General features: G+C 40.3%; 1 pseudogene; it reads left to right on the forward strand.

The window, feature by feature from the left end:
* The first annotated feature begins 13,060 nt into the window (after window positions 1–13,060).
* On the forward strand, window positions 13,061–57,742 carry LOC149235771 (uncharacterized; annotated as a pseudogene).
* Window positions 57,743–72,089: the final 14,347 nt, after the last annotated feature.

Raw genomic sequence — 72,089 nt, forward strand, 5'->3', positions numbered from 1 at the left:
AGAAGGCAATGGTGAGATCAAGCTCTTCCCTTCTCTCTTTTTGGAAAATCCTGTCCATTGGACCAAGTGATCTTCTTTTTAATGCTTGTCCCCCAGTAGAAGTAGAACTCTCAAATGGAAATTTGGTGGTGGCTTTCCTCAAAAATGGAAGGGGGTCTTCATTCTTGCCCTTGGGTGCTTTTGATTTTGAAGCCAGTGCCACATGTTCCATACCAACATTGGCCTCCTTTTCCAATTCTTTTCTCTGTTGTGAAGTAATAACTTTACAAGATCCAATCCCACAACCAGGTATAGCCAACAAATGTGATTTCACACGGTAATATGTGCTTTTGAAAGAAATGTTACAAAAGTTGCATTTCCATTGCACATTGCCTCCTCCCTTTCCCTTGTTGTTTGGCCCATCCTCTCTTGTGACATATTTCCACAATGGATATTTATCATTGTCTTTAAGTCCTCTTCCCTCAACATTACTTGCAGCAGACTCTGATGATATTGGGGGAGGAAGGGCATCTCTACCCATGACATTCTTGCCCTTCCTTGCTGCCTTTGATTGAGCCATGTTACCTCAACCTGTAAAAAAAATGAACAAACAGTCAAACTGCTGTAAAAATTTAAAAATGCAAGCAGCAAAAGAAATGAACAAGAATCAAGTTCAACACTAAAGTCTAATATATATATTAATATCACTATATCAGTGGCCACTGGCCACTATCCATAATTATTAATATCTTAAATATTTTATACAGTATACTATATCAGTGGCCCAGTTAATTTGACAAATGTTGCAGCTTTTACTAATTAGAATACTTGTTCGGTTGTTCCAAAAGCAATATAATTCTGCCCAGGATGAGATTTTATATGCCAGTGCAGGCTCTGGAGTCTGGACAATGTAGTTCCTCTACAGGCAATGCTTTCACATGTTTAAGATATTGCATCTTTCTTCAATAAAACCGGATATATCGTCTATTTATATGTTGATACTGCTTCATATGATATATCAAATATTGTAGATTCCAAGCATACTGCCCATCGTATTTGAATTAGTATTCTATGTTGCTGTATAAAAATCAGATTATCCATCCCTGAACGGAGCAGAGAATGGATGGACAAATGTCAAATATCTTCTCTGCTCCCTTGAGACAAACTGTTTTCTGCTACTAAATTCTTCTTAATTTGGTACAATAAAATGTGTTTGCTTAGGTGCAGGTGCAAAAAAGCTTTCTGTTGTCTGAAGTTAAAAGAACGCTGTCTAAAAGACCTTGTAACTAAAATTACCTAATGTATCCGAAAAAGCTTTTAGTGAGTTGTGCGTTTGAATGATTTTGCTTGTTTTCATTCAGCTAACTTACAGGTTATTCGAGATGGGATGTGCCTAGAAGGTCCGGCAATCATTCAGCCTCTGTATTAAATCTGATGGCAATCGATTGTAATTTGTCATCAGTTTATAGACAATGTTTTCTATTATTCAAAGTCTAAATGCTACATATACAAGCATTTGAGGCTGGAGGCGGTGTCAAAAAAATGTTCAAGGTTCATATACAGAGAAAGGTAAAGAGATTATTAACTTGGCATTTGGCATGGTATCTCTGCGATTTTGTTAGCATCGATCATAGCGTTATATATGGCATCATAATTTCTATGCATTGGTGTGTAAGGTAACGAGTCAACGACCATGCAATGTCTAAAATAACGACCATGCAAATAAATTGAAAATCAGTTTCAAACTTTCGATATCCTGTAGGAAACCCTGCTGATTGAATGCGATATAAACCACGTGATTTTGAATAAACCGTGCCTTACCTCAAGTTCTGGACGTTGCGTGGACTGTGGACTTGGGCGGTCCGCTCCTCGCTGCAACAAAGCAATGATGCAATCCTTTGCGGCTTTGCCAAATACACTGAAGTCTGACTGAATCCTTTGCCGTCAACTGGGAGAGACATGCCCCTTTTAAGTTTTAACCTAGTAGCAGATCCGAAAATGAATCCGCAAACCAAAACTCGACAGGAAAATCGTGACACGCTTTCGAATTTAGAACACGCCCCTTGACACGACGTGCCACAAGAGGACACGACGAGTCCTGCCATCATGACACGTGTCAGGACAGAATCGTGTTTGATTCGTCCGATTTGCGATTCGTCCAGGGTTTTGGACGAATCCGGTTTCATAGCGTCCACTTCAATCTTATCCATAAATTTATTTTTCGTAGTTGTTTGTCCTATGGTAAACCCTAGTCTAGTCTTGCTTCAACTTAGGGGCATATTTAAGGGTTTTATGCACCTTTGTTTTGTTGAAAATCATCCTTTGAAACATTTTCTTAGCATCATAGCCTTGGGTCACCCCGACTCTCAACCAATCAATCAAACCCTAGGTTGTAGATATCTTTTTCTAGGGCTTTGCAAGGAAAGTGAATTGCCTCATTTCTTGTGTGGAACCTTGTACTTAAGTTGATCATTTCCTTTGGAAGCCTTAGGTCACCTTCCACCTTAATCCTACAATATCTCTTAGGTGGTCCTCTAACTTATTGGGACCCCTCTCATCGATGAAAATCGGTAAAGAGCAAGGGGTTATGGCTATGATGACAGTGGGCCACTACCCCATTGTTGTCACTTGGTCTAGTTCTAGCCTTGTAGGCTACCCCTCTCCAAAGACCTATATTTTGTGGAAAAAAATATATCTATTGATTAATTTTGGTAGGGTTCTAACTTTTAATAACATATTTGCAATATAAAAACTGCTTAGTGGTTTGATGATCAATCATGAGCAAGATATTACTCTTCTCAATAGAGAACTAAAAAAATCATGAGCATTTGAGTGAGTCAGATGATCACAAGGTCTATCTTCCAGTCTAGTTTCGATCGGTCCATCAAGTTAATTATTTGAAAGTTCACTATTTGAAAGCGATCATGAACTCATATATAACACTCTAACTATTAGAAAGAGATTGTTCAAAAGTGTTCTTAAGATTTTTCATTCTCCTAAGAGAGATCATGTTTTGAAGAGGAGAATAAAATATCACTAACAAGAGTTTTGTATGTTGAAATATGTAACTGGGTTCAGTGTTCATAATGACATATGTAATCATGATTTTATGTATTTGATGTAATGAGAGAAAATAAATTTATTGTTGTTCTTGAGGCATGGGTTTAATGCTCAAGAAAATTTATTTTTAGGTCAATTTCCCATTGTGATCTCCTAGGTGTAATATTCCTAATGGAAATTTTACATTGATAACAAATTCAAGCAAAGATAATAACATAGAATTTTTCAAAAATGCATACACATAAACTAGAAATATCTCCAAATCCACAAACTGGCCAAGATTTTATTAATAATAGTGTTGTGGTACAACTGAGTTGGAGAAAATGCACCTAGGCTTGAACAAGGCAAGCTACAAGCACCAAGTGGTGAAAACAAGAAAGCTGAACAACTATAATAGCAAGCTTCTCTAGAAAACTGCGTTGTTGCTCCAAAACTGCACTGCTGCTTGACTTCGCCCTCTGATTTTCCCACACTAGAGTGCCCAAAAAATTCTATAAAATTAAAAGAGTGTTCATTGCCCAAAACCCAGAAATGGTTTGGCCTATCACCAAGCCAACTTCAAACCCACAAAATGGTGCAAATTCCCCAGCTAACTAGCAATTTGCACTGCTATAAGAATTAGGATTTCAGGTACGAATATCGCCCAAAAATTTCTGTAAAATTTGCTATAGACTCCTTTCAATAAACCCACAAAAACCAAGAAAGGGTTTTGGCTGAATCCACCAATCCCCAGTGACCCCCAATACGCGCAAATTGCCAATTTGGTCAGAAAACGCCCCACAAAACTAATACTACTGAATTAGCCAAAATCCACCACTAGAAATTTCTACCAACTTTGGCTAAATTCTCCCTTGAGCAATACCTCCAATCTCCGACCTTTATCTCTCAACCTTTATTCCTCCAGCCCCTGTGCACTTCAAATAATGTAGAATTTCGACCCCAAGAATTCTCTCAACTCAGCCCAGTTGAAATAACTTGCAAATAAGCCCAATGGAAACTCTAAATTGAGCTCCCCAAATTGCCTCACTAGGGATATACTCGAAGTTCCCTGAAATGAAAGTGGAATTCCCGCTTGGAAATTCCTTTTGTTGAACAACATGGTTGTCTTGGCTAAGGAGCTCAAGAGAACTAATGTTGAATTGTCAAATGATCAAAGGAATCAAATGGAGGCCTCCAAGCTCTATTTATAATTTCTAGTCCTCTCCCTTGGTGGTCCCCACCTTCCAATAATAAAATATTACTTTGCCACCATTCTTCATTAAAATAAATGTTTCCACTTTTCTCCCACAAAATAATATTTTCTCCTTTTTATTTAATATCACAAAAAAGGGGCAAAACTCCGTGAATTTTGCACTCGCAGAAATTGGGAACATTACAGTCCTCCCCGCCAAAAATTGCTTGTCCTCAAGCAATATCCTACTGCTCCAAACATTGGCCTAGCCAATGCTAGGGTCCCAAATGTGCCACTGAACCACTCCTTGTTGTTGAACATCCTGCCATACTAGTGACGATCCCCATGTCAACACTGAATCACCAGATTCCAATCGAATATCTGAATGATCTCCCCCTGTAGAAAGCAGTTTACCCCTGAGGGTAGATGAATTGCCAAATCCTGTTGTACCCAAATCGCATGCTAGTCTCAGAAGGGTGCCACCATGCTGACGCTGCGCCACTCTGACTATGACAAATTTCCCATCATGCTCAGACTGTATCCTCCCCTCTCGAAACCTAATGGTGGGATATCTGTGAAGGCCAAGCTTATCCTGCCCAGGCTTCTCCATGATGTCAATGTCTACCCATCCACCGTAAATCTCAATCCTGAGCAATAACAACATAAATCTACTTCACCATACAATGGAGGTTTCAACAATCTCCCATGTGTCACACCTAAGGCGAACTAGATCACTCTCTCTCATTAACCTACTCATCATAGAATGGAGTGTCACATCAATCAAATGAATCCCTGGATCCCACAGCCAGAATGGCTGTGGTATGGTCCTGACAGCTGCTGGCGCTAACCCGTACCACATCTCAAGCCCCTGCGTGAAATCGATATATGGCCTCCTTACATCATGAACCAATCTGGTGCAAATGAACTTGCTCTATGCCAGCCATACGACGCAGTGGGATCTATCATCCTACCTCCTAAAAGCGCTCCCCAACACTGCCTGGAGTCTAAACATTGACTTGCATGTAAGGTCCACAAACTGTTGTGGATGCTCCTGAGACACCTCGGAATGTCTCACCCAAAGGGGGTCATGCCTATCCCTGAGTGTGGGGCTGCAAGTATTACCTCTACAGAAAATTGGACTACCCCCAAGCTTGCATCCACCAACCCGCACCTTGCCCATATTCCACAACTGGAAATCCTCTCTCATGATGCACCGTGCGTCGTCCAACTGTCTCAGATGAACCTCCTGGGTTCTGTTGCTCGCAATGAGAGCATCAAGGTACGGTGTCAAAGTCCCCGACATCAGTGTGCAATGCTGGTGAGCGATAAAGGGAAGCTCATGGTCGACCCTATGATCAACTCGCTCTCCAAATTTGAGTGTGCCAAACCCAATGGATTTCCTGAAGCCCTCATCAGGAGATCTCTCTGGCAAAAACACCTCAATAAACTGTTGTGCATCATCATGCTTTGCTGCACACAGATACACACCCCAACACTCCACTACATAGCCTTGAACTCCGTGGCACAACTTCATGCACCACTGGATATCAGTGCTCAGTGCCATGCCACCATGTACCATAGGCCATAATTATGTGACAATGCATCCACCACTCTGCTAGTACACCCACCATGATGTGATCTACACCTCATCTTCCCAGTTACACCTATGTGTCTCAAATCCTCACATGCAATCGAGACTATCGCTACGATGTCGAACCTCTGTAGCTTTAGTGCCCAATACATCAATGAGAAAGCATTGTCTCCATATGATGCCCTGTCCAATGGCCTGACGATGCTACCTCCTCCTACCAACTCCTGCGAGAGTAATATAACAATCCTATGATCCCAGGTCAACCCAAGATGCCATGACAACTCATGAAATCTGCCTACTCCTCTGCCAATCCATCTTGTCCCTAGTGTTGTCAGCAACTCTCAAGGGTCTATGAAAAGGTGTGTGCACCCAACCACGGAGGCCATCACGTAGCTGCTACCATGACCTACCGACTCTACGATGTGATGGAGAATCCCACTTGGATCCCAACAACAGTCTGGCCCTCGAGCTCTTCTGGTAATCCAGAGCCTCCACTGAGTTGTGGCCATGGATGCATCTAACCTCCTAGCCAACTCCACCAGATACCAACTCAATATCTCTCGCCATCCAACCCCAAGGGAAGGATTGCGAGCGTAAACTCCCGTACATGGAACTAACCTTCCATCCTGCCAAGGATGCACCCTGCGCAACTCATGTCGCCTCATCTCACCATCCAGGTCGACACATAAAATATGTCGAGGTGACCCTGCCTCTCCCTCTCCAACGTGTAGTGGTAACCTGCTAGTGCTACTGGCCTGTAATGTCTAGGTAGGGTTGCCCCATTATTCTAATGTGCACTCCAACTGAACCATTAGGGAACCCAACCATTCCCCAATGCGAGTCAGTTTGGCCATTGACTCAACACAAATCACTCTCATGCCCTCCAACTCCTCGTTCTATTGTAGAATGGCCTCTCACACTGTCATGGCTTTCTTTCTCAATGCTAGAAGGCTAGCCTGAAATTGATGAAACTGTGTAGGGCAGCTATCCTCTGTAAAATCAGTCACCACTTTGAACCCCTCCGTCTCTTCTAGTACCTCCTCAATGACAAGTGTGCCTGCAGCGACCTCATCAACCTGCTGTGGGCGGCCATCATCTAGAAACTGGTTCATAGCACTGGGTACCTCATCAACTGTTGGCATCTCATCAATAGATGGCCCTCCGAGTGTATGCTCTACTCCCTCAACCGAGTTGTCAACTGGAGCTACCAAAGAGGCCTCCAACAATGGTGACTTATGCGCCACACTGGGTATATCGATGTGCCCCTCACCATCCTGTGTGTCCTCCTGCTCAACTTCCTCCTCGAGGTTCTGACATCTAAAGCCCAGTGTCCACCAGTAGAAATGCCCCCTGGCCTCATCCTCTAGCTTTCCTCGTCCTCTTCACTCCCTTTGAGGAGGTCTGGTGTCCTTTCGGTCAAATCACTCCACTAGCCTCTCTGTGAACTCTTTGTAGGATGTGATACGTAGATGACCTGAAGGGATCAACCCTTAGTACCACCATTCCATAGCATCTCCATCCAAGTGCAAAGTGGTATGTCTAATAGCGTCTCCCTCCCTCATGGGGTTTAGCCAAAAATATGTGTCCAATTCTTTTACCCATTTTTTGACAGAACTCCTAGCTAAACCATCAAAGTGGGTGAGAGTCATTTTTCCCTCAATGATACTCACTCTCCCTTGATCCATGGGTTTGTCTATAGTTCACCCATCATAGTACATACATAGTACATACATGCCCAAATATTCCATGATCTTACTGGATACTCCACAACTGCTCAAGATCATGCTTTGATACCATTGTAATATTCCTAATGGAAATTTTACAATGATAACAAAGTCATGCAAAGATAATAGCATAGAATTTTTCAAAAATGCATACACATAAACTAGAAATATCTCCAAATCCACAAACTAGCCAAGATTTTATTAATAATAGCGTTGTGGTGCAAATGAGTTGGAGAAAATGCACCTGGGCTTGCACAATGCAAGCTACAAGCACCAAGTGATGAATACAAGAAAGCTCAACAACTATAATAGCAAGCTCCTCTAGAAAACTACGTTGCTGCTCCAAAACTCCACTGTTGCTTGACTTCACCCCCTGATTTTCCCACTCTGGATTACCCAGAAAATTCTAGAAAATTAGGAGTGCTCGTTGCCCAAAACCCAAAAAAAGAAAAAAAGGGTTTGGCCTAACTCCAAGCCAAAGTCGAGCCCACAAAATGGTGTAAATTCCCCAGCTAACTAGCAATTCGCCATACTATAAGAATTAGGATTTCAGGTCCTAATATCGCCCAAAAAATTCTGTAAAATTGTCTATAGAATCCTCTTAATAAACCCACAAAAACCTAGAAGGGGTTTCGGTTGAATCTGTTATCACTTTAAAAAGTTTTCTAAAATTTTGGACAACTTGCATGCTTCCAAAGTTTTTGTGTTAGTCTTGGTCAAGTCATTTTTATTGTTTTTTGTTTTAGAGTCTAAATCATATAGTTGGAGTCTTGTTTCCACTATTAAATAAAAGTCAACAACCTTGTTTTACCCCTTATAAATCCCATATCATTTCAAAAATTTCATGTATCTGGTCATTTTAAAATTTTGAAGGCGCTACGAAACTGTCTAGGAGTTTTTGTAGCGCAAAACTCTGAAACTATACTAGATGCGCTATGAAATCAGGGATTCATGTCTAGGAGTTTTCGTAGCGCACTACGAAATCGGGGTTTCTTGTTAAATCTTGTCTAGCTGTCAAATCCACTAGAATTTGTTAGATTTTCATCATCAGGTGTCAGTCCATGAACCTTACCACTTACATGCAACCATTCATATCCATCATTAGATTCGTTAGGGGTCATTTGTCCGCAGTCATTTCAAATTTCAAAAAAAAGGGAAGGGTTAATTGATCCTGGACATATTCATGTTGATCTTGGTCGTGTTCATGCAATAGACATTTGATACAATTCTTAGTTTGAGTAAACAAGCCCATGGTGAGCAGAGATCAGAAATCTTCATCAAATTCAAGCGAGGCAGCTCCTCAATTAAGCAAGGCATTTTCTTCCAGGTTGTTTTATCTAAAGCGATTTCAAAGGAGAAAATGTCAGAAGAAAGGAAGATATCACAAGAGCTGAAATAGGACTTAGCCCTAGGGCTAAGGAAATATCATCACCAGTACAACCATCACCAATGCACAAGAATGACAGAAACAAGGCAGTTAGCACTCAAGAAGAAAGACAGAGCTTTGAGGAGCTTAAGGAGAAGTTGAAGCTTGCTAAGCGTGAAATCGCCAGACTTGAGAAAAGGGAAACAAGACATGCAACTAAAAAGGTCAACTTCAACAAAATGAAGGTTGAGTGGGAACATGAGAAAAATTCAAAACCTTCAAGCAGTGAGTAGAAAAGCTTAATATTTCACTTGGACCATCCCTGATATTAAGGAGGCAAGATACATCAGATGGATTAATAACAGGCTCAGACCCAACATCAAAGTGATGAAGAGGCAAATTGAAGACTTGGAGATTCAGCTGAGTAAACCTGAAGGGCATCCTCAACTAAAATAAACCACATAGTAAGTGAGGAGTCTTAATACAATTTTGATGTAGAACTTACCTTTTTGTTTTTGGATGGATGATGTCAATTTTGCATGGCCTATTAGCATATGGTGAAGCCGTTGAAAAATCCCAAGAAAGACAAAAAAAAAAAAACTGTGTTTTTGACTCACACAGCAGTTTCGTAGCACACAACGAAATTGCTGAAGGTGACAATTTTGTTTTTTGAGGATCTATCTTGAAAGAAAAAAGGGGATTATTTTGAAAGGGATGTTGCTGCAGAGGTGTAATAAGATCACTTGAGAAGGCTTGAGCCCTAATCAAAAGGTAAATTCAAGAAATGAAGACATATACACATACCAAACCTTGCGCTACGAAATCACTAAAGCAGTTTTTTTCAGCAGAAAAACTGTTTTAAGTAGTCAACTTCCAGGAGGTCTCTAGAGACACTGAAAGCATATTTTGGAAAATTGAAAGAGTCTTTTATTCCTAACATACTGAACTACAAAAACCTCTTTCAATTTCTTCAAATTCATTATGATCTGGGAGAAATTGATGAATCAACTTGCACTACGAAATTGCTAAAGGAGTAGTTTTTCACAAATCAGAATTTTCCAGTTTACACCTGATATTTAAAGACAGTTTCTAGGCAGTAGGAAAGGTATTGCAAAAAACCAAGAGAGTTTTTTGTTCAACATCGAGTGGTCTACAAAAGCCTCCTTCAGTTTTTCAAAATACATTTTTGATGAGTAGATACGAGCTTTGTCCCAACACCTATTTTTCAGCCAGAAAAGAGCAGGGAAAAGTCTCCTAGACTTCAGGACAGATGAAGGAGAAGTTATTAAAGGCCAGGTGGAGGGTTATGGGCATCATCAAATTCGAATTCATGGAGTTATAGGTGTCAAAAGGAATGTTTAATTCCTAGATAAGGTTGTTTTAATCATAATAAGGAGCTACACTCCTAGTTGTATTAGGTCTCTAGAACTGCCAGTTAACAGTCAATTGTAATTAATAGTTTGTTTAAAGTGTCAATAGGTGTCATGTCATGTATAATTGGAATTCCCCTCATGCTGGAGGAAGGAATCTAAGTCATGTAATGAACTCTATATATGGGAGAAGATGTAATGCACTAAAGGTTGGAAATTTTTCAAAGAACACTCATACTGTGCTATTGTGTAAGACTGTGTTTTAATATAATATAGTGATTTGGCTTTGCTTCTCAGGATTCAGAAAGAGTTCAATGTTTTAATTGTCCTATGGTTTTCCTCTTTTTATTTGCTTGCAGTAGTATGAATGCATGATTACTTAGAACTCATTGGCAATGCTCTAACTTCCTTCATGTATTTGTAGACTATGTCTTCCTACATATTTATGATGTGTTACTGATATGTTGAATTCCAGATGCCCTAACTTCCATGCAAAGTTAATATTATTGTCATACTGAAGCATTTCTTGACTCCATAAGCCCAATGGATGTTTATTGATTGTGTTCAACCATTCACATTGCTTCACTTGTTTCATAGAGTTAGCCATCTAATCTTTACCAAAAATCTTTAGCCTAGTGAGAGAGCCCTCTCAGGTTGAGGAGGCTAAGCCTCAGCCAAAAGTTGGTTTGAAAGAGTTACACAAGGTCTTCCTGGTCAGCAGCCTATCAGGGGTTGATTTTGTGATAACAGAATCCACCAATCCTCAGTGACCCCCATTAAGTGCAAATTGTCCAATTTGGCCAGAAAACTCCCCACAAAACTAATACTGCTAAATTAAGCCCAAATACACCACTGCAAATCTCCTCAACTTTGGCTAAATTCTCCTCTGAGGAATACGTCCAATCTCCTACCTTTATTCCTCCATTCCCCCAACCCCTGTGCACTTCTAGAAATGTAGAATTTCGGCCTCAAGAATTCTCTCAACTCAGCCTAGCTGAAATAACTTGCAAATATGCCCAATGGAAACTTTAAATTGAGCTCCCCAAATTTCCTCACTAGGGAGACACTCGAAGCTCTTCGAAATGAGGGTGGAATTCCCACTCGGAAATTCCTTGTGCTGAACAACATCGTTGTCTTGGCTAAGCAGCTCAAGTGAACTAATGTTGAATTATCAAATGATCAAAAATACCAAATGGAGGCCTCCAAGCTCTATTTAGAATTGCTAGTCCTCTCCCTTGGTGGTCCCCACCTTCCACTAATAAAATATTACTTTGCCGCCATTTTTCATTAAAATAATAATTTCCACTTTTCTCCCACAAAATAATATTCTCCTTTTTATTTAATATCGCAAAGTTGGAAAATCTCCTTGGTGAATTTTGCACTCACAAAAATTGGGAACATTACAGTCCTCCTCGCCAAAAATTGCTTGTCCTCAAGCAATATCTTGCTGCTCCAAACGTTGGCCTAGCCAATGCTAGGGTCCTAAATGTGCCACTGAACCACTCCTCGTTGTTGAACATCCTGCCATACCAGTGACGATCCCCATGTCAAAAACGAATCACCGAATTCCAATGGAATATCTGAATGATCTCCCCTTGTAAAAAGCAGCTTACCCCTGAGGGTAGATGAATCGCCAAATCCTGTTGTACCCAGATCCCATGCTAGTCTCAAAAGGGTGCCACGATGCTGACGCTGCGCCAATCTGACTATGACAAACTTCCCATCATGCTCATACTGTATCCTCCCCTCTCGAAACCTGATGGTGGGATATCTATGAAGGCCAAGCTTATCCTACCCAGGCATCTCCATGATGTCAATGTCTACCCATGCACTGTAAATCTCAATCCTCAACAACAACAGGATAAATCTACTTCGCCATACAATGGAGGTTTCAACAATCTCCCATGTGTCACACCTAAGGTCCTGACAGCTGTTGGCGCCAACCCATACCACATCTCAAGCCTCTACGTGCAATTGATATATGGCCTCCTTACATCATGAACCAATCTGGTGCCGATGAACCTTCCATGCGTTGGCCATTCCACGCAGTGGGATCTATCATCCTTCCTCTTGAAAGCACTCCCCAACACCGCCTGGAGTCTAAACATCCGCCTGCATGTAAGGTCCACAACCTATTGTGGATGCTCCAAAGACACCTCGGAATGTCTCACCCAAAGGGGGTCATGCCTCTCCCTGAGTGTGGGCTCAAGTGCAATGCAAGTGTTACCTCTATAGAAAATTGGACCAACTTGCACCTTGCCCGTATTCCACAACTGTAAATCCTCTCTCATGATGCACCGTGCCCCATCCAACTGTCTCAGATGAACCTCCCGGGTTATGTTGCTCGCAATGAGAGCATCAAGGAACAGTATCATAGTCCCTGAAATCATTTTGCAATGCTGGTGAGTGATAAAGGGAACCTCACGGTCGATCCTATGGTCAACTCGCTCTCCAAATTTGAGTGTGCCAAACCTAATGGATTTCCTAACGCCCTCATCAGGAGATCTCTTTGGCGAAAACCCCTCAATAAACAGTTGTGACTCATCATGCTCTGTTGCACACAAATACACACCCCAACACTCCACTACATAGGCCTGAACTCCGTGCCACAACTTCATGCACCACTAGATATCAACGCTTCGTGCCATGCCACCATGTACCATAGGCCATCCCATATGTGCCCATGCATCCACCACTATACTAGACTAACACCCACCACGATGTGATCTACACCTCCTCATCTTCTCGGGTACACCTATGTGGCTCAACTCCTCACATGCAATCGGGACTAACGCTACCATGTCGAACCTCATTAGCTCTAGTGCCCAATACATCAATGAGAAAGCACTATCTCCATATGATGCCCTGTCCAGTGACCTGACGATGCCACCTCCTCCTATCAACTCCTTCCATAGTAGTCTAACCATCCTACGATCCCATGTCAACCCAACATGCCATGACAACTCATGAAATCTGCCTACTCCTCTGCCAATCCATCTTGTCACTAGTGTTGTCAGGAACTCTCAAGGGGCTATGAAAAGGTGTGTGCACCCAACCACCAAGTCCATCACGTAGTTGCTACCATGACCAACCAACTCTACGATGTGATGGAGAATGCCACCTGGATCCCAACAATAGTCTGGCCCTCGAGCTCCTCCGGTAATCCATAGCCTCCACTAAGTAGTGGCCATCGATTCATCTAACCTCCTAGCCAGCTCCACCAGATACCAACTCAATATCTCTCGCCATCCAACCCCAAGGGAAGGATTAAGAGCACAAGCTCCCGTACATGGAACTAACCCTCCATCCTGCCAAGGATACACCCTGCGCAACTCATGTCACCTCATCTCACCAGCTTTGTCAATACATATAATATGTCGAGGTGACTCTACCTCTCCCTCTCCAATGTGTAGTGGTAACCTGCTAGTGCTATTGGCCTGTAATGTCTGAGTATGGTTGCCCCATTGCTCCAATGTGCACTCCAACTGAACCATTAGGGAACCCAACCATTCTCCAACGCGAGTCAGTTTGGCCGTTGACTCAACAAAAATCTCTCTCATGCCCTCCAACTCCTCGTTTTGTTGTAGAATGGCCTCTCGCACTATCGTGGCCTCTTTCTCAATGCTAGAAGGCTAACCCGGAATTGACGAAACTATGGAGGGCATCTATCCTCTGTAAAATCGGTCACCACTTTGGACCCCTCTGTCTCTTCTGGTACCTCCTTAATGACAAGTGTGCCTCCAGGCACCTCATCAGCCTGTTGTGGGCAACCATCATCTAGAAACTAGTTCATATGACTAGGTACCTCATCAATTGTTGGGAGCTCATTAATAGATGTCCATCCAAGTGTATTCTCTACTCCCTCAACCGAGGTGTCAGTTGGAGCTACCAAAGAGGCCTCCAACAATGGTGACTTATCCGCCACACCGGGTATATCATGTTGGAATTTCTAAGTCTAACTGTTAGAAATCCTTCCTGTACTTTCTGATTTATTTCTTCCTACTTGTTTTGTTAATTAACAAGTTATTTACCATGTAAATACTGAAAATAAATACAAGTACAGTCTCAACACATACAGATCATTAACTAAATGAAAAATGAGCACACAAGTGACACCATTATTTTTGGACTAATGTCCCTGGAAAAATCCAATGCGGGAAAATCGGTGCAGCTGTCTGAGGATTTTATTATTAAGCAGTTTCAGAATACAATCTGGGTGCCAGAAATGACTCACCCAACAGAGAATGCTCTCGGCAGTAGTACCTCTCAGTTGGAGACAGATATTCCGGCTAAAAACCCCGGATGAACAATCCCACAGCTCTCAGCTCCAATCTGCCCCACGAAATCTCCCAGCGTCTGCCTCTAGGGACTGCTTTAGCCTCTCTGGCCCAACGTCAGCCTTGCGTCAACCTCTGGAGCCTCTGCGTGCAGCCCCTGGCTGCCTTTGCATGGCTTCTGGTTGCCTCTGTGTGGCCTCTAGCTGGCTCTGCATCCCTCTCTCCCGGCTTCTACGTTGATGCTCCCGGTACCCTCTCTGCCTCTATGCTTCTGTATTCACTGCCCCTCAGCTACAACTCTGATCACTCCTTCGATTTTCTCAGCAAGCCCTGCTCCAGAAAATCAAATTCTTGATCAACTCGGTGTGTTCTCCAAGTGACCCTCAAGCCTCCTATACTTTTCTCGTTGACAATTCAACGGCCAAGATTAAGTCCCTAATCAACGGCTAAGATTAGATCTGGCTTGATCCATGAATTTTGGACCATTCTAACTTAGTTTTATATTAATTCACATTAATATTTTATTTTCCCAAAGTTTAGACTTAGGTACACCATTAAAAATATTAATTATTTTAATATCTTCCAAATTGCTGAGATTTTGTCCAAACCATTTCTGGGTATTGGAGATCTCATGTGCTTTAGCCTCTTCACCAATTTTCATGGCTAAAGCACGTTCGATTCTACCCCAAATCAACACTCCCTCTTAGCGAGGACTGTGCTCTAGTAATACGCCTTACTGAGCATCACCCTGATCACTTGGCATTGGTCCTTGTACTGATGCTAGGCCTGTTGCCCAACATCCTTTTCACTCTTGTATCATGTACTGCTACCCATGGCCCTGCCAATGCCATTGCTGCATCTGTACAACAGCTCCCTCTGCATCCGTTCTACTGCCCATGGCCCTGCCACTGCCACTGCTGCATCTGCATTGTAATCCCTCTCATCATGCCGCATCGTGTTGCCCATAGCACTGCCACTGCTAAATGTTGCACTGCAACTCAGTTACTGAGAAGTAAGTAACTAATCTCCCAACTCTAACATCTTTGTCTGTTTTGCTACTCCTCTTCGGGGCTCCCGTCACAAGGTATAATCCAAGAGGTTGGGTACCTCGATGATCCTACCCCTCATTGCCTATAGTCCATCTAACTACAACTCGATGTCTGCCCGCTTCCTCTCACGAGGTGCATGAGCACTCATGGCATAATCATCATTTGTCTGCACTTCTCTTTCCGCCCTTGCTAGCGCAACCTTGGTCTCAAAAGCCTCTGCCTTGCTCGTCTTCCTCGCACACTGGCTCGCATAATGACCCAGTTCCCCACAAAAGCATTTGACCTTGGAGAGAGGTCCTTCTTCTTTTGTTTCTCCTACTTTCCCTCAAAAGCTAGGGCAACATCCTCCTCTTCCTCCTCCTTGATTCCGACCCCCTTGCCGCTGCTCCGTGCCTTACTTAGCCTTCTAATCTCTTCTTGACGAAGAGCTGCCCACAGTTCCTCCCAATCTAGAAAGGTCGATCTGCCCAGTATGCTCTGGACAAATACCTCCTAGTCCTTTGAGACTACGTTCAATGCGGTCCTCACCAATAATTCCTGATTCAACGTGGCCCCTATGGAAGTCAGTTGATCTCGGATCTCCATCAATCGACCAAGGAAGATGTCGATCTGTTCTCCTTTCTGCATCTGATATGACCGCAGTTGATTTTTTAGTAGCATTTTCCTCTGCACGGAAGTATGCTGATACAATTTCGTCAGGGCCTCCACATCGCATTTGCCATGTCCTTTTCGGCAATATGTGGTACTACATGGTCCTTACCTCGTCAAGGATGATGCTCTTGGCGCTCGCCATTACCTCTTGATACTTATCATTCTCAACCGGGTCAACTGGGATCGCTATCGTTTTCAAGGCGAAGTCCTTGACGATTCTTGTCTAGAACGGACAAGATCATGGCCTTCCAGACTACGAATTTTGAGGCTCTGTCCAGTTTATCTTGATCTTTTACTCTGTTCACTGCCATCTTGCTACTCCTCTTTCGACTCTTTTGATTCTCTCTACTTCCCTCCTGGAAGTTCTCTGTGTGACTCCCTCTGAGCTTCGATTTCCCTCCTGGAAACCCCTCTGCCAATGTCGAGATGCCCCCACTCCGATCATTATTCTAGTTGCACCACTGATCGGATTTCTTGGCTAGAAATCCTCAGTAGCAACTCCCTCCTCCTTGGTCTTGTCCTGTTAGGTACTGTTCTAACCACAGTACCCCACCAGCTTCACTCCGGAACTTCTCCACAGCCTCATATGCCTCAACAAACTGAAGGGTAGAGCCTTTAGACTCTGCACAATCCCGGTACCCGCAAAATCCACACCTCCTAGCCACGGGCATCAATCCTTCCTGACTGGGAAAGATGACCGGACACTACATAGGTCAGGTTTGCTCCTTTCTGCCACTGCATTGATCCTTCTCTTGGCTCAAACTTGATAATGCAGCCACTGCGTCACCCCTTCCTTGTTGCTTTTCCACTGGGAACAACTTCTGTCACTGAGGACAGTTGTTTCTGCAGCTGCTTCTCTACTCGACTAATTCCCTCAATTCTCTTGTGATCTGCAACCACACTCTGATACCATGTTGGAATTTCTAAGTCTAACTGTTAGAAATCCTTCATGTACTTTCTGAGTTATTTCTTCCTACTTGTTCTGTTAATTAACAAGTTATTTACCATGTAAATACTAAAAATAAATACAAGTATAGTCTCAACTCATACAGATCATCAACTGAAGGAAAAACAAGCACACAAGTGACACTGTTATTTTTGGACTAACGTCCTCGGAAAAACCCAATGCGGGAAAATCGGTGCAGCGATCTGAGGGTTTTATTATTAAGCAGTTTCAAAATACAATCTGGGTGCCAGAAATGGCTCACCCAACAAAGAATGCTCTCGACAATAGTATCTCTCAGTCGGAGATAGATATTTTGGCTAAAAACCCCAGATGAACAATTCCACAACTCTCAGTCCAATCTGCACCGTGAAATCTCCCAACATTTGCCTCTAGGGACTGCGTCAGCCTCTCTGGCCCAGCATCAACCCAACATCAGCCCAACTAGCCCTGCATAAGCCTCTAGAGCCTCTGCGTCACCCACGCTAGCTCTCCTCAGGTCTCCTCTTATACTTTTCTCGTTGACAATTCAATGGCCGAGATAAAGTCCCCAAAAATCGGCTAAGATTAGATCTGGCTTGATCCATGACTTTTGGACCATTCAACTCAGTTTTATATTAATTCACATTAATATTTTATTTTCCTGAAGTTTAGACTTAGGGACTCCATTAAAAATATTAATTATTTTATTATCTCCCAAACTGGTTAGATTTTGTCCAAACCGTTTCTAAGTATTGGAGATCTCATGTGCTTTAGACTCTCCACCAATTTCGTGGCTAGAGCATATCCGATGCTAGCCCAAATCAACATATCGATGTTCCTTCACCATCTTGCGTTTCCTGCTGCTCAACCTCGTCCTCGAGCTTCTGACATCTAAGGTTCGGTCTCCATCAGTAGAAATGCCCCCTGGTCTCATCCTCTAGCTTCCTCATCCTATCCACTCCCTTTGAGGGGGTCTGGTGTCCTTTTGGTCAAAACTCTCCACGAGCCTCTCTGTGAACTCTTTGTAGGATGTGATACGTACATGACCCAAAGGGATCAACCCTCTGTACCACAATTCTTTAACATCTCCATCCAAGTGCAAAGTGGCATGTCTAATAGTTCTGCCTCCCTCATGGGGTTTACCCTGAAATATGTGTCCAATTCTTGTAGCCATTTTTTGACAGAACTCCTAGCTGAACCATCAAAGTGGGTGAGAGTCATTTTTCCCTCAATGATACTCTCCCTTGAGCCATGGGTTTGTCTATAGTTCACCCATCACAATGCATACATGCCCAAATCTTCCATGATCTTGTTAGATACTCCACAACTGGCCAAGATCATGCTCTAATACCACTGTAATATTCCTAATGGGAATTTTACAATGATAACAAAGTCAAGCAAAGATAATAACAGAGAATTTTTCAAAAATGCATACACATAAACTAGAAATATCTCCAAATCCACAAACTGGCCAAGATTTTATTAATAATAGTGTTGTGGTACTAATGAGTTCGAGAAAATGCACCTGGGTTTGCACAAGGCAAGCTACAAGCACCAGGTGATGAATACGAAAAAGCTCAACAACTATAATAGAAAGCTCTTCTAGAAAACTGCGTTGATGCTCCAAAACTACACTGTTGCTTGACGTCGCCCCCTGATTTTCCTACTCTAGAGGGCCCAGAAAATTCTATAAAATTAGGGGAGTGCTCCTTGCCCAAAACCCAAAAAAAACCAGAAAGGGTTTGGCCTATCTCCAAGCCAAAGTCAAACCCACAAAATGGTGCAAATTCCCCAGCTAACTAGCAATTCACCCTGCTATAAGAATTAGGATTTTAGGTTTGAATATCGCCCAAAAAAATTTGTAAAATTATCCATAGACTCCTCTCAATAAACCCACAAAAACCTAGAAAGGGTTTTGGCCAAATCCACCAATCCCCGGTGACCCGCAATAAGTGCAAATTGCTCAATTTGGCTAGAGAACGCCCCACAAAACTAATATTGTTGAATTAAGCCCAAATCCACCACTAGAAATTTCTACCAACTTTGGCTAAATTCTCTCCTGATCAATACCTCCAATCTCCGACCTTTATCTCTCCACAACCTCTATTCCTCCAACCCCTGTGCACTTCCAGAAATGTAGAATTTCGGCCCCAAGAATTCTCTCAACTTAGCCAGCTGAAATATCTTGCAAATATGCCCAATGGAAACTCTAAATTTAGCTCCCCAAATTGCCTCATTAGGGAGACTCGAATTTCTTCGAAATAAGGGTGGAATTCCCACTTTGAAATTCCTTGTGCTAAACAACATGGTTGTCTTAGCTAAGAAACTCAAGCGAACTAATGTTGTATTGTCAAATGATCAAAGATACCAAATGGAGGCCTCGGAGGCCTCCAAGCTCTATTTATAATTGCTAGTCCTCTCTTGGTGGTCCCCACCTTTCACTAATAAAATATTACTTTGCCGCCATTCTTCACTAAAATAATAATTTCCACTTTTCTCCCACAAAATAATATTTTCTCACTTTTATTTAATATCACAGAAAATTGGCAAAACTCCTTAGTGAATTTTGCACTCACAAAAATTGGGAACATTATACTAGGGATTGTGATTGGGTCTACAAGTCATTAAGTCATTGTCATGTATGAAAAACCCAATTAGGGCATGTTACATATTTAAAAGAAATTATTTGAGTCAAAGATAGAGTAAAAAGACCCTCTAAGACCTTGTCTATGGGCCACAATCAAATTGGCCTCCAAAAGAGGCAAGTCTACCTATCAAAAGGACATGTCGGCCTAGGTGCTATGTCAAGTCGGCCTAAAAGCATGGGTAAGGAGTCTATATATATAAGAGGACTCAACCTCATTCAAGGAGCAGCTATCAAGCATTCATGTCAAGAAAAGAATTTTGAATAAGGAAGAAAGGAAGCCTCTTGAGTGGTGAGTAAAAGGAAGAACAAGATCGAAGTATTCAAGCATAGTTTTTGGGTCATTCATCTCCCACATGTGACTGCAGCTAGGGTTTCTGCAGTAACGTATTGCATACCTTGAAGGAGTCGAGATATAGCCCAAGAAAGGAGTATTTTTGTTAGCCGAATTCACAAGAAGTGTCCAACACAAGCAAAGGAGAGAAACCACTTAAATCTACCTTCATCATTGCAAACGTGTGTACTAGGGTTTCTAAAGCAAGGGCTGAAAATTGCAAAAGTTTCAGGCAAGTCAAAATTGCAGAAAAAAAAGTTGAAGTTGCAGTGAAGGTATTGGAAGGCCGAAGTTGAAGACAAGGAAGAAGTATCTAATGTGACTTGGAAAAAAGAGGCAAGATTGACTTGGTCGGAGGAGCCTTGGTCAAGGGTCTAGGTCTTGGAATTCGTCAATTGAAGATTCTATAAGTAGAAGAATTCTTGTGGGTTTTCCTCTTAGATTGGAGAGGTTTTGGCCCTCGCTGATCCCCTACATCTTGTGTACTTTGTCTTATTTTTCTTTATGGTTTCTTAGTTGTTTGATGAAGAAAACACTAATAGTAAACAACAAAAGAAGAAGTTAATCTAATGAAGTAAAAATACACCACAAATAGTTATCAAAGTAAGAGAAATCACCTACACTTGCTGCCCCTAGATTTCTCAACATTGTAAAGGTAGCTCCACAACCTATTTGAAACATTGGTTGATCTTCTAGTTTTGATCATCATATGTTGGAAAATTTGTGTATGTGTACTATAAAACCACAACCATTTTCCAATATTCAACTCAACTCATTATCCAAGTCATCCTAATGTGTTACAGGGTGAGCTTTGTAACACAAATGACAACTACTACCGAATTCTCAATGACATGTGGTGGTCAATATCACCCTTATTTCCCATTTTAAAGAAGTCACAAACTATATATCCCACATATATGGAGGAGGTAAATCCTCGATTAGTTTTTTACCCCTTCTCCTCCCCCCTATGATCATCGATCATCTCAAATTGTAGTAGGGTTTTTACTTTAAAAAAAATACTATATATGTGTCTATATATATATATATATATATACATATGCTACTATGAAACAAGTTCCTTAAAAGATGGGGGGTGATCTATCTCCAATAATGAATTGCTCTAATGAATTAGTGATAAAGAGTTGACTCGATTGAGCAAGCAATTGATTGATTGAGTGTGAAAAAAAGTTTTCTTTCAATCAACATTGATGTGAAAAATCCTTGAATGCAATACACTGAAATTTAATCTTCTACCTACTGCAGATTATTTTTCTTTTGAATTATTATTCGGAAAATAATGATTAAATCACTATTGCATTCTTCACAATTACAAACGCTGCAAAATATAAAAATAGGGAACTGAGAAATAGATGCACACACACAAAAACTTTGCTCTCTATGACCTCCTCTATAGATAACTCGACCTCCTCTTTCCTATCTCTTGGACACTAGAAATAATGAGGAAATATTCCTCCAAAATCTCTGCTCCCAAATATCTTCTACTGCCTCTCCTTGATGCTTTCCTAGCTTCAACTATGCCCTTCTGAATGTTGCAACTAGGTAGACGAACTACTCAAATGTTTTCCGTGTCTTTTCCAATCCCCTTCAACCTACTCTTATTATCTCTTATTGGAGTCTAAATGTCCACAATTTAATCTCCATTGACGACTAAATTTAATTAAGGTGTTTCCCAAGCTTATCTAACGAAACTTATTTTGGGTTTTAAATATCTCATGTTCCTTAGCCCCCCTTTGACACAATTATAGACTAGAACACTTGTCCACTACTACCAAACTCATTAAAAACTAACACGCCTTCATAGCAATCATTCTTGACCCTTTCTCTACCCTTGCTTGACCTAGTGATCATATTGGAGGACTTCCTCCCAAAATTATTCAAAAACCCTCGGTCTCGCTTGGATTTCTTTCTAGGTCTCTCTATTGAAGTGAAAACCTTATTTTGAAAAAGAATCACCTTGCAAAGCCCCGAGATAGGTCTTGCCTCTCCTAGGAAGCCTTGATCTTAGGCATACTCATTATTATTATCGAATATCTTTAACCCTAGGTCTAGGTCTTCCTCTTAGGTCCTTCTTGGAGAGCTTTTTCTTTCTCAAAGCTTTAATTGAGCCTCTCCTTAAATGGGCCTTGGGAATCACTTTATACCTTATCATTGATCCTGTTGTCGCATAGAATGTCTAGGCACCACGACAACAACTCAGATCGGGGGCTGTCGCAGTGATCCCCAACCACTCTATTTGAGTTGTCTCCCAATAGCATACTAAAAGGGAACCAACCAACCTGGGAGACACAGCGAAGCAACCCATACTTGTTTTAGATTGCGCAAGATTTTAAGTATCCAAAATGATTTGAAGAAAGTGATACCAGTGCCTTGTGGAGTCAACTATCTTGCGAAGAAAATAAGGTTCAAGTAAAGGATGAGAAACTGTGTTGGGTCCCTATAATACTAGTGATTACCCTATTACTATTGTAGTTATACCCCTTATTTATATTGTTGTGCCCCTATTACCCCCATATTGTTATTTCTGTGCCCCATAGAATCCCTCTATTGTTATTTTTGTGGCTTTATATTATTATTGTTAGGTCGGCTGGATTATATTGTGACTCCTTAGACTCCTATATATAGAAAGGAGGTTTTGTCATTTGTATCATCTAAGAATTGTTCATTTATGTAATGTAAAGGAGGTTGCCCCCTCGAAGAGGCTGAATTCTAAGGCGTGGATCTCTCTTTTTCATCTTTTTGTGAGCTGGTTTCATAACATTTGGTATCAGAGCTTTGGATTCTAGGGTTTCGCTGCTCCAAACAGGTCATCGTGGCATTTTCGCTATAACTTTTTTTCTGTGACGTTTCAGAAGTCGCAAAAAAAACCCATTTGAGAAGAATTGGCGCTGAACTTTGGGTCCGAATTTCAGAGCTTTTCGCGCGATATTTTCGGAGATATGATCTGAGGAAGTTGGCCTTTTTGCAGACTCCTGAATTACATTCAAAACAGGTGACCTGGGGAAAATCGTCATAACTCTCTCTCTGAGGATCGGATTGAAATTTCGTAAAAAGGTACAGAAAGAGGACGGACTGTAGTTTCTTGTATGTGTGTTTCAGATTCAAAGGTTGAAACAGTGACTCGTGGCACGTCGTACAAGTTCGCTCTACTGAACCAGTCTAAAAGCAAGTCACTGTGGGAGATTTCACATAACTCTTACTTGGAGAATCCAATTTGGCTCAGACTTGTGGCATTGGAAAGAGGACACAGAAGGCTACTACAGGTAGCAATTTCAGAACTGGATGATCCGAAATTACAGAGATACATCAGATTCAATATCAGGCTTCTATAAAGTGAAAAAAGGTGTGTAGTTTTTTTTTTAATTTTTTATCTAAGCTTGGTTTAACGGAATTCAAAGGGCATAGTAAAGCATTATTATCGGTAACTGATGCCCCGAGGAAAGAAAATGCAAACACCTAGTAAGGAACCTGAAAGCTCTAGCATGACTCATGAAGAAGAGGAAGAAATGCTACATGATATATCAAAATTACAAGAACAAGTGCAACAAATGTCACGCTCACAAAAGCTAACAGAAGCTAAGATAAGTGGCGTGGAATCTAAGATAAATGGCGTGGAATCTAAGATAAAGGGCATGGAAGCTAAGATGGAGGATTCGATGGTAAATTTGAAGATAGATTTGAAGACAGACATGGAAGAATTGAAGAACTTGCTACAAGAAAGGGTCACTAATGGTGAAAAGGTAGTAAAGGAAACTCATGATGAGAACAAAAGAAATGTTAATCATGATTCCATAGACTCTAATGTTGGATTGAAGACTCACCATGTTCCAAAAATCGATATGAGGAAGTTTGATGGCAAGGATCCCGCCACATGGATATTACAGATGGAGCAATTCTTCGATCTCAATAATGTGCAAAACACACAAAAGGTACGTATGGCAACTTTATATTTGGAACCAAATCAGTTTGTATGGTATCAATGGCTTTGTTCTCGTAAACAATTTATCACTTGGGCAATTTTTACGGAAGAATTGATAGCACATTATGAGGATACAAAAAGCAACACTTTTTTTAGCCAATTGATAAGTCTCAAACAAAAGGGTTCAATAATGGAGCACATTGAGGAGTTCCAAAAATTGAACATAAGGGTAAAAGATATTCCAGAGGAGCATAGGATTGATGTGTTCATAGGGTCTTTAAAGGATAATATCCAACATGATGTGCGCCTTTGGGAACCTGATTCATTAGAGAAGGCATTCAGGTTAGCAAGAAAAATGGAAAGCAAAATTATGGCAACTAGGAAGCATACCATTCACAACTATAAAGATGGAAGTGTTGTTGCCCATAGTCTTCCACAACCTACAAGGTTGACACCACAACAATTGGAAGAAAAAAGAGCAAAAGGGCTTTGTTACAATTGTGATAGCAAATACACAAAAGGTCATAAGTGTGCTGAGAAGAAATTATTCTACATAGATTGTGAAGAGGAAGAAGAAAAGGAGCAAGAAAGGTCAAAAGAAGAGGATATATTCCAGGAACAAAGCCTAGATGAAGAACAAATAAATCCGACCATATCTTGTAATGCATTGGCGGGAATTACCACTCCTCAAACCATCAAGATAGAAGGACAAATCAAGAAGAAAAAGGTAATAGTGTTGATTGATTCAGGAAGCACCCACAATTTTATTCATTGTAGGGTAGCAAAAGAATTGAATTGCTTCCTATATCCAGCACCAGAGTGTCAAGTGATGATTGCAAATGGAGGAACAATAAATTGCTCTGGAAAGTGCCATAATATCAAGCTATCCATGGGAGAATATGTATTGACTAGCCCAATGCTTTCCATTCCAATGGGAGGTGCTGATGTTGTACTAGGAGTCCAATGGCTACAATCCTTGGGTACAATAGCTTTTAATTTTCAAGAACTTTTCATCAAATTTTCTTCGGAAGGAAAGGAAGTTGAATTAAGGGGTATTGCAGGGAAACCAGGAAAGATAATCAGCTCTAATGGTATGACAAAGCTTCTAAAAAAGGAGCAAAGAGGTGTAATTGCACAATTATGTTCGCTAGATGTTTCCACATTGGAATCATCTATTTCTCCAGATCTCCAAAAAGTCTTGGACAATCATTCCAAGGTATTTGAGACTCCCAAAGGTCTCCCACCTATGCGTGATCATGATCATGCTATTCATCTGATTCCAGGAAGTGTTCCTCCAAACATCAGGCCGTACAGATATCCCTATGTCCAAAAAAGTGAAATTGAACGTATGGTTGCAGAAATGCTAGAGGCTGGTATAATTCAACCGAGTCAAAGTTCTTTCTCAGCTCCAGTAGTATTGGTGCACAAGAAGGATGGATCATGGCGCATGTGTCCAGATTATAGGGAGCTCAACAAGCTCACTATTAAAGATAAGTTCCCCATTCCTGTTATTGATGAATTACTGGATGAATTGCATGGATCAATTTACTTCACCAAGTTGGATCTTCGTTCGGGATATCATCAAATCAGAATGAAGATTGAAGACATTCCAAAAACGGCATTTAGAACTCATGAGGGTCATTATGAATTTTTGGTCATGCCTTTTGGCCTTACCAATGCACCTTCAACATTTCAAGGTTTGATGAATTCAATTTTCAAACCATTCCTTAGAAAATTTGTGTTAGTATTTTTTGATGATATACTAATCTACAGCAAGTCTTGGAAGGATCATGTTGAACATGTTGACAGGGTGCTACAACTATTGGAGGAGAAACAATTATATGCAAAAAGATCCAAATGTTTCTTTGGAGTCCAGGAGGTGGAATATTTGGGTCATATTGTATCTCATGAAGGAGTTAAGGTAGACCCTAGCAAAATTAAAGCCATTAAGGAATGGAAAATCCCCACATCCATAAAGCATCTGCGAGGATTTCTTGGGTTGACAGGGTATTATCGCAAGTTTGTTAAGAATTATGGGAGAATAGCAGCACCTCTAACAACATTATTGAAGAAAGATTCATTTTCATGGACTTCGGAAGCAACAAAGGCCTTTGAACATCTTAAAGAGGCAATGTGCCAAGCACCGGTCTTAGCTACACCGGACTTCACAAAAACCTTTATTGTGGAATGTGATGCTTCAGGAAATGGAATTGGTGCTGTTCTAATGCAAGATGAAAGACCCATTGCTTTTGAAAGTCGTCCAATCAAGGGAAAGTTTTTAAGCAAAGCTATTTATGAGAAGGAAATGTTGGCAATACTCCATGCACTTAAGAAATGGCGACCCTACCTAATGGGAAGACACTTCAAGGTAAAAACGGATCATGATAGCCTTAAATACTTTTTAGAACAAAGATTATCCTCTGAAGAGCAACAAAAGTGGGTCACAAAGATGTTGGGTTATGACTTTGAAATCATCTACAAAAAAGGGAAGCAAAATGTGGTGGCAGATGCACTCTCAAGAAAGGATGAGGATGTGGAAGCATTGTTGTGTGCCATTTCTATTATCCAACCAGATTGGATAAACGAAGCAAGGGAGGAATGGAAGAATGACGAAGAAGTGTGGGCACTTATTCGAAAGCTACAACAAGATTCCAGTACTTCTGATACATTTAGCTGGCAAAATGATTCGTTATGGTACAAAGATCGCTTATACCTCTGTAAGAATTCCCAGCTAAAACAAAAGATTCTTATGGAATTGCACACTTCTCCCTTAGGAGGGCACTCAGGATTTTTAAAAACTTACCACAGGGTTAAGAAGGAATTTTTTTGGGATGGCCTTAAATCAGATATTCAAAAGTTTGTGGCGGAATGTTTGGTTTGCCAACAAAATAAAGTTGAAACAATTAAGACACCGGGTCTATTACAACCTTTATCCATTCCAAGCCAACGTTGGGAGGAGGTTTCAATGGATTTTATCACAGGTTTACCCAAGTCTGAGGGAAAGAGTGTCATCATGGTGGTAGTTGACAGACTTACCAAGTATGCACACTTTTGTGCATTATCACATCCATTTAAAGCCAGTACAGTTTCTACTGCATTTATGGAAACAGTTCAAAAGCTACATGGAAACCCAAAGATTATTGTAAGTGACAGAGATCCCATTTTCACTGGAAATTTTTGGACAGAATTATTTTCTTGTCTTGGTACTCAGTTAGCTCATAGCTCATCTTATCATCCTCAATCTGATGGGCAAACTGAGATAGTAAACAAATGTTTGGAAGGATATCTTCGTTGCTTTGTATCTGATAAACAGACACAATGGGTCAAATGGTTGCCTCTGGCTGAATGGTGGTATAACACTTCCTTCCATACAGCAACAAAAATGACCCCATTTATGGCACTTTATGGGTATCAACCACCATCCATCACATCATATTTAAGAGAAAATTCTAAGGTTCAGGCAGTGGAACATCACATCGAACATCAACAACAAGTCCTCCAACTCTTAAAGGATAACCTCGTGTTGGCACAAAATAGAATGAAACAACAGGCAGATCAACATCGCAGTGAAAGAAGTTTTGATGTAGGTGATTGGGTATTCCTACGGCTACAACCATATAAGCAAATGTCCCTAAAGCAAGCTAAGAAGGATAATAAATTATCACCAAAGTATTATGGTCCGTACAAGGTGTTGCAAAAGATTGGTACTATGGCATACAAATTGGAGCTTCCTGCAGCTTCTCGATTGCACCCAGTTTTCCATGTTTCATGTTTAAAGAAGGTTATAGGTGACAAGCTCCCAGTTCAAACAATATTGCCAGAACTTGACGAGGAAGGAAAAATTATATTGGAACCGGAAGCAGTCACAGAAACAAGAACTCGACAGCTACGAAATCGATCAATTTCAGAGTATCTTATCAAGTGGAAGAACTTATCCGCTGAAGATTCCACATGGGAGGATGAGAATTTTATGCAGAAGTATCCAGAACTACTCAAGCGTTGAGGACAACACTTTTTTGAAGGAGAGGGGCATGTTGGGTCCCTATAATACTAGTGATTACCCCATTACTATTGTAGTTATACCCCTTATTTATATTGTTGTGCCCCTATTACCCCCATATTGTTATTTCTGTGCCCCATAGAATCCCTCTATTGTTATTTTTGTGGCTTTATATTATTATTGTTAGGTCGGCTGGATTATATTGTGACTCCTTAGACTCCTATATATAGAAAGGAGGTTTTGTCATTTGTATCATCCAAGAATTGTTCATTTATGTAATGTAAAGGAGGTTGCCCCCTCGAAGAGGCTGAATTCTAAGGCGTGGATCTCTCTTTTCCATCTTTTTGTGAGCTGGTTTCATAACAAACTGCTGCTGAAAAGACTCGACTGTCTCATATGCAAATGCAAAATTTAAAACTATGTGAAATGCAGGGACTTGGTTAATTTTAGGTAAATGAGGGCCTAAAATTATTTCTGAAATGTCTTACATGTTACTTAACTTAAGGCTCAGAAAGGTGGTGATCTAAATGTGAAAGCAAGGACGTATACCAGCACTGCAACACAAATAGTTACTTAAATGCACAATGGACTGAAATATAAAATGTTGGAATAAAACGTCTTTAAATTTAAAAATTCATTTGTATGAAATACTCAATCAAGATCATTAGATGCATAAGTAAAACTAGATTAGTCCTACTTGCATAAGCATGTAAAAAACAAATGAAGTTCAGAAATTAAACGAAATGTTTTAAATTCAGATCACATTAATGAAATGTCAGTCTAGTAATTTGCTCTTACATCAAATGTTAAAACCAACAATATATTCTAAAACAGTAGTCCTATAACCATGCAATATTCAGAAATTTGTATGTATAACAACAGAAAATTTTAAATGACAAATGGATAACAGCGATTCAAAAAATTTCTGAGTTTAATTCTTTATGATCTATTGATGTATTGGATTTAAAAAACTCAAAAATGAACTACTGAGCAACAATAAAACAACTTTCAGAAATTTGTTTGCAAAAGTTATTGTAACTAACTTCTATTTCTGCAATTATACAACAGTAAAAATGTAAATTAACTCTACTGCGACATTCAGAAAAATTTCGAGTTTAATTCTTTCTAATATGTTGATGTATTTGATCTAAAAACTCATAAATAAACTAATGAACAACAATGAAACAATTTTCAAAAGTTTGTTTGTAAAAGTTACCGAAGATAACCTCTATAAGAATTGGATTAGCCCCGTTATTCCATCATGGTCTTGATATTCCATGCATAGCAGAAATTTCTGATACCAAACATAACAATTATGAACATGCCCATATAGGTACAATACTTGGAAATCTATCCTCTTTAGATGGTCCCATCCACCAGTCAGACTAAGCAAAGCATCCTAAGTTAAGACAGACAGTTCTGAAAGATTGTGTTACTGTAGGGGTGAGCAACGCTCAAGTTGAAGGTGTTCATTATGATAAAGAAGCTTTACCTGATGACTGGTATATTCAATATAAATCTCTAGTATTTGTAGACGATTCAAAAAGAAATATTAAGAGAATGTCTGTATCAGATGGCCGAGTGAGAATTATTCCAGATCGACGCAGTAAAAATGTAAATTAAATATGTTTCTAAACTCTGGTTAATTGCAAATCTATGCCAATATTAACCTTGCTTTCAAAATGAAATGAGAAAATGTTAGAGGTTGTGCACCAGTTAGCCCCTAGGGGCTTGAAGACACCTAAACATATGCTGCCCGAATCACTGAAAATCCTCAACTCAAAATTTTTTTGTGAAAAACTTTGTTAAAAAATTGTTAAATTCTTTTAGATAAATTTTTAGGAAAAAATTTAGGAAAAATTAGTGAAAGAATTTTGGTGAAAGAGGGGAGGCCGTAAGGTTGAAAGGGAGGCCGAGAAAGACGCTGGAGATGGCTAGCGTAGGGCCTCAAGGCACTAAAAATATTTGCCCACGATCTTCTTGAAATTTATCTTCAACTTGCAAACAAAATAGAAATGCCCTCCGAGGCTTAGATCTCTCTCTAGAATCCACAAAATTCACCTACAATTTTCAGATTTGTTCCTGCATAAACAAAAGATAGAAAAACCCCAAAGCATATATATACAAAAATATGAAATACCCAAAAGCCCAATGAATTAAAAAAAAATTGATATTTACAAATCTACAATAATATTCTACAGATCTAACAACCCTCTATTAACCATATTTAAATAAATTTTTGCACAATATTTAGAAATAAATTTGAAATTTTAAAAAGGCACAAACCCAAGAAAAACCATACAAGTAAAATATTCTATAAAATGACTTAAGAAATTAAAAAGATAGTGGGATCTTTTAGATTCTATAAACTGAGAGTTAGTTGGTTTTGTTGTCGCACAGAGTGTCTAGGCACTGCGACAATGCTCAGACCGGGGCTGTCACTCTGATCCCCGATCTCTCCGTTTACGCCGTCTCCCTATAGCAGGCTAAGGGGGGTAGACCCTATGGGATAAAAGATAACCAACTGGAAACCAGTTGGTTTGGGAGACATAGCAAAGCAATTGAATACTTGATTAAGGCTTAGCGAAACTTAAAACTTGATTAAATTTTAAATGATTAACACCAGTGCCTTATGGAGTTAATGATCCAAGGTAATCAATTAGTTGTTGCTGTTGCTTATGAAATGATTAATGATTGCTTGAAAAATTTGTAAAATATCTTATATGTAACGAGCATTATATAATTCAAGCAATAACAAAAGATTTTTCTATAGAAGCACAATGTCTTAGCAATTAAATTTCAAGAGATGCAAATGCTTTAAATAACCATAAAATTTAAAAGCTAACCAGCTAGAATTTAAAATGATTATGCTTGAAATTTCAAATCTAGGAAATTTATCACTTTTCAATAGTTAAACTCCAGATAAAAATTTAAGCACATTTAACTATAGTAAAATGAAATGTTGATACCGTAAAAATTTTCTTTTAAATTTTAACCTTAGCACAAGAATTTTTTTTAAATTTGACAAGGGAACTTCTTTTAAATGTGCTAACCTTAAACTTTCTATTTCTATTTTTTATTATTCTATTATTTTTATTTTTTTTAGAATTTTTTTATAGAATTTTATGGTTTTAATTAAATCAAAACATAACATTTTTCATGAAAACAAAAATTAACGCTACCTACCTAAAGAAAAAAGAACACACAAATGAAAATCAAAGATTGAAAAAATGAAATCTAATGACTTACGATTATAAAGTTTAATTTAATAAAATTTTAAACATATACACATAAGCTACAAAAAGTAAAATTGAAAAATAAACTAAATCTAAGAAATCAAATGAAACCTAAAAGAAAAATTGCACATACGCTAACCTAATAAATACAAAACTAAACTAACACACATAAAAAAAAGGTCGGAATCGAAAGTATGATTTATGTGTTGTTGACCCTGCCGCCTACACCTATCTACAAGTCAGTGAGAAAAAGCCTTCAACCCCGCAAGGTGTGGTTGGTGGCAGGGAACTTAGAGAAGGGTCTGTCACACTAATCCCGACTCTCTCCTTTTGAGCTATCTCCTAAGTTATCTAAGGGGGATGGTCCCTAATGAAAAGTTATGTTAAAAGATGTGAGTTTCTAGGAGAGTGTTATAGTGAAAATGGATTACTTTTAAGGATTTATGGACAAATATGAAGTGAGCAACTTGAAATAACAATGTCAATCTAATATGATTAGAAACCATAAAACCAGCGCCTTATAAGGAATTTTCTCAACAATTTAAAGATATATTTGCTTAAACTAAAATGCAATGCTCTCAAACGAGAAAACAAAGTAACCTTGAAATGTAAATAAGAATTGTTAGCATAAGATATGTAAGATACAAAATACTTATGAGATAATCAACTTTATAAATCGAAACATGTGAAATATATCTTGCCAAAACCCAAAAATTAGTAATTAACTTGGAAATGTAAAAGAAAGGAAGTGCTAAACCAAGACATCAATATGCAATTAGACTTGAAACATGAAAAGAAAACACTTGTTTGAAATAATTACAATATTTGCTTTTGGAATAGACTTTGCATATGAAAACTCAAATCATCAAGAGACAAGTAAAGTAAATGTAATGGAAAGTGCTCTTGGTTAATTTTATTAATTAACTCTACAACAAGATTACAATTTAACTTTTCAATCCTCAGACCTCACCCTCGCCCAATGATATGGATCTCGCAATGAGGAGTCAATAGAGGAGTAGAGGATCTCTAAAATATCAACTTCAACCAACTTATATTGGAGGTAAAATTTTAATGAGGCTTGGGGCCTTCCTACACTAAAATGCCTAGATGAAATGCAAATTGTGTTAATTCCCCAAATTAAAATAATGATACATGCAAATGCTTCAAAGAGATTGATTTGCAATGCTTGAAAATGAAATAGTGTTCACATAAGTTGCAATTATAACTTTAATTGGAGGAATAAAATTAGCTTACAAGTGTTGCATGTGTTTCATCAATGAATTAAAATGATACAAGTAATTTTCTTGAAAGTAAAATTTGTTTCAAATAGACAATGACAATAAATTAACAATGTATCATAAAATTGAAGCATGTATTTAAGTGCTCATGAAACAATTTACCAAGGTAAATGGAAATGAATCAAAGTTTGTTAAGAATATAAAATGCTTGCATGTAAATGATGAGTTGCCTAAAGTAAAGTGTAAGCTTTTAGCTCCAAGCAACAATGAGAAAGAAAATGCAAAGCTCAAATGAAATTGTAACAAACTTTACCTTAATGAAATGTGATAGTGAGGTTGTGTTAATTCCCAATTAAAGCATGCATGTAAGTGAATGAAGTATGAAAGCCTAAATCATGCAAATGGCAATCCACCCAAAAGAAGCCTCCCTCTAAATGGGGAGATAGGATACCATGGGAGAAATCCCAAGCTCCCACAAGCAAGTTAGATCTTTTATTAATAATACAATGAGAAGAGGGCCCTTCAAAGTTCTCAATTATACTTCAAGGAGAGTCCTCACAATAATTGTTTGAAACTTGGAAACTAGACCTTCTTTCTTGAGAAAGTAGTGACAAGATCTCACAAAACATACGCAAGGGAAACAAAGTGTGAGTTTCTTCCAAATGCCCACGGATTAAAGAGGAAAACGGGCAGCCCTCTAGTGAACTTGATTTGGCCAAAATAAGTCTCAAAAGGGCTCACGACATTCTTAGAAATCGAACCCCCAACACTTGCCAAAGGTCATGCAAAACTTGTTAGATTTTGCGGAAAGTTGCTATTCAAAATCTGCCACACAAGAGTTAGCAAACAATCCAAACAATGGCTGCAAAATAAGTTAAGTATTAATGGAAAAATCAACAAGATAAAATGTATATGTATAATTATAATTTACAAAAGGTTAAGCTAAAGAGTGAGAGTAAACTCTCGTCTTTGTTTAGCCATCTTCAAACTCTTAGATAGCAAACAAAAGAAATGAAGTACAATGTTTTTTTTTAAAAAGAGATTTAAATTTAAAAGTTCTCGGCTTGTGTACAAGCTATGTGCCAAAATCCCTGCAAAACCACTTTGTAAGATAAGACTATGAAGGTTCAAAGAACAAATGAGAGCTCCTTTAAGAATGTATCAAGAGAGGGTTGGTCTCTCCAAAGACTTCCCCTCATGCTTGATTCTGTAATCCCAACAAGATATTTCCTCTACAAAACTTCAATCAAGAATTAGTTCCATATAGATTTAGCAATAAACAATGATAAGAAACTCTAGAGATTTATTTAAAACCAACTAGAGCATTCTATATCTAGAGCATACTTCTAAATCAAATGTCAATGCAAGATAGCTCTACATTAACAAATCTGCAAGAGCATATGGAAGCAAATTAGATCAAAGCATGAGTAAAATGAATTATACAAATGCTCAACAATTCATCACACTCGAAAAGGAGGAACACCTCATGAACGAAACTCCAAAGTCTTTATTGATATTTCTGAAAGCGTACAAGGCAGCAGCGCTTCCGCAAGCACAATAGCTAGTAACAATATGATTCAATGTGAGAGCCCATGGCTCTATTATATAGAGAGTTGGGAGCAAATCCCAATGAAGAATGACAATGACAAAGGGCATGAGGTGAAAATCCCAAAGAAAAATTCGAATTTGCTGAATGGAGCTCCAATGCCGAGTGTAAAAATCGAATTCTGGCAAGTGGACATCATTTTCTTCTTCCCTTATGTGCCAAATTTGAATTTTATGGTGGAATGACAAGTATATATGGGTGGTAACCCATGTGGGGACAATTTCCCACAAAAATCTCCACCAAATATTCTCCCAAATCCTCCCAAATGTGTATTAACTCCACAAATTCGAATTTCCAAGCAGTTTTTTCATTTAATGCCAGAAATTCGATTTTATTTGAGCACATGTCCTTTTCTTGATTTTAAGAGTCCACATCAACTTGGGACTTCACTTTAACTCCGCCATAATTTTCCACCTCATTTCCACAACATTTAGCATGTGTGGATATTTATTTTTCTCCTTTTATTTAATTTCTGGCTTAATTAATTGCCAGATTTCCCACTAAACTTAGGAAAAGTGGGTTTTGAGGGTTCAAAACATATTATTAACCCTTCAAAGTGTGTCATAGTAGAAAGTTGAGGGTAAGAGGTGTAATTTTTATTACTCATACCCCATACAACTTCTCTAGATTACACTTATTACAATTTAAATACAATTTTATTTGCAATTTTTGACTTGCGAGAAATCTAAAAAATTAAAAAATGACTATCTAGACCTAACCAAATTCCACGAAATTTTTTGTGTGATCTAATATGGTAATATACATTGAATCTAAACACTAAGGAGTGTCAAGCGCTCAATCTTTGAATCGTCACCCCCGCTTTGGGGAAAAACATAAGTGAAAAATCCTAGAAAATTATTCGCCTCTGAAAAATAAGGGGTAATTAACCAGATAAAAAAACACTCCAAGGTGTACTCGTTTGCTGATCAAGTCCCAACATCCTAGACCTTTTACAGACTCAAAACTCATCATTACTAGTATCACTTATTACAATTCCCCGTAGAGTGTGGAATCTGGGTATAAGAAAGATGATGAGAAGATAGAAGTAGAGTTTAAAAACTCTGTTGACTGACGATATCTAATGGTACAAGTGTCCTCTGGATCATCCTTGGGCATGGAGTTTTCATATAATCATCAGGGGCCACTACAGTGGTCAACATGTGCAGGCTAGACGACTTGGACAGGAATGCGTGGAGCGGGAGTATCTGAGCAGAGGAAGGCAGATGCCTGGGAGACTCCAGGATGCACGTAAAGAAGCAACGAAAAGGTGAAATAGGGCAGTGGGTTACTATTTAGCTACATATTGAAGGAGGCGGAGCGAGGAGAGGAGACCGATACGCAGGGAGAAGAATCGACTGCGGAATGGAGGACCAAGGTATGGAGTTGCGTGAGCAGCGTTTGGAGATATCGAGGGAAGACGAAGGGGGAAAAAGAGTTGCGTGGGGATTCGATTGGGAAGACGGATGATGAGCTGCAATTTCGAATGGCTATGAAGGAGGGTTTGCAGCGGATATGACAAGGATGTGGCAGCGTAGATAAGATGGAGCGGAGGGTTAGTGTGACGGATGCCACAGGATAGCACGCGGAAGGGATCAAGCTGCAGAGTGAGGGGAGCTGGAAACTTTCTAATTTTTTGAGGATGAGGCTGCTAGAGGAGTTTGAAAGATGTCGAGGGCAGAAGGAGAGGAAAGTTGTGGGTAGAGAGAAAACATCAGAGTGAAGGAATAGTGAGCAGAGAAGGAATGTGAGAAAATGGGACTGCTGCAGAGAGATTCAGCAGCAATGAGAGAGGCTAGAGGGTCCTAAAAAAACTTTGAATTATGCAACAAACCCAAAACCTAGGCAGCAGATCAAGAAACCTCATCAAACGTCTATTTCTTTTGCTTCAAATTTATCAATTGAACCGTTAAAATTTTTCTGGATTTTCAAACCCTTGGACAACAGAAACGTACACCCGCAGGAAGTGGTTCTGAGGCTAGATATTACCCTCCAGGGCCTAGATCTGGCTTCAAGATTGAATTCCACCTTTAGATTTGCAACCTGCAATGACAAAAACAAAACACCCAGAAAGAATATATACAAGGATGAAACTAAAAACCCTAAAAACCAGCTAAATAATTACAATATCCACAAGTTAAAGGCTCTAAGTAGCCAGATCTGTCATTATGCCACACATATTTTTAGAATTTTCAATTTAAGATGAGGTGCTTCAGAAAACCCTTCATGCATCCACAACAGAATTTCTAATGATAAGCCCAGGATCAAAACCAGCTGGGCTCTTCAGAAAATGCTATCCGGGGGTTGGCTGGTCTAATTGAAAACTTCCCCGAATGCTTGGTGATCTCAAAATCAAGGATTTCTTACACAACTTAATTCAACCATTAACATAGAGAGAGAAAACGACAATAAAATTCAGATCTAATGGAGATACCTGCTATTATATTCAGAAATTAGAGTATCATTCAAACCCTAGTGACCAAACAAAATATCTGTGCTTGAATAACTTTTCAATAAGCTATCATCAATGGCTGAAAATAAAACATCTTACGGCATTTCCATGAAGAGTAACACCAGCATAGATTAACCCCAAAGTCCTTTTTTATTGCACATGAAAAACAATTACAAAAGAGATTTCCTTAGCACACGACTCTAAGATCGAATGATCTCAATTGACAACTGACCTCCTATTTAAAGAAAAATTTCCCAACGGCTAGTTCGAGTGATCTTTGTCAAAGTGATTTTGACTGTCGATGAAGATCAAAATTTCTTTTAATCTCATCCATCGAAATCTTAAATATTGAGGAAATTTTGAATTTTTCAATTAAATATATTTAATAAAGTCAAAAAATTAAAATTTTGCATTTATTTCTTCAAAACTTTGACTTTTACTTAACCTCAAGGACCTAAGACATAAAATTTAACAAAATAACCAAATAATCTTAGTCCTTGGACCAGTTAAGATTTAATTTTTTTTAAAGGATCCACGAATTTTACCTTTGGAAAATTTAAATTTAAGTAGGACATAGGACCTATGAGGGGATAAATTATTTTTCTAACCTTCAAGACATTTTACATCATGATTTTTTACATTTTTACATCTCAAGGGGGAAAACCCATTTGACATAGACCCTCATAGACTACCCAGTTCTTCGATAGAAACATAATCTAGCAGATCAAGCAATTTGTAATCAAATAACCTAACCAAATAGTTAGAATTATTTCCAAATCACTTTTACATAGACTCGATCTAACACACTAGGACTCCCTTAAGATTCTAATGAGAAAATCCATTCTGGTTTTGGGGTAAGGCTGAAGGAAAACTTTGCCGATCATGGATCGGTGAGACAAAAAATCTTCCGGAATGTAGATTATCACTAAAAAATTAGGTCTACCTAGGCAATTACATGCATGACACAGATCTGCTAAGATTATTTACAATTTACACATGCAGACTGGGTTTACAATATAACATGATCAGGTTGATGATGATAGTCGGACGACATGGACACATTGATTAAGCGCTATCCCTTTTGCGAAAAAAATGGGTGTACTACTATGGGTCGTTGACACGTAGTGGTTAACAAGTCCAATTGAGGACTTCCCCAAATGCTTAAATTCTGACTGATAACTTCTGCACACTTAAACCTGATTGTTAGATTAATAGAGATTTTAAAAATGATCATAAAATTATCAAGATAAAATAGAGATTTAAAAAATGATCATAAAATTTGTTCAAGATACATGTACACAGATCAATCCCCAAAGACTATTAACCAGCAAATGCAAATAAAAACAACAAAGTATTAGGAACAATATTATCACATAAATCTGAAAGAGGAACACCACGATCTGAAACCCCAAAGTCTTTGCATTTTATTAACCAGAAAAAAGTTACAAGAGTTTTCTTAGAGCAAGTACACGATTCAAAAATCGAATCCAAATAATGGAGAGAGGCCTCTCATTTATAGAAAAATTCTCCAATGGTTTGTTCCTTTGATCCCTGTCAAAGCAATCTCAATCATTGATGAAGATCAAATGATCTTTTAATCATCATCGTTGAAATAAAGTTACTTTTTGAGGAAATTTGAATTTCACTCTTAATTTCCTTCCAATTAACTAAAAAATGATTATTTTGAGTTAAATGCCGCAAAAAGTTGACTTTTACCAAGGGTTCAAAATATCTTCAAATTCAAAATATTCCCTTGGTCGGGGACCTCCAAAAATTTAAAAATTTAAAACCCACGAATTTTAAATGTTGGAGAATTTAAATTTTCCTAGGACCTAAATTAATTAAATTTTTGGCTTTCGCATTTTAATTTATTTTAGCAAAATTTTAATTAATTGACTCATGAGGGGATTATTAATTTTTCCGACCCTCTAATATTTAGCCAATGGTGTCTAACTATGAGGGACCATGCATTAAATATTTTTTACATGAAATATTATATTTCTAACCCATGAAGGGGCAACACCCGTTCGTTATAGACCCTCAATAAATACCCATTTCTGCGACACAAAATATGATCTAGTAGACTAAGTTACTTGTAATAAAATATTCTAACCAAATAGTTAGAATTATTCCAAATCACTTTTATAGAGACTCGGTAAATAACACTAGGACTCATTTAAAATCCTGACAACAAAATCCACCCTAGCTTTAGGGTGAGGTTGGAGGGAAAAACTTTTCCGATCATCCGTGTTTAGAAACACACATGAATCGGTAAGACTAAAACCTCCTAGGATAGAAATCATCATCAAAAAAATAAATTTACATAAGTTGTTACATACATTTGTCTTACTAGAATCATTTCCATTACAAAATGCATAATGGGTTTACAAAACTCCAGTGAACATAGAGCTGATAATGATGAATCTATGGATCATCTGACTGCTCGGACATGACGGAAATACATGCGCAAAAAGATGTATAGCTATGGGGTAGTTGACATGGAGTTGTCAACAGATCCCATTATCACAAGTGATTTCCTGTGTATTGAGACTCCTCCCAGCGGCGAAAGTCCGTAAAGAGCAGGGGACGTTGAATGAGGTGATAGTGGGTCTTTGTCCCATTGTCATTTGGTCTAGTAGTTGTCCCTTAGGTACCCCTCCTAGGACCCCTGCTAAATTGTGTGGAAATAAGTCACTTGCCCATTTCCATTTCTTATACCACAATCATATAAAATGCTTCCTATAAAACATGAAAGCATTACGTACAGATCTGTATACATATATTAAGGTATATGTGTATAGATATACACATTTTTTTATACACCCCATTTCTATAAAACATCGAGACTTAATTAAAAAATATACATATATTTGGATACAACTCTATAGTAAATTATTTATATGATTCGTATGAAACAGTATATCATCATACATTTATATAAACATGCTCTTAGTTAGGTCAACCTGATCAAGTTAATCATTTTATATCTCATCCTTGCAATACCACTTCCTATAAGCATTTGGTCGAACATTACCATACACGTATGCATTACCATTTGCATATATATATATATATATATTCGACGAAGGTGGGGGGAGTCAATACACAATGAGACTGAGATAGTGTTAGTTTTTGTAGCATCGATGTGTTCTAGCCTTGAAATTTTATAAAGAAGCTAGAATACATGAGATCTCCAAAACTCGGAAATCGTTTATGGAAATTCCACCTAGAGACGACTTAATTAAAATAATTAATCGTTTTTTAATGTTTCCTAAGTCTAAATGTAGGAAATATGATTAATTAAGGGGTATTAATTAAGTCATGGTGAGAATCCTCTAGAAAAAGGCTCAGATCGAGTTCTAGTTAATCTTAGCCATTGATTAAGTGTTAATCGTGGTTGTTGATGTCTCAACGAGAAATTATAAGAAGAAACTCGATGGGGCTTGGAGATTACACACCAGCAGTTCGATTTCACTGGCAGATCAATTTCCAGAGTAGCAGCACTGAGTTGTTGGAGAGAGATCTAGTGAGATCGAAATAGTGAGAGAGGGGCAGGGATAGTGAGGTCGGAGGGATATTTTACAGTTCCGGTGAGTGCATTGCAGAGAGGCAGTGAGTGCCACAGAGAGGTAGCGCAAAGGTAGCACAATACTTCAAGGGGGATTCTGTATTTTGCTGGTGAGAAGTGTGAAAATTCCTAGATCTAACAATCTCAGGAATCCTACTGCAACTAGATGAATCTACTCCTAGATTGTAAATAACATTACAAGCTTATTTTAGATTTCTTCATGAAACATTGAATTAAATAACTGAAGCATCCTACACCAATTAAATATGATTCTTAAACATAGAAAATGAGCAAGGAAAATAGAAACACATAGGACACAATTATTTTTGGACAAATGTCCCCTGAAAAACCCAACGCGGGAAAACCAGTGCAACGGATATGAGGGTTTTATTATTATGCAGTAGTAATTCTGAGTACAATTCCTTGGATGCTCAACTAGCAATCTGATACAGAGAGAAACTGGACAAAACAAATAGTGAGATGCTCTCACCCTGTCATTGGAAGAATCTGAGTCTGATTACGCTGGAATGGAGCCTCTATGTCCCCTCTACGTGGCCTTTGCGCAGAACTGTGTCACTCCCACATAGTTCCTACGTCACCTCTGCTAGGTATCACGTTGCTCCTTCTTTGGACCCTTTGCTGGATGGAAAATCCAAATCTCTGCCTCACAATCTCACATCCTAGCTCCTGGCTACTGAAACTCGATTTCCTCAGTTGGAATTCGATTTCCTTCTAAGGCCTCCATTGCAACTGCGTTAGCTCTGCGTGGGCCTCTCTCTGACTCTCTCTGGATGTCATTTTACCCTCTATCTACCTCGTATTCTCTGGCCCAGGAAAACTTCCTTCCGAATACTCAGTGCCCCTCACTGCAAGAAATCTACTCGATCAAAATTTCCTCCTAAGAACTTCTCACATCAGAAATTCAATTTCTTGATCTCTCGGTGTATTTTCCAAATGACCCTCAAGCCCCTTCTTATATCTTCCTGTTAGACAAGAAATGACCTAAATAAAAACATAATCAAAGGCTTGATCCGTGGATTTTTCTAGAAGTTTCACCCCTGATTAGATTAATACCCATTAATATTTAAATTTTCCTAAGTTTAGACTTAAGAATCCCATTAAAAATATTAATTATTTTAATAAAATCACTTCTAGGTGGAATTTCGCAAAACTCTTTCTAGATACTTTGGAATACATGTGCCCAAGCCTCCTTGCAAAATTTGAGGTTTAGAGCACATTCGATGCTACCCCAAATAAACAAGAAGTAGTGATTTAGGGCCAGAATCGAGAGAGAGAGTTTGAAAGCCAAGAGAACCCATTTTCCAGACAACAGTTGATCAGATAGTGAGAGGGAAGCGGTTCTGAGTTGTGGGACACAGTACTACTTAGGCTGATTCACTGCAGAGCAGCAGTAGTTGGGAGCAGATTTGCCCACTCCAATAGGGAGTGCATAGAGCCAGTCAGTAGCTGCACAGAGGAGAAGAGGAGGAGTTCGAATTTTTGCAGAGATGGTATCAACAGGGCTGAGACATCGGGATTGGTTGGACGGAGCCTCCAACTATGTGATTTGGAAGGCAAGAATTTCTTGTCTTCTAGATGAATATGATCCCAAGCCCTACATTGATAACGTGGTAGCTATTCCCCACGATCTAGATCAAAAGAAGGCCTATAAGAAGGAGATGGGAAAAGAGAAGAGGTTGATTCTCGATGGGGTTCGAGATCATGTGGTGTCTCACATAGCTGGAAAAGATATTGCCGAGGAGATGTAGGAAGCTCTTGCCATCTACACCAAAGATCTTCCGAGCAATGAAAGATGTATCTTGAGGAGAACCTGAGATGTACCAGGATGCAGAAAGGGGAGCACATAGACCCTTTCCTCACTAGGCTTCAGGATGTCTAAGACTAGCTGTCTGTAATAGGATCAGTGCCCCAACCTATAGAATTGGTGTGGTTAGCTCTAAACAATGTTTCCAAAGGTTGGCAAGTCTTCGTCCAGAGTATTCTGGGCAGAGACAAGTTGCCAGAGTGGGATCGGATGTGGGTTGATTTGCAGTAGGACGAGATGAGGCGATATTTGGTGAAGAGCACCATCAATGGCAGCAGCAGTAGCAGTGGGACGAAACAAGTGAAGGAATAAGAGAATGTGGCCCTCACATCAAAGGGGCAGCAGGAGCAGCGAAGGAAGAAGGACCTTTCCAAGGTCAAATGCTTCAGATGTGGTGAACTTGGTCACTACAACACTCAATGTCATCTCAGAAAGAAGGACAAAGAGGAGGTCCACCTCATGGATTCTTGAGGAGGTCCACCTCATGAATCAATACCTTGCTATGGGAGCCCATAGCACGCAGTACCAGGATGGACTAGTGGCAGTTGGTGCAGTCAAATGCCGAAGTGATAGATGCAGTAGCTTGTAGCAGTCTGAGACTGAGCAACACAGAGCAGAGTTGGCAGTAGTGCAGTTGGCACAATGCAAAGTCAACAACAACGTAGAGGCTTCAGTGAGAGCGTAGAATCTAGCAGCAGTCAGGACTCTAGTGACAAATGCATCACACTAACCACAGTTGTTTCAGTGTGTTGGATATTTCTCAGTTGAAGATGTTGCGGTTGCAATAGAAGCGGATGAGAGGGAGTTATAGTGCAGATGCAATAGTTGACAATAGTTCAGCAGGGTCAGCGGTAGCACAAATGCAGCTCATATCAAAGTTGTGCAGTTGTGATGGGCAAAGCAGCCATACATCAGCAGCGTGACAGGAGGTGGTGCAAAGACAGGGTGTTGCTTCAGTGGGTTGCAATGCAAGAACACATTCCTCACTAAGAGAGAGTGTTAGTTTTTGTAGCATTGGATGTGTTCTAGCCTTGAAATTTTTAAGAGAGTCTAGAATACATGAGATTTCCAAAACCTAGAAATCGTTTCTGGAAATTCCACCTAGAGACGACTTAATTAAAATAATTAATCGTTTTTTAATGTTTCCTAAGTCTAAACTTAGGAAATATGATTAATTAAATGATATTAATTAAGTCATGGTGAGAATCTTCTAGAAAAAGGCTCGGATCAAGTTCTAGTTAATCTTAGCCATCGATTAAGTTGTAATCGTGGTCATTGATGTCTCAACGAAAGATTATAAGAAGAAACTTGATGGGGCTTGGAGATAACGCACTAGGAGTTTGATTTCTAGAGTAGCAGCACTGAGTTTCCGGAGAGAGAGCTTGTGAGCTCGAAGCAGTGAGAGAGGGTCAGGGATAATGAGGCCAGAGCGAGATTTTCCAGTTCCGATGAGTGCATTGCAGAGAGGCAATGAGTGCCACAGAGAGGCAGCGCAGTGCTTCAGAGGGGATTTTGTATTTTGCTAGGGAGACGCAGTGATTCAGAGCCAGAATCTGGAGAGAGAGTTTGGAGGCCAAGAGAATCCATCTTCCAGACAACAGCTGATCAAATAGCAAGAGGGAAGCAGTTCCGAGTTGTGGGACGCAGTGACTGCGGAGAGGCAGCAGAGAGTAGCTCAACTTGAGCCAAGGTCAGTTTCAGATCACCTGTGGGAGTGAGATTTTTCTCACTAGATTTATTGTTAGTCATTTCTCTGTATGGATTTCTAGATTTGAGCATAGATAGTCTTGTACTCAGGTTTACTACTGCATAATCTTAAAACCCTTAGTTGTTGCACCGGTTTTCCTGATTTGGGTTTTTCTGGGGACAATCCAAAAATAATTTTTTATTTGTGTGTGTGTGCATCTATTATTTCAGCGTTTTTATTCTTTCCGCAGTATTTGTTTTATGAAGTCTGCAGTGTATTTGTTTCGATATTTGTCGTATCACACAACAAATAATTTGTTTAATTAAATTAACAAATAGAATAAATAACATCAGTTGCTGCAATATTATGGGGAGGTTTCCATAATTTTTATATCTTACCATATTTTAATAAATATATATATATATATATATATATATATATATATATATTAACAAAATTAAACCCCCTATTCAAGAGACATTGTTGACACTTGACTTGTAGCCCTCTGAGGCTAGAATTAGTCAGTTTCATCTAATGACTCTGTAATTAAATCAAATCAACTACCACCAAGTCTTCCTTGGTACCTGTAATCTGATTCCTAAGTGAGTTTACACCATTCATGTCATTGGGGATTTTGTCAAACAGTTGATTAACATGATGTAATCCTTCAATCCGGCCCCTAAATTCGACCCAACCAAGCTCGAAACCATCAAATTTTGACCTATAACTTCCTCAAATTCTACTAATTATTCCTTGATTGCATCTTCTCTGAAAAAATATGAGATTTATGTTCATTCTAGCATATACCTTTTCATCAAGCATGTGATAGACATTCTGTAAATTTTGGCCCAATTCAAACCTAGTGTTGTTATTGGGCTCTGTTATCATTTGAAATGTCCCCAGCCTCCAACAGGGAACATTGTGTGTCCACAACTTGAATTCCATCACTTAATTTTACTGATATTCCTATGGAAGCTTATTTAGTCCATGACTTTCAGTGACAAACCCCAACCCATAGCCAAAGCCCTTAAATCCTAGATAGTAACCCTAACTCGAATCCATTAAAATTAAAATTACAGTTAACCAGTATAATTAATTGCAAACCCAATACACAACCCGTAATTATGATGCACATTGGAATTAATAAATAATTAATTACATTATTATGACCCCCTGAATCTAGGGTTTCCATGCATAATTCGATAAATCAAGAAAACATTAACCAAAATACTCTGCATCAACCAAAGTAACCTTTTATTCACGAATTACCCAACAATATATATATATAGAAGTACAAACTCAAACAAAAGCATAAAAACATCCATAGACGTGCACACACACACACACACACACACACACACACGTATATATCTAGAAGTACAAACTCAAGCATAAGCATAGAAACACAGAAATATATACTCACACATAAATGCACACCATTATTCAGAACCCCGATTCTAGGGTTGCAAAACAGAAAATCAATATTCGACACAATATATTTGAATAAAGCACTTATGTGTGTAAGAATACTGACTAGTTGTGGGCTCTCCACATTCTACCCTGCCATAGACCGCGTGGTTCATCAATTTCAACCACGGATCACCCCTGAGCTAGGGCTGCAACTCCACGGGTAACAATAACCGAAAAACATCCAAGCACCATGGCCAAGGTGCCAACCCAACATTCATGCTATGAAAGTTCTAAGCACCCTCCAGACTAACTACCAAGGTGCCAACCATATCCATGTCACTCTAGGGTTCCAAGCACCCTCTAGGCCATAAAACCGACACAACTTTGTTTGCCTTGAACCTACACCCAAATGATGCCTTACAAAGCAACCAGGAACATCTTAGTTGCCTCCCTCGAACTTGCGTCCAAGTGGCGCCTTATGGCCAACCAAGAACATCTCAGTTGCTTCCCCCAAACCTGCGCCCAAATGGCGCCTTACGACCATCTAGGAACATTTCAGTTGCTTCGCCCGAACTTGCGCCCAAGTGGCACATCCTTCCCTGGGACCCCATAATCACTCTGCAATTCCCACCTTCTAGGGCACCTTAAAGCCAACCAGGAAGTCTTGAACCATAATCGTCATCATAATGATAATGAGTCATCCCCATAATGCTAGGGGTAAGTATTTATATATCTTTTTCCCATTGCATGGCTCTCTCTGCCATGTGGTGCTCCTGTAGCCAGGTGGGCGCCAGGTGCCCTTTTCCCCAAATTTGTTGCCAACACACTGTTGCCCGTCTCTATGGAGTTGCACGCCCCCATACTCTTACCGTGGAGTAGCCTCTGCAACCAATTTCTTTGTAATATCCCTAACCCGGAATATTCCTCAAACCCCAACAAAACTCCAACCAAATACGTGCAAATGATATAATAACCCAAAAATGACAGAATAACAATGGTACAACATATAATAATGTAAACAAGAAATATAAGCAGATACTCAAGAAATGCAGCATGAAATGCTATGCCATTTTATTATATTGAGCAATAAAATGAGTACAGGAGGTGATCCAAAAGATGGCACCTCGACTTGCACAAGGAAAGCGAAGAAATACTCTCAAAATAACAAAGAATGGCCTCTCTGCGTGGATGCTGCTGGAGAACTGCCGTGCTGCTGCTGCTGCTAGAAAACAAATGATGATTTGGGGCTACTCCCCTCCTCGCAAAATGTTGAAACTCTGGAATCGTGCTCTAATCAAGAAACCCAGAAAAACCCAGAAAGCCTTCCTGGAATAGTCGAACCCCGAAAATCACCCCCTTGGGGATCTGCGCAATTCATCAATGCTCTGCGCTGCCACTGAAGAAACCCCTCCTTAACTTTGCCTGAAACTCTGCCAAAAATCCTCCAATATGCAAGGGTTGGTCCCCTGCTTAATCACCCAGCATAAATCCTCCTGCAAAAACGCCAATCCAACACTACTGCCAGAAAGAACTGCGTCCCTCTCTCAGTGTTGCGCAGTCCTCCAAAACTGCTGCTGAAATGCTAATGGAAATACCTTGCCGGAGCAGGCACTCGAAGTCCCCCGGGGGCTAAGGGTGATATCTTCGAACGAAGACACTCAATGCACTAAACAGTGTTGCAGACCAGCTAAACAGCCAACGTGCTTAGAAGTCGAAACGACTACCTCAATATGCACATAACTGAATGATCAAAATGAGGGGTCTCCTCTCTCTTTTATAGCCTTTGCCTCTCTCAATCCCAAGGCTCACCTCTTCCTGCATGGTTCCCCTCTTGCCACGTGTTCCTTCCCTCCTGCGCAGTCTCTCCATGTGTCTGCGTGAGCTCCATTTCTGCGTCCCCCTTTGGACCCCTTGGCTTCCCCTTTAAGTCACAACGTTGTGCTACTAGGAAGTGACTTTTTATTCAAAAAGTGAGTTATGTCCCCCGTCCTCACTTTTTTATTTACAGATAAATATAGAAGGCAAAATTGAACAAAATCGAATATTCCAATTAGCCATGGCTAATTAGGAATATTACAGTATCCCCCAACAAAATGTTGCTTGTTCTCAAGCAACTGAAGTGATGGATGCTGCAAGATCTTCTCACCCTCCCAAGTGGCATCCTCATTCGGCAAATTCTTCCACCTCACTAAGAATTCCTGGACCATCCTACTCCACAACTGCCTCTCCTTGGTATCAATGATAGCCTCCGGCTACAATACCAAATTCCCCTCGTCATCCATGGGTGGTAGGTCATTTGTCACTATCACCTGTTGCCCCAATGCCTTTTTCAGGCATGATACATGAAAAACATTATGAATCTTGCTGCCTTGGGGCAGCTCCAACTCATATGCAACCTGTCCAACCCTGTGTATCACCCTGTACGGCCCATAAAAGCGGGGCTTGAGCTTCTTAGCCCCCTTCTGCTTTAGTGACAACTGTCGATATGGCTGTAATTGTAGGTAAACCATGTCCCCTACCTCGAACTGTCTCTCCACCCGACCCCTGTCGGCATACAGCTTCTGTTGGTTCTGCGTTGTAGCCATGTTATCCTTGAGAGCTCAGAGAATATTCTGACTCTTTTGGATCCAAATCTTGGCTCTAGGAGCCTTGCTATCACCAAACATCACGTCAGCAAAAGATATAGGATGATACCCATATAAGGCATAGAATGGTGACATACCAATGGACATGTGATGTGAAGTATTGTAGCAGTACTTCCCTAGATGCAACCATTTCAACCATGCTCGCTGCTGCCCACTGACATAGTTACGCAAGTAGCCCTCTAGCCACTTGTTAACTATCTCTATCTGCCCATCCGTTTGTGGGTGATAACTGGTACTTGGTGTCAACTCTGTCCCCACCAACCGGAAAAGCTCCTGCCAAAACCCACCCATGAAACGGTTGTCCCTGTCACTGACGATGGTCTTAGGAAGACCATGTAGCCTGAAGATCTCTCTGAAGAATAGCTCGGCCACCTGTGCTGCTGTATAGTGTGCGGATATGGCAAAAAAGTGTGCGTACTTTGTCAGTCGATCAACGACGACAAAGATAAAATCCTTGCCCTGTACCATGGGCAATCCTGTGATGAATTCCATCAAAATACTCTCCCATTTCCCCTCCGGAATGGGAAGAGGTTGCAATAATCCTGCGGGATGGCTGATCTCTCCCTTGTCCCTATGGCAAACATCGCACTCCCGGATGTGCTGGAGTACATCCTCCTTGAGGCCTTTCCATGAGAACCTCTCCCTAATGGCCTTGTAGGTTTTGGTAAACCCCTGATGTCTTGCCAGTATCTTCTTCTTGAGCTGAGACCCCTCAGTCAAGAAGATCCAGTCCTTGTAATAGATGATCTCATCGACCACCCTGTACCTGTCATCTGCCACCTGCCCATCCAGAACCTCACATGCAAACCTATCCTTGGAGTACTCTACTAAGAGTCGAGCCCTCCAGTCTGTATCCAAGCTCATAAGAGACAACATGGCTGGTCTACGTGAAAGGGCATCTGCTACCACATTGTTCTTACCCTTGACATACTCAATGTCAAAGTCATATGCTTGGATCTTGCTGATCTTTCTGTTGCCTCTCCTGTAGCTGCGTCTGCTCCAAAAAGAACTTGAGGTTGTTGTGATCAGTCCTCACCCTAAACCTGTTACTCACCAAATACTGTCGGTACTTAGCCAATGCATGCATGATGGCCAACATCTCCTTGTCGTATATAGAATACAACCTCTCGTGCAGAAGGAGCTTCCGGCTCTCAAAGGCTATAGGGTGACCTCCCTGCATCAACACTACGCCGATCCCCTCTCTCGACGCATCACACTCCAAAACAAATGGCTGCGTAAAATCTGGCAATGCAAGCACTGGGCAGCTGCTCATAACCTCCTTGAGCCTGTCGAAGGCTGGCTGCGCTGTATCCGACCAACTGAATGCCCCCTTCCTCGTCAAACCTGTCAAGGGTGCAACAAGCTGCGAGAAACCTTTGACGAACTTCCGGTAGTAATTACAAATGCCAATGAACCCTCGAAGTTCCGTCACATTTCTCAGCTCCGGCCATTCTCTGATGGTCGTGATCTTCTCCTCGTGGACTCTCACTCCGTCCACCCCTATGATGTGTCCCAGATACAACAACTCCGTCAACCCAAACTCACACTTGGAGAGTTTGGCATAGAACTGTTGCTCCTGTAAGATACGCAATACCATCTCAATGTGTTGGAGATGCTCCTCCCAAGTCCTGCTGTAAATGAGAATGTCATCAAAGAATACCAACACAAACTTCCTTAAGTGACTACGGAAGATGTGATTCATGCAGGACTGAAATGTAGCGGGGGCGTTGGTTAGCCCAAAAGGCATCACTCAAAGTGCCCATAGTGACACTTGAAGGCGGTCTTGGGAATGTCCTGCTCCCTCATGCGAATCTGATGGTACACAAATATCAAATCAATCTTTGAGAAGAATCGTGCTCCCCTCAACTCGTCCATGAACTCATCCTAGGTATGGGGTACCTGTTCTTCAGGGTCTTCTTGTTCAGGGCCCTGTAGTCAATGCACATCCTCAATGTATCGTCCTTCTTCTTCACCAACATTACAGAAGAAGCAAAAGGACTTGTGCTCGGTCGAATGTGCCCAAGAGCCAGCAACTCCTGGATAGCCCACTCGATCTCATCCCGATAGGCCTTGGGGTGCCTATAAGGGGTGGTGATCACTGCCTGTATGCCCTGCTCAAGCTCGATGGTGTGCTCAAACCCTCGATCCGGTGGCTGTCCTGGTGGAATATCCCCAAACACTATGGCATATTGATCAAGAATGGACTGTATCTCTAGATGTACCGTCTACCCTGTAGTCCCCGCCTCTGATGAACGCAACTCCACTGCCCACTCTATGTCTCTCTTCCGGAAGACTGCCTCCATCCGATGAGCCGACACAATTTGAGGCGGATATGTGTGCTGTCCCTATATCTTCTCATGCCTCCCTGTCTTCTCATCATCCCACTCCATCTCTAGGGTCTTCTAATCCGTCATGACCTTCCCTAGAGTGATAAGCCACTGAACACCCAGTATCATGTTGGTGTCTGGGATATCGACCACGAAAAAGTGGTCAGCCAATGTGTAAGTGCCCATCGCCACTGAAAGCTTTGGAACATAATGAGCACACGTCATGGTCTGATTTCCTGGGACCAAGACTAAAAACCCATCAAAGCTCTCTGTCTGAATACCTCTCCGCTCAACCATTTGTGCATCGATGAAGTTGTGGATCACCCCACTGTCAACCAAAACTGATACTCATTGGCCACGTACTATCCCTCGTACGCGTAGCATCAGATACTTGGGAACTACTCGCAATGCTGCAAGGGCCCCTCCTGTAGGTGCAAAAGATGCACCACCTGCTGCTGGCAGTGGAGGTGGCAAAGGTCCCTTTATGGCATGGCTATCTCCTGCCTCCACATCATCCTCGTCATCCTCTTCTCCACTGCTCTCGGAGAAGACCTCAATAAAATGTGCTTTGCCAACAACACATCTATGTCCCGGTGCCCATGGCTCCTGACATGTGAAGCACAACCGCTTCTTCTTTAGCTCCCTCTTGACATCGTCCTCAATCTGTACTCGTCCTCGATTCCCCTTTGGAGGTGGAATCCTCCCATCCTTCCCCTTAGACTAAAAGGGCTGTCTTTGGGGGTAAGGTGTCCGGGTCCTGGGTAAGATATCCTATAAGTCCCGGGTCCTGCTGATAGTGTCCTGGAGTGTGGCTGGTCTAGTGGATCGGACTAGACCCCGAAGTGGCTCTGCAAACCCCTCAATATACATATAGACCCTCCGTGTCGTGGATAGGTCTGGCACCATCACAGAGACCCTCAAGAAATCTGCAATGTAGGTCTCTGGGCTCCCTGTCTGTTTGAGCCTTGTCAGCTCAACAAAATGCTGCTCTGGATCCCTCTGATCAAATCGCTCCATCAATCTCTTGGTAAACTCCACATATGTCATCACTATAGAGTGCTAGAGTGTAACCATCCCGTGAAACCACCAATCCTGGGCCTCACCATCCAAATGCAACATTGCCACCTTGATGGCCTCTGCCTCCGACATCTGGTTAAGCTGGAAATAAATGTCCAACTTCTCCACCCAAGACTTCGTTGAACTGTTTGATGAACCATCAAACATAGGCAAGTGGAATCTACTCGCTACACGGTGGGTGTCACCATCAAGGTAATGCCGGTTTCCTCTGTGATGGTCGTGGGGTCTACTATCTCGCTAGAGCTGAACAAAGTCTCTGAATGAAAGGGCATCCCTGAACTCCTACCCATAGGCTTGGCACTCTGTAAAGTAATTGCCCATATGGCCGGGCTCTGCCTCCTGCTGGGCTCCGACCCCCGTGTCTGCTCCTAAGAATGTGGGCATGGTAGAGCGTGTAGGGGCATGCGAGGCCACCTGCTGTGCAGTATCAGGCTGCTCTGGCAAATGATGGGATGCACCTGATCCCTCACCAATCTGAAAAACCCATGGGCTCTCACACTATTTGGCCTCTACTGCCGTGAATCTCTGCCCCATCACCTCAATCTGCCTCGACAGATCCTGTACTGATTTGAGGAGCATATCCGCAAATCTCTTCCCATCCTCGTCTGCCATCGGATCCCTCTGCTCTGCGTCCACCACAGGCTCCTCCTATTCTGCGTCCACCACCGGAACACAGTCTCCCTCTTTGTAGGTGTTCTCCAACCTACGCTCACTATCTCTGTGTTTCCTACATCTGTAACAGATGTAGGGTTTCTCCCTCAGTGTCATAAACTGCTAGCTCCACAGGCTGAGCCAGATCTATGCTCTGATACCACTATAATATCCCTAACCTAGAATATTCCTCAAACCCCAGCAAAACTCCAACCAAATACGTGCAAATGATATAATAACCCAAAAATGACAGAATAACAGTGGTACAACATATAATAATGTAAACAGGAAATATAAGCAGATTCTCAAGAAATGCAGCATGAAATGCTAAGCCATTTTATTATACTGAGCAATAAAATGAGTATAGGAGGTGATCAGAAAGATGGCACCTCGACTTGCACAAGGCAAGCGAAGAAATACTCTCAGAATAACAAAGAATGGCCTCTTTGCGTGGACGTCGTTGGAGAACTGTCGTGCTGCTGCTGCTGCTAGAAAACAAATGATGATTTGGGGCTGCTCCCCTCCTCGGAAAATGCTGAAACTCTGGAATCGGGCTCTACTCAAGGAACCCAGAAAAACCCAGAAAGCTTTCCTGGAATAGTCGACCCCCAAAAATCACCCCCTTGGGGATCTGCGCAGTTCCTCAATGCTCTGCACTGCCACTGAAGAAACCCCTCCAAAACTCTACCTGAAACTCTGCCGAAAACCCTCCAATATGCAAGGGCTGGTCCCCTGCTCAATCACCTAGCATAAATCCTCCTACAAAAACCCTAATCCAACATTACTGCCAGAAAGAACTGCGTCCCTCTTTCAGTGCTGCGCAGTCCTCCAAAACGCTGATGAAACTGCTGCTGAAATGCTGATAAAACTACTGCTGAAATGCCAATGGAAATACCTTGCCCGAGCAGGCACTCAAAGTCCCCCGGGGCTAAAGGTGAGATCTCCGAACGGAGACACTCAATGCACTAAACAGTGCTGCAGACAAGCTAAACAGCCAGCGTGCTCAGAAGTCAAAACAACTAGCTCAATATGCACATAACTGAATGATCAAAATGAGGGGGCTCCTCTCTCTTTTATAACCTTTGCCTCTCTCAATCCCAAGGCTCACCTCTTCCTGTGTGGTAGTCATTGGCAGTAGTAGCAGTTGGACAAAAGAAGTGAAGGAAGAAGAGGAGGATGTGGCCCTTGCGTCAAAGGGGCAGCAAGAGCAGTGCAGAATAAAGAAGGACATTTCGAAGATCAAGTGCTTCAGGTGTGGTGAGTTGGGCCATTACAACACTCAGTGTCCTCTCGGAAAGAAGGAAAAAGAGGAGAAGCAGGATCAGCAAGCTGCATCCATTGAGATCGACAGGTTGTACTCTAGATTGGAGTAAGAGTTTGCCATGATTGTCAAGATGTCTCCATGGGTGAGGTGGGGGGATCTGGAGTTGTAGCCCCAAAGAGCTACAGGATGGGCAAGATCCTTGAGGAGTCCACCCTTGGATCAAGACCTTGCTATGGGAGCCCATAGTCAGCAGTAGCAGGATGGAACAATGACAGTTGGTGCAGTCAGGTGCCAGAGTGACAAATACAGTAGCTAGTAGCGGTCAGATTCTGAAGAGCACAGCGCAGAGTTGGAAGTTATGCAGTTGGCACAGAGCAGATTCAATAGCAGTGCAGAGGCTAGCAGCAGTCAGAACTCAGACGACGGATGCATCATACTGAACACAGTTGGTTCAGTGTTTTGGCTGCTTTTCCATTGCAATTGTTGCAGTTGCAGCAGCAGCAGTTAGAGAGGGTTGCAATGCAGATACAGTGTCAGAAGCAGTTCAACAGGGCCAACAACAACGCAAATGTAACTCATATTAGAGTTGCGCAATAGTTGGTGGGTAGTAGAGTCATACATCAGCAGTGCAATAAGAGATGGTGCAGAGACAGAGTGATGCTTCAGTAGGTTGCAACACTAAAGCACATTCCTTGCTAAGAGGGAGTGTTGATTTTTGTAGCATCAGATGTGCTCTTGCCTCGAGATTTTGTAGAGATGCTAAGACATGTGCATTCTCCAATACCAAGAAATCGTTTGGGAAAATTCCACCTAGAGATGGTTTAATTAAAATAATTAACTTTTTTTAAATGGTTCCCTAACTGTAAACTTAGGAAATCTAGTTAATTAAAGGGTATTAATTAAATCTGGTGTGTATCTTCTAGAAGAAGAGAAGGACCAACACCTAGTTAATATTATCCTTTGATTATGTTCTAATCTTGGCCATTGGTGCTCCAACGAAAGATTATAAGGAGCTTGATGGGCATTTCTAGAACACATTGAATGAGAGATCAGAGATCGAATTTCTCAAGAGTAGCAGTGTTGAGTTGCCGGAGTGAGATCGAGTGATCTTCTTGCAGTGAGGGGCATGAATAGTAGTCCAGAGGAGAGTTTTCCAGATCCGAAGAGTGCAAAGAAGAGAGGGCATAGACCAGTTCAGTGAGGTAGCGTAGTGCCACGCAGAGGCAAACCAGAGCTTTAGAGGGAGTTTGAAATCCAACTGGGAGAGTCGAGATCCAGTGCCAGAAGCTAGGGTGTGACACCGGAGGGCTAGAAGGTCGAATTTTCAGATAGCAGGAGATCAGCAGAGAAGGTGACACAAAGCCCAACCAATGTGACACAGATCTGCGTAGGATTGATGCAAACGCTGTGCAGAGGCAGCGTGGAGCCCGCTACCAGCCCTTGATCAGTGTCAGATCTCCTGAATCGGTATGATATTTTTCTCACTAACTCTTTTCCATTTTTTCTCTGTATCGGATAGCCAGTTTGGGCATCCAACGATTTGTACTCAAAAACTACTGTTTAATAATAAAACCCTCAGCTGCTGCACCAGTTTTCCCACATTGGGCTTTTCCAGGGACATTGTCCAAAAACAACTGTGTAAATGTGTATGTGTTTATTTCTCTCCAATGTTGTATTTAGTTTCTGCAGTATTTATTTTGTGTAGGCTGCAGAGTATGTATTTCGATATTTGCTGTAGAAAACTGCAAGTAATTTGTTTAAAGAATTCAACAAATAGGAGAAATATCATTAGTTTGCTGCAGTATGAATCGGGTCACCGATTTTTCACAAGACTTACTACAATCCTAATACCTCTTTGCCTCTGTCTCTTTGTTTTGGTTTTGTCATTTAAACTTCACTCCTATCGTATTCTCATTGTTATCTTTCTTCATGTCCTGTAAGTCTAGTCTCAGTGCAGATTGAAGAACTAGATCTCAGTTGTATGTGATTGCCTCTATGTATCTGAATCTTATCAGACATAAAATAATTTTGAAGACAGTCTCAATATGCAGAGGATTAACTCTAAAGTTAAAACATCTTCTGTACAACTATCGTAGGGACTTTCTACTTGTAATGAACAATCTGGACTATTGTAATTGTCAATATTTCAGAATATTCCTCATTTGAAGGCGGTACACTTGGTTCACAAATTTATGATCGATATATAGAGATGCTACATTTAAATTTCACATTGAACAACAGCATTTCTGGTACCATTTTTTAATAAAATGAAGCCAATAGCACTTATTCTTGAGAACTAAAATGGGTTGGATTAAAGTACAATTTGGTCACGGAGTGGACATTAGGTCTTCAGCATGCTTCCATGTTTTAAATATGTAAATTTTCCTAAGCACAACATGAAATTTAAGGGAAGATGGTCTCTAAAATTAGTGGAACCAGATGAGACTTATAGGAATATGCAGGCGAGAATGGGAAGGATTGAATTACAATCTGGTCACTAAGTCGAAGGTAGGTTTTCTGCATGCTTCCAGGTTCTAGATACGTACTCTTTTCTGAGCACAAGATGAAAGTTAAGAGAAGATGCTCATTAAAATTAGTGGAATCTGATGAGATGTCTAGGAATATGCAGGTGGGGATGGGATGGATTGAATTATACCCTGGTCACTAATTGGAAGCTAGGTGCCTCCCCATGCTTCCAGGTTATAAATATGTAGTCTATTCTGAGCACAAGAAGAAAGGGTATTTCAAAATTTATGTTCTACATACATACATAGATGAGGGAAGATGCTCATTGAGATTAATGCAATCCATGACAATATGTAGAGATTTGGTTCGCTCATACCATTTTGATTCCATTTACGTGCACCATCCAGATATTGAATAGCATCCTTTTGCAAAGATGGATTTAAAAATGTACCTCCAATGGAGTCATAAACAGATGCAAGGTACAACATATATATTATGGTAGCCAACGAGAGTAACTGGCCCAGAAAATGCCGTTTGAATAATTTTTTTGGCCGTAGTCAGCAGAACTGTAGCAATGAGATGGCTCTTTCAGACTTCAATTAGTCGACTCGCAGTTTCTCCTTTTTCAAGTTAGCTCAGTGGATTACCGATTTACATTTCGTTTAGCATTATGATGTTGATATTTGGTGCCTTGGCATTTTTTTCTTCTTTCTTAATGATTATCAGCCATAGCCCTTGGGCCAGATTTCTATCTGTTGGTTTGTTACCTTGTTTTGGTTCTATCATTTTTCTATCTTTGCGAAGATGGTTATTATGGTATATACTTAATGGTATGAAATGCGTGATTGAGTTTGCTTTACTGCAAAATTCTTAAAAATTTGTGACTACATCCTGGCTATATTTTTCCCTGCTCCTCAGAGAGTGGCCAAAACTCAATATGTAAGCTAACTGCATTCAGTTAGTGTACCTCAAAAGTAAAGAAAAAGCACACAAAAATATAACTTGAATTGTTATGATGCTTTCTATTGCCAACAAATAAAGAAGTGATCCAGCTAATTCATAGCACAAGTTCCACCTGCCATGATGTTTCTGCAGACAGCCATCCAGTACTGTTTAATGACATGCTATGTTTGTGTTTATGATTACAGTGTTCCTGTTTAATTAACCATCTCTTAATTGATGAACAAGCAGAGGAGCTTGATGATTCTATTCGTAACTAATAGAATTGAACATGACATTTACCATGACCTTTTTTTATAGATGATTCGAATTTAAATTGAATTCATATGCAGGATCATTAAGTGCCACTTTGTGAGGGACGGTCAAGCAAATCTAGGATTTATAATGAGTCCAGCATAGAAGCTTCCATTCATAAAAATGGTGTCTCACACAGACTTCTGAGTACATTTTCGGAGTAAGCAATCAAATACAAAATTTTACCAGGAGAGATTATGCATGCCAGAGATCGTCTTAATTTGAAATTTAGAGTATCATCACTTTTGAGCAACAGGTCAGCTAAACCGTTTGATAGAATGTAGTTATCTTGTTTGTACTGGCAATACAGCGCAGTGCCTATTTCATCAATGTAACAATTTTTTATTAACATGGGAAATAATGACTATGCAGGTCAGCAGGATGAGGCATTCCCTCAGCTGAAACAAGAGTTGATAACTATGCTGCAATTGATGAACAGATCTATTTTACTGATGCAGAAAGCCGGCCAGCTGATGTAAGAAACTTGCTGGCTTGCAGGATTAGTGCGTCTGAGGAATTCATGGAATAGGACTTTTCATTGCGGAGTGGCTCAGAGCCACCAGCGCTTACAAAGATGGCCATTTGCAGCTTGCAGAGAGAAGCTTTTATTCCAAAGTCAACCAATGTCAAAGATTCTGGAAATGAAAATGTAGAATCAGATCTGGAGGGTTGCATTGTTTGTTTGGAACAGCTTTTGCCTGGGGAACAAATTATATGCCTTCCATGCATCCATAGGTTTCACATTGGCTGTCTGACTGAAGGGCTTATAATTTGTGGAGAATGCCTATATTGCCAGGAAATTGTGCATTTGGCATCAGCATGATCATGTAGGATAACTTGAGTTAGAGCATCATCCATTGTGACCACTTCTGTGAATAGGATAAATGTAACTAGGAAAAAAAATTATTTCCAGGAAAGCAGTTATTTTTTGGAAGGTCAAAATCCCACTGAAAATTGAAGCCACGGCACCTTAAAAAATGAAAATCTTCTCTTCATGTTGTTTATCAAATCTGTGTATGTTAGGGTCAAATTTGAAGGCATGCAAAATTTTCGTAATTCCCATTTCTGCTGGAATACTATGAATACTTGACATACTCTTGGGTTCTCTCTAGTGGAGGTTAACATAATTTCTGTCTTATTCCAAAAATTTCACAGCACCAGGCTTTTCTGGAGAAGGATGTAGCACTATCATTTTTATTATAAGAGTTACGAAAATGTAGTAAATAATAATGCAACGACCTTATTGTCAGCACTTTTTCTGACTTGAGGTCAAGGGTGATATTTTAGACTACAGACCTGTACTAGCTGATAAAGAGGTGTATGATTTATCATGCATTACTTTTAAGTTCAATGTATGATACACCTGCCAGCGTTTGACCTTAACCTACATATGACAACCACCATGAATTATAAAACTGTGCCTACCAATTAAGAATACTGTTTCTTTTTATCACAAGGTATGTTTGATTGTTGAACAACTCCCTCCTTTTAGTTTAGTCTATTTTGGACGCAGAAACACCATGGGAGGTCTCATGTTTTTGCGTTTAGTAAAATGTAATTGTTTAAGAAATCTTTTGTGTTTTGTTTTTGGTAATTAGGAATGCTCAATAAGTAGTAAAACGAAGTAACTTGCATCTTCAACAATATCTAATCTCTTATGATACCAAAAGACCATGTAATGTTTTCTAGTCGAAATAAAATGCAAATGCCCGTGCGTTGTGATAAATAAAATAAATTATGACGGCCCAATTTTGTGTTGAATGGGCTATACGTTAGCCTTAGAGTAGAATATCTCTAAGGATATTAAACCACAGTTATAGAATAAGTTATAATATATATCCATTTGGTGGAAGCAATGGGTTAAACATAAATCTTAAGGTTATAAATAAGGCGACTAGGTGAATTTAATCTGGAAACCATTTATTTCACATGCGAGAGATGAATTCATAAGGAATCAATGAGTTCTAAATAGGACCTCCAATAACCAAAATCCCCGTTATAATATATATCCCATCTGGAGGAAGCAATGGGTTAAACATAAATCTTAAGGTTATAAATAAGGGCACTAGGTGAATTTAATCTGGAAACCATTTATTTCACATGCAAGAGATGAATCCATAAGGAGTCAATGAGTTCTAAATAGGACCTCTTGTTTTATAGGAGTTATGCGGGGATTTTGGTTATTGGAGGTAGCTGGTGGAAGACTAAACTGTGGTTGACTGCACGTCTAAGCTGCCCTTGGATATTATGGGTGTCTGTTGCCATTATGCCTTCTTTGGGAAGTCTTTGTCCTGCGTTGATTGTTTTAGTTATATGATATCAGACTACAAACTGTTTTTTGGCCAATATTTATGTATGTTCTTCTATACGTGTTCAATTTTGGAGGTTCTCTATGCGGAATAACTAGCATTTAGTTGTTTTGGGTGCTGAACTAATTGCTGATAAGTATTCTCTAATCTGTTTGTTTAATTTACTGTTGTAATCAATGAAGTTACTGTTGTTGTGGAATCTACTTTCATCACAGTCTAATCTACTGCTGTTTGTATATCACTGTTAAACTTGGCCTAACTACGCCTTCTGTTGTAGTGCTATTTATCAGTTGCTCCTATAGTCTTACCATCTATGACGATTTGGACTCATGACAGTGGTATCAAATCCACTTTCTTGGTCTCGTGGGAGGAACACCAGTGATGACAGGCATGACAGACTTCTGTAGATGCAGAAAAGTTACAAAGGAGCCGTGGAGCCTCTGTTAGCCCTCATTGATTAATGCGCAAGCTTATTGGAATCTTATAATAAATAATCTTTTGAAATATAAGCATTTTAGAATTTGTTCAGCTATATTAAGAAGATCAAAGAAGGTGGATTTTGGAGCTCAAGGTTTCTATAGAGGAGAGTATTACTGTTAGAATGTCGATGTTAATTCCCATATGACAGAAGATTGTGGTTTCTATCATGGCTTTTGAAATTAATGACTGAGGCCCACAAGATATCTTTGCTTCCAAGAGTGATATTGTAAGTTATTGTAGCTTTGGCTATGGAGAGTTCCATACTGTACAGTTACAGATTGCTTACAACCTGAAGACAATCCAACAGAATGACGATGATTTATATTCACGAGGCAAGGATAATACAATGGGAGGAAGTCTCTGGTACAAGATCATTCTTTTTCAAAAAGCTTAGCTCTTTAAATGGAAAATGTTTTGAAAATTTACATGGCTAAACAATTTTATATATACACTACCGGTGTACAATTATTAAAATGGTTTTCTTTGCAATCGGCAAAATGCTCACTTGCCGAAAAATGGCCTCATGTACTGCGCATGCTTTAGTGATCACATGTCTACTATTATAAGGTGTCCTCAAAGATATCTGGATGGAGGTCGACCGAACTGCTAGCTGCAATAACAGGTGGTATTGTGAGGGACTTTATTGGATTTGACTATGTGACTAATGGCCTTTCCATCTGCAACATGCATTGGGTGGATGGTTGCGTTGATGGAGCTAAACTTTGCGGCTATCTAAGGGGCTATTATATGCTCTGGTGCTTCTTTTCCTTATCCAAGGTACTTATACAAATGGAAACCGTAGTTAGCCCCAAGGAACTGTTGTAGAGGAATGCCATTTTGCACTTTTTAAATACTTTTTCTGTCTTGGGAAGGTGGCCAATACAATTGCAACCCAATGTTCCTCAACTCAAGTGGAGGAAGCAGACATGGAACCCCACCTGGAGGTCTTATATTCTACCTAAAACCTGATTTTTCTCCTTGATAAAATAGATCTGAAATTTCTGTGGCCCATAATCAGAAAACTTTCTTACTGCCAAGAATAATTGATCATCCTGGAAGCGAAGTTAAGGATGTTTTTAGTGAACTGCAGACTGCCAAGAATAATTGACCATCCTGGAAACAATGGCAGCCAATAACCATTAATTTTGGATGGGTGTGACATTAAATTGCTTTTTATCACAGTAAATGGAAAATAAGTTAAGGATGCTTTTAGTGAACTGCACAATATTTCACATTATTTGCATTGGAAATCAAGATGTATCAACATAACGCATCTTGTGAGGATATAATGTGAAGAAAAAGGCTTTCACAAGATTGCTTTATAACAAGATTATTCACAAGTACTTCAAAAATTACAAAATAACTTTGATAAAATGCTAATTCATATGTCATTTTCTAATCAAGATCTAATAGAGCATAGGCATCAAGAATTCGTGCTATCTATTGTTCTTGGTTGTAGGCCAATTATTAGTAGATATGATAAGTTTCTAACATGATTAAGACACCAAGCTTCAATATATGTTTTGTGATGTGTTTGGCTTGTTTTTTTTAATAATTAGGTTCTTTTTACGAGCTTAGGATTTTATTTTCTTTGCTACTAGGCCTCTGTGTTGTATAAGGTTTCCCCGAATTTCCAGAGCTGAAAACATTACAAAGCAATTTTTATGTGATCACACATAACTATAGTATACTATTCCTTAACATTTTTTTCCATGTAACAAAACACCTCACCCTCCAGCTGATAAGCAAGGGTAGGATATTTCATAGGGTTCGTGAATGTACAACAAGTTTCAAAGACATGGGTTCAACATGTCACTTGTGGAAATAAAACCTATATGGGGAAGATAAACCACCCAATATATATATATATTCCATGAGAAATATATATGAGAAATACAAGTAATATTCATTATGAGCTCAACTTCTCTCATATAGGAATTGAACTCAAGTGGAGAGGATAACAATATTTCTTTTAACCACTCATGCTAAGCACAATTGACATGCTAATCCTCAACATGTGTGGATAAATTTTAAAAATTAAAATTAAAACACATGATCTCATCAAATAAAAGTAACATAAATATAATATGAAATACTCATCATAGCAAAATCTATATATTGGTAATTACTGGCCTAGAGCATTCACCACTTAACTACAAATAGTCTTGTTTGAATGCCATGTTGAGTTGAGGCCATGTTATATAAAAAATTAGTATTTTGTAAACGATTTAGCTAATTAGGTCACACAGCATGATCAAAGATCACGCCCGGGCCTCTCACCCTGTAAACGTAAATGGTCAATTTATATTCATTATTAATAAATACATATTTTTATGTCAATTGCATTGGTTTGTCTACACCATTTGGTATGCCTACACCATCTGGTATCAGAGCAAGTAGCTCCTCGGCTCATTGTTGTGCAATCACAGATTCTTTAGCTTTCACAAACACCTCTACTTGCTATTTCTCTGCTCAACTGCATTCATTCCTGCTTCGTTGACAGCATCCCCTTCACGTTGATCGTTGTTCATTGTTCCTACATTCTTCGTTGTTGTGCTATCGTGACCATGTTGACCCCTCCGATTTTCCAACCCATTCACATACTTGTTCGTTGTTTTTACCTCCCCGTTTTTTTCCTCCGTTGTCAAGCCTTCCAGGTTTCTTCGACTTCCTTTTGCCCAGAATCCTGTCCCTCTCCACTTAATGTCCGTACGAAATATATAGTTTATATCTATAGTTCAATTAATTAAATTTTAATTGATTAATATATAGTTTGTGACTATACATAAATTAACTTTAATTAATTATTATATAGTTTATAACTATATAATTTATTATCCCAGATGTGGGTGACAATGGAGGACGGTGAGGTGGCTGCCAACTGGGTTGGCGTGTGGCGAGACCACATGGCCTCCCGTAGGGCGGCAAAATGGTCCAAAAATGGCATTAACCATCGCCATAAATGCACCTCAAGCGAGCGTTGCCACCATTCAGTTAACCACCATCAACCTCGGCTCACGGAAAACATGAACTCTCGGGAAAATACCACCTCTGCTCCTACCAATCCTCCCCTGCAACCTCGGCCCCTGCAATGCCTCTGCCCTCATGCAGTGATAGCACCCAACTGCCGCACAACCCCTGGGAGATGCTGTAATATTTATTGTTGTATAGATTTTGGCTCAGGCATTCACTTCACCCATAGCCTGAATTATCAATTTATCATCCCTTCGGCCCTGGTTGCTCATCCCTCTGCTGAATTGCCTGCTAGCTCCACTGTGACGCTGCCTCCCATTGTGCCCAATTCTGAACGAAACTTGCCTCCAATTGCAGATAGCATGGTGCGACACAGGATGCGAAGCCCTCTTCTGCTTCGAAGACCACTTACTCTCTGGCTGAGCAAAACACTGGTCGCTACCCAAATACGCACAGTGGCAGAGGTCGCTTCCACTCAGTGGCCTCTGCAACGCCTCCCAACAACTTCCCCTCCACTTCTGGCCCATCTCCCCGAAGCACTCCGCCCACTCCTCAACTGCATTCCCAGAATGCCCAATTCACCTTCCGCTCTGCCCTGAACAAGCCCCTCATCATGGCCACCATAACCATTAGCTTTCAAGAGGAAAAGCAAAGCTCTGAGGCACAAGACTCCGAGGTTGGAGGACGATTCATGGCAGCTGAGGAGCAAGGAACAATGGGAGGTGGTCGAACCAAAGCAATGGAGCGCTCGAACACTATTGGTGGCGGGCGCACCACAGCAGGGAGCAGCCAAACCGGAACTGGCTCAGACGAGTCTTCAGGGCGCAGAGGAATGGAGCTAAGAGCAGCAGACCAGACGCGCAGGAAAGGAGGTGAACGAGGCTCCGAAAATGATCTGGGTAATAGACAAATATTGTTGCCTCATCGAGGAAGAAGAACCGGAGTTGCAGGCTGGCAACACGGAGACTTCGTCGTTGGCAAGTGGCGACATGGACGAGTACAGATGCTTCATCGTGGAGGAGCACCCTCCGTCGCCACCACGTACCTAGCCCGCCACCTCTATGTCGTGTGTTAGCCTCCTGGTCTGCCACCTTGTTGCCACTCAACGTGCCACGCGCTTGCCTCGTAGACTGCCACTTAGCATGCCACGTGTCTCAAGTTCTTTGGGACTTTGTTTCTTAGTTTTCTGTTTTCAATGGGTTTTAGGGGAAAATCTTAAAATTTTAGGCTCTTCAGTTGGGTTTACTTTTTTTAATATCCTCAGACACAATGATACAAAACTGGATAATTTGTTGGTTTCCCTTGCGTGGGCAGCAAGCTAGTTTTTTGAAACACTTTGGTAACGAACTAGTTTCCCTTCTGGGCAGTTCAATTCTAAATTTTTTGCTGGTTGATGCCTTTTCTCTGGCATAGATAAGTATAGGCTTCGGCCTCAGTGTATGATACTCTTTTTACATTAATAGATTTAGTATAACTTAGAAAAAAAAACTATATAATTTATTAATATTTTAAAAAATATATTATTATTAAAAAAAAAAAAAAAAAAAACTTAAGGAAGAAAGCTTAAACTAGCGGACAAATATACACCCCCACAAACCCGTTCGATGTCGTCAATGACAATGACCGATTTCAGTGAAAAATTGATTGATCTTGAGAATACGATTACTAGCCATTTTGATCATTTTAACCAAAAATTTATCAATCTCAAGAGTAAGGTTACCAAACATTCTGACAATATCAAGAAGCTTCAAGATACTACGAATCATATTGAAAAATAGCTCAGACAGAAACATACCGAATCCAAAATAAATCATAACCAGACAATGATAATACTAACCGCTATTTATGACAGGACGAAGATTACACCTGAACAAATATTCCAAGATGTTGAAGGTAATCAAGAGCACAATTCATCACATCCAGCAAATTCTCATGAAAAAACTAAGTGTCCAAAAAAATCATCCACGCACCATCAAGAAAATAGTAACGTGAATTTTCAAAATAAGCAGCTCTGGAATTCATTTACCAATCAATACCCTCTTTTCATTCCACTGTTAGCAATGTATCAACGAAGAGCAAAAATCAAGCTACCTAAGTTCGATGGTAACGAAAAATGCAGCATTGTGTGGCTCAATAAAGCAAGAGAATATTTTGAGATTTATGATATTGACAATGTTGACGAAAATATTAGGCACACTTCCATGAAAATGGAAGGCGAAGCATATAATTGGTATATGTGGTGGAAGAAGACGACACTCGCTATCAGTTGGAGAAAACTTAAAGATGTGTTCTTTAAAAGGTTCCAAGGTGTCAAGAAAGAAGAGTTCTTTTCAACACTCATCAAATTGTGACAAAAAGGAGATGTGGATGAATACACTCGAGAATGGGAGACCTTAGCAACACGAGTACTGGGGTTATCAGAATCTCGCCTAATCCGATCGTACATCTCTAGACTTAAAACCTATCTACAAGTAGAACTTGAGCTTCATGATATTACGTCGATAGAAGTAGCAAGACAAAAAGCAAAAACCGTTGATTTTTTTTGAAAAGATACTGTGGTCAAAGTTGGAAAAAGTATACTTGAGACATATTTCCCCAAGAAGCATATAATTGGTATATGTGGTGGAAGTCCTGGATCATCTCCCAAGTGTATGGTGTAGATCTGGGGCCGACTTGGCATTATGGATCAAGTGCATCCTCCTCATTCCATAAGTGAACCACAAGCAATCTGTGAATGGCTGTGGGGATCCATGGATTGTAATCTTCTCCTGTGGAGGTCCATGGCTCTCAACGCTTGACCTACATGTGCCAATGTAGCCATCTGGAGGATTAAGACCACGTATGGGGACACCAAACCCAAGATGGAAACCATCTGCAATCCTACATAAGGTCCAATGCATCCCGTAGCTTTCCAGTACAACAACTCATTAGAGAAATCGAATAAGTGAGCCTACCTAATCATGGACCACAGGTGGGGACTTCATAATGGCCTGTCCTTCCATAATGGGGTTCAAGATGTGCCAGTGCCTCCTGATTCCAAATGTCATTAACAAATAATCCTATTAGGTGGTTTCTACTTCTAAAGGGGTTAATATAGGCAAGGTACATCGTCCAAGAGGTGGTGGCACATGACAGAGAGGAGAATGAAGTAGGGAATGAGAAGGCGCAGCCCTGGGTGACATGTTGGGGTACAAGGGTAGCTAATAAGAGGGAATCCCACACTTGGGTTTATAATGTGTAGGAGGGAGCAATCCTGGTACATGAGGTGCCCTGAGCTTTATTTTTCTACCCTCCTTTAATACATTTTGCCTTTTTGTGATTTTCTTTGATTAATTGCTCTGGGCTCAAGGGGTTAGAGCATGATGTATAAGATATAGCAGTGAATTCCCCCTTCGAAGGTGGGGTGGTTCATTGCCCACCAAGGGGCGGGACAATCATGGGTTCCTATATGATGAGGGAGGCTCATAGAACCTATAGGAACCATGCTGATGGCCATGATAATGGGGTAGAGCTCATGTATTGGTTTTTTCCCATGTGCTAAATGCTTTTGTCCCTACCATCTTTTGCATTTTGTGGTACTTTTCCTGTTGAATGTGGCCATATATGCTTTTAACTTGCTTTTCAACTGCATCAACCTTCGGGCTTCATTCCAGGCCATGACCCAAGGTGTGGGAAAGGGGAAGGGGCGAGCTAACCCTATGTGGACTCGATGGAGGGATGTGCACCTAGGTAGGAGAAAAGATGGATAGGGTGATAATGAATGGAAAGAGAGTAATATAAGCGGATAAGGGAGTGGGACCACATAACCAAAATCAGGGTTTCTCGTGAAATACCATCCCTAAAACCAAATGCTCAGTAAAAGAGATCCCACGGGACTAGAATCCAAGGTTAATTCCTAAAAGTGGTGTAGGGGACAGAAGCACAGACCTAGCCCATCCTTTCTACCGAATCACCCCATTAATCCATGCCCATGACAAGCAAACTACAATACTGAATTTCAAAATGACAAGGCATACCTTTAGATTCGGGAGGCCCACCTTCAAACATACAATCATGGCACATGGTCGAGGGACCACATGGCTGGCTTAGGTGGCGGTGAAATGGTGCAATGATCTAGCTGATGGCTGCAAGGGTTGCTTGCTGCCGGCCAAGAACCATCTCGGAGAAAAAATTTCTCCTAGGGATATTACCCACAAAATGGTGGGAAACATGTACCACATTGGGTTTTTGTAGAACCCAAGTATGACAATTGTTATCCTTGTATTGTGTATATTATAGTGCTCAATGTGGGTTTGCCTTGTTGGTTACTTGTAAGGACTTTGTTCATGTTTTATGTTTTCCTCCCTTGCCTATTTTATATAAAGGAGAGGGTGTTAAATTCTTTTATCCTAGATTTGATTTACTTACTTTAAAAATTTATTAAAAATCTAGAAAATATTTGTCTCAAATATTTCTGAAATTGTTGATAAAATTAAAAGAATGTCGAATGAATTAATTAATTTTGAGCAAGCAGAAGCTCAATAATAATACAATGAATTTACAATAATAGAAACATCAAGTTTCTATGTAGAATATGGAAACAATCAGTTTCATCTAAGAAACTGCTTAAAAGAATAAAGATAACAGAATAGATGAGTATTAAATACTAAATAGGAATAGGATACTAAATAGGAATATTCTAATACCCTCCCTTAATACTCAATCTATTTACAACACCAATAGACCCTCTGAATTTTACAAATTTATCAGGACCAAGAGGCTTGGTGAAGATGTCGGCAGGCTGCTCTGTTGTGGGAACATATTGCAACTGAACTGAGCCGTCTTCAACAAGCTGGCGAATGTAGTGGCAATGAGTTTCCACATGCTTTGTTCTTTCATGAAAGACTGGATTTTTGGCAAGTTTGAGCACTCCTTGATTATCAAAAAACAAAGACGTAGGCCCTGTCTGGGAAACATGCATATCTGCAAGCATACGTCGAAGCCAAACTGCCTCACATGATGCCTTAACTGCTCCCCGATACTCTACTTCTGTTGAGGAGAGAGCCACTGCCTGTTGCTTCTTACTAGTCCAAGTAACAGCACCTGATCCTAGACTAAACACATACCCAGCTGTAGATTTACGGTCATCAACCGAACCGGCCCAGTCAGAATCAGTGTAACCACTGAGTATAGGATTGGAACTACGAGTATATAGGAGGCCATAATCAGATGTACCACGCACATATCGTAGCACACGCTTTGCTGCTATCCAATGATCAGCTTTAGGTGCTGACATAAAGTGGGAGATATAGCTTACTGCAAAACTGATGTCAGGTCTGGTGGCAGTAAGATAGATGAGACTGCCCACTAGTTGCCTGAATAAAGTTTCATCCACAGGAGGAGAGGATGACTGAGATGAAAGTTTGAGCCCTGGTTCCATAGGAGTCGTGGCCAGTTTGCAACCCTGCATTCTGAATCTGTCCACAAGATTTTTGGCATACTTGGATTGAGAGAGAAAGATATGATTTTCAGTCTACCAAACTTCAACCCCCAGATAGTAATGAAGAAGTCCCAAGTCTGTCATCTCAAAAGTTCTGCATAAATCTTGTTTGATCCCATGGATCAAATGTGCAGAGCTGCCAGTAATGATAAGATCATCCACATATACAACCACAAGCAAGATATCATCACCAATATGTTTGATATACAGGTTTGCATCAGATGGGCTCCGATGAAAACCCTGATTTGTCAGATACTGATCAATTTTCATGTACCAAGCCCGAGGAGCTTGCTTCAATCCATAGATTGCTTTAGCTAATCGACACACTTTTTGTTCTTGACCAGCAACCTTGAATCCTGGAGGCTGCGTCATGTAGACTTCTTCTTGGAGATCACCATTTAGGAAAGCACTCTTTACATCCATCTGATGAACTTTCCAATTGAACTGCACTGCTAGGGCAAGGACAAGCCTTATGGTACTCATCTTGGCTGTAGGAGCAAAAGTCTCTTCATAGTCGATGCCTTCCTTCTGTGAGAACCCTCAAGCCACAAGACGAGCTTTATACTTGTCTAGGGTGCCATCAGCTTTGTATTTCACTTTACACACCCATTTGCAGCTTATGGGCTTTTTTTCTGCAGGAAGGTCAAAGTGTCCATGTGTGATTCTTCTGAAGACTCTGAAATTCGGCTTCCATAGCCTGTTCCCACTCAGATGTACCCTTAGCCTCTGAATAGGTTTGAGGCTCAAAAATACTATGAAGGTTAGCCATAAGAGCAAAATTGACTGTAGACTGTTGTTTGTTCTTATGTCTAGAAGTTCTACCTTCAAGAAGCTCATCATCCCGGAGATCACCAATGGTTTTAGCCCACCATTTAGGCCGAAGAGTAGAGGAACCAATATCAGGAGGAGATGAAGAAGACTCAAGATCAATAAGAGCAGCAAGAGGAGGGTTATTTTCTGGAGGAAGCTCAGATAGAGTATTATCAAATACTAATGCTACATCATCCCTCCCATCAGGTGGATCGACCGGAAGAAGAACACTGTGAGGCTGATCCTCAGAACACTGCTTAGAAGAAGAAGACTGAAAAAATCCTCCGTCTTCATCAAATACTACATCCCGACTAAAGCTAAGACGACCGGTGGCTATATCTATCAGCCTATAGGCCTTGTGATGATCACTGTAACGTGTCATCATGAGTTTCTGGCTTTTGGAATCCAACTTAGAGCGCTTAGCAGGTGGAATCCAAACATACGCAACTGAGCCAAATACTTTGAGGTGACTGATCTTAGGCTTACGGCCAGACCAAACCTCTTCAGGAGTCTTCCCTTTAACAGCCTGAGTAGGTGATCGGTTAAGAAGATAAACAGCAGTAAATACTGCTTCAGCCAAGAATTTGTTTGGAACACTCCTGTGTTGTAACATGGAACGAGCCATTTCAACAACCGTGCGGTTGCGACGCTCGACAACACTGTTCTGCTGAAGAGTGTAAGGTGTGGTTAATTGATGTTTGATGCCATGACTATCACAGAAGTTGGCAAAAGCTGAGGAACAAAATTCCCCCCCATTGTCGGTCCTAAGGGTCATGATGTTACAACCAGATTCTTTTTCAACTAAGGTTTTAAACTTCTGAAAGGTACTAAGAGCATCAGATTTATTTTTTAGAAAATACACCCACATCTTTCTACTAAAATCATCTACAATAAGTAAAAAATATTTGCAAGCAGTGATAGAAGCTGTATTCATAGGACCACAAATATCAGCATGAAGTAACTGAAGTACCTTAGATGCACGCCAAGATTCTCCATCTTTGAATGAAGACCGATGTTGCTTTCCCGCTTGACAGGCGCTGCATACCCCCAACTGCTGAGTCTGAATATCAGGTAATGCTGACACAAGTCCCTCCCGAGAGAGCTGAGAGAGATATTGCATATTTAGATGTCCATATCGTTGATGCCATAGAGTGCTGATGGGAGAGACACGTGCTGCTAGAGCCACTTCTGGAGAGTCACCGGTGTCAAGGAGCCTGTATAGACCATGGTCCTCTAGGCCAACAACAACTGTTAGACTAGTCTCCCTGTCAATAATGGAGCACTTGTGTGCACTGAACACAACATCAAGCTAAGGAGAATTCCTCATAATCTGGCTGACAGATAGCAGATTAATTTCCATACCAGGAACATAGTATACATTCAGAAATATGAGTGTGCGCCCACCAGACTGAATTTGAACTGTACCTCTGCTAGCTACTGTGTACTTTTCACCTCCGCCAAATACCACGGAATCACTGAAAAGTGAGAAGTCAATAAACCAGTCACGCCTGTGAGAGAAATGGCGTGATGCACCAGAATCAATGTACCATGCAGAGGAAGGAACATGATCTAAAGACCTTTTAGCCATAAAGGCGTAAAAAGCAGAATCTGTCTGCTCGGAATGTTCTGCAACATTTGCTGTCTGATGTGGCCCTCCCTGTTTCTTCTGTTCAGAAGCAATCCTCTGTCGGCAATCTTTCTTCATGTGACCGAACCTGTGACAGTAATTACACTGCACACTTTTCTTCCTAGCAGGATCAAAAGGCTGAGAAGAGCCTTTCTGCTGAAAGGACTGATATTTTGCAGCAAATGCATTTTCCGAGGACACTGATGAAGCACCACTACCAAACTGCTGTTTCCACCGATCCTGTTGCAGAAGTTTGGTACATAACTCTGGAAACTTCAGATCAACATTTGTGGTGATAATGTTGAGTGTTTCTATGAAGTGTTCATAAGATTTCGGTAGACTTTTCAAAGTAATGACTACCATATCTTCTTCCTCCATGGTCCGACCAATGGCTTCGAGCTGATCTCGAATGTCTTTAATTTTGTTGAGATGTTCCTGTAAAGACATATGTTCGTCCATTATGATGGAGAACAACTGATTTTTGAGAAAAAAGGCTCTGCTTTTGTCAGATGTCTTGTGTAGTTCTTTCAACTGTTGCCAGATTTCGGCGGCTGTCTTGCCAGAGGGAATCTGTGGTAACTGATCATCAGCGACAGAGAGCTTGAGAAGCATAACAGCCTCTCAATTTCGATCATAAAATTTATCTTGATCGGTACCAGCTCTACCGGGACGAAGCTCTTTGCCCAAAATGAGCTGATCAAGATGCCTGTATTCAAAAATGGTCAACATTCCTTGTTTCCAAATGTTATAGTTGCTGCCATTAAAGCGTTGATTTCCTTCTAACATCAGATTGGTGAGCGTGGCCATTTTCCCAAAGACAATACAGAAGTCCATCAAAAATATATCTCCATAGTCTAAAAAAAATAGCAATAGAGCATGTTCCACTGCTGTAGCTGTACCCTTCTTTCACAAGTCTTACACTGCTGCTTGAAGTGATTTTATTGACTATACAGCTGCTGGTTTAACACAGGCTGCATAGGTCACAATGTAAGCTTTGCAAAGCTGATTTGTTCATGCCACATTGTTCATGATTGATTTATTTTTCAGACCTGCAGAACAAATTCTCCAAAGGCAGCCTTGAGCAAACAAATGCCAAACTTCAGAGATCAAGTAACAGGAAATAAGGACCGAGACTCTTGCATGGCTAGGGCTACAAGATACGTTTAAAAATTCCTCTTTCAGGTGATGCCTTTTCAAATGAAGGAGCCGCAAATAAATTCCAAGAAAATATCAAGATGACTGTATGAGACTGACACAGAACTTTAACAAATTCTGCCTTGAAAGAAATAGGCTTGAACAATGCACAAAAATTAACTCAGGTCTTTGCTAGATAAAAGTTTAGACAGTCTTGAATTTTTCACAAAAACGCTGTCTCAGGCTCGAATTCTCCACATTCTGTTCTAGGAAAGAATATGTGCAAATGTCAATCAACAACATGCCTCAGATGTGTATCAGTGCACCAGACCAAAACCATGACAAGAGGTCGCATGCATCCTCATAAAATTAAAGCTGATTTTGAAGAGAAAAAAAATACGTAGATTGAAAAAGCGAACCCACGTGAGCCGTCGTTTTGATAAACCCTCGCTGCATACAGACTGCGTGTTGGAGAATGCCGTCAAAGTTTCACGTC

The sequence above is a fragment of the Pinus tabuliformis genome, chromosome 8 (genome assembly GCF_031772625.1).
Source record: "Pinus tabuliformis cultivar Carrire ecotype Pingquan chromosome 8, CPIR1, whole genome shotgun sequence".
Classification (NCBI taxonomy): Eukaryota; Viridiplantae; Streptophyta; class Pinopsida; order Pinales; family Pinaceae; genus Pinus; species Pinus tabuliformis.